Source organism: Varanus komodoensis, unplaced genomic scaffold, assembly GCF_004798865.1.
Source record: "Varanus komodoensis strain SLA01 unplaced genomic scaffold, ASM479886v1 scaffold29_1, whole genome shotgun sequence".
NCBI lineage: Eukaryota > Metazoa > Chordata > Lepidosauria > Squamata > Varanidae > Varanus > Varanus komodoensis.
In genome coordinates, this window is record NW_025335759.1 from 9089485 (window position 1) to 9145726 (window position 56242).

The window sequence follows — 56242 nt, forward strand, 5'->3', positions numbered from 1 at the left end:
TGGAGGTCCTGTTTACAATAACCAGGGACAGGCCGTTAGTATTGTAGCACCAGCTTTCTGGAATTCCCTACCTTTACGAAATAGGCACTGATCCTTGAGATTTTTGCTGCCTGCTGAAAGCATCTTTCCCCAACCCCCATTCCCAGGAACTTGGTCTTCTGCATAATAGTTAATTGTCATCTTCTGCTGTATTTTTATATGTTGCTTAGACATTTCTTGTAATGTGAGGGACTTATTAATTTAATTTTATGCACACACATACGGAAATATATGCACACGCTCACGTAGCTTTTGGAATCAGATGTAAAGCATCAGTTGAGTTTGTTAAGCTGCAGTTCTACACTGACTGGGTTCAGACAACAGGTAACTCATACTCAGCCGTTGCAGGTGGGCTGCTGAACCATGAATCCTGGCTGAACCGGGGGTTATTGTGCTACCTGAACTAGCCAAGAGAACCACCTGTGGAGAGCTCCCGTCCTTTGCAGTGCCACAACATACCACAGGCTCTGTTCATGGGTTGTGCTTGTGAAGGCAGCCACGTCTGGTTAACATGAGCGCCCACATTTCGAGGGTGTTCGCATTGTGGGCCATTCAGGATCCCGCGAGCAGGAAATTTCCTTTTCTTCCTTCGGTTTCGTCCAGGGTCTGCGTGCTTGCTTGGGGCGGGGGGATGTCTGGCTCTGCAAGCAGGGAGCCCCACGGCCCTTGCTTCCGTCGCTGCTACCTCGTCGCGCACACGTTGTGCCCCCCCCCCAATAATATCGGGAAGGCGCCGATTGGTCGAGAAAGCTGCGAGCCAGAAAGACCCTCCTCTCCAGCCGGGCTGCTGCGCCCGCGCCTCGCTGGGGACTGGCTGGGAAAGGGATGCGGTGGGGCGCGTCGCCTGGCCCCCCGCGGGGACAGCATGACCCGGCGCGATCGGCTCATGAAGGGGAGACCCCAGAGGCAGCCTGAAGCCGGGAGAGGCTCCCGGGCGGGTGAGTGGAGGGGGAGCCAGGAGGAGGAGGAGGAGGAGGAAGGCGCTGAAGGCCCAGCTGGAGACGAGGATGCAGGGCAAGCTCAACCCAGGGTGGGGGCGAGCCGCTGTCGGAAATGAAGGCGCCGCCGGGGATTTGTATCACTCTTGGCCTAGCACGGGCAAAAGGGGAGGGCGATTGGGGGCAGTTTCTCCCCCCCCACCCCGCTCCGTTGTTGTGCACCCCTTGAGGCTGGCACAAGGCAGCAAGATGGTGTAAAGCGGGTGCATTGCAGCAAAGCCACGTTTCCGCGCGTGTAAATGGCTCGCACACGCCGGATCTCAAGAGGGTTGTGCCCCTGTCGAGGCGGCAGAGCTCGCCCGGCCGTTGGCTTGGCGAGAGCGGCCGAGTCACGATGGCAGCGCGTTCCCCTGGGCTGGCTCGAAGTGGCCCCGCGTTGCGCGGCGGGCTTACTCCCAAGCAAGCGTGCGCGGCTGGCAGCCTTTGTGGCAAGCCCGGCTGGCTCTGTCGCCAAGCAGAACGGGCCGGGTTGCCCCGGGGGGGGGGCGTGCATTTGACTCGCCCCAGCCCCCCGAGCCGAATCCAGGGGCGCGCGCCCAGGTGGGTGGCGGGCAGCGGTGCCACCCGTCGTGCGAACTCGCCCGCTGCCCTCCGCTCCAGGCAGCCTTTCCCTGCGCGGTCCGGTGCGCGTCTTTGTGGTGCTTTCGCCCAGGTGGGCGCTCACTGCAGGTGGGCGCGCTCAGCTCAGCTCAGCTCAGCTGCAGCCCCCCAAATTGTACTTTAAGCAGCGATGGATGCTGCTTGACCACGAAGCTTTTTGGGGAGGGGGTTCCCGTGACTGCATGTGCAAACGTTGGCCCTGCAGGTGTACCCCCCAAAAAGCCGCTTACTGAAAGAGACACCCACCCAGGAGACAGGATAGCTCCGAGGTTACTGATTCGGCTCAGCAAACCTCTTTGCAGTTTGGTGGGCTGATACGAATTACTGAGGACCCAGCACTGGACAGAATATATCCCCTATTCTCCCTGCTGGAGCAGAGGAATCATTGCATTGCACTGCACTGCATTCATCTCCCCCCTTTTCCCCTGCGCCCTTTCCCCTCTCCCCCCTCTGCCCTCCATGGTGACCCAAGGCAACTTGGAACAGACTTCTTGTTGGAAGCAGGCATGTCTCGTGTCTTCCTCAGTCTCCCCAAAGGCTTCCCTCATCCGCTACCCTTCTGCTGTGCCTGACCACAGCTCCCATCACCCTTGCCCAGTCCAGCCATGCTGCTGTGGATGATGGGAGGGGTGTACACCAGCACATCCAGAGGGTACAGCAACTTGAGGAAAGGCATAAGACTATAAGGATTCCTGCAACTTGGGTTTGTCTGGGTCCAGCTAGTTGAAGGGGGGGGGATGCTTGGAGGGGGCGTGTACTTTCTGTGCAAGAGGCCCTGAGTTCGGCACTCGGCATCTCCAGGGCGGCTGCAAGGATTCAGACTCCATCTAAGGGGGCTTCCAATGTTTTCTTCTCCTTGAAGTTGTTGAGCTGCGAAAGCCATTAAGGTGGAGGGGGACTTCTGCCTGGTTTGATCACTGAAAATGGGCAGTGGGGACAAGCCATGGTACGAGCAAATCCTTGCAGTCTTCCAGATGTTTTGTTTTGCTTTTGTGTACTCCTCCTTTAAGGGAGCCTGTGCCCCTTGTTCAGCAACGCTGCACACACACACACACACGCACGCTGTATTTGGACCAGCAACCCCCCCCCCCCCTCTGTTTGACTCCTGTAGGAAGCACATCCCTTTTTCTTTCTCTCCACTGACTCTCCTCCTTCCTGGCCTGTATTCCAGCAAGTTACCATAGCAACTCCACACTTACGCCAGGTTGAACAGTAGCAGAATCTAGCAGTAATTGGATCCCAGGGCCTTGTGGGAGATGAGAAGCCACGAGGGAACGATGCTACTGAAATGCCGTTCGTTAAAGCCGCCAGCTTGCCCCATGCCAGGCCAAGGCTGGACATGCCAACGGCACACAAAAATGGCTAACCCACTTGCCACACTTTCTGAGGATGGCCACTCGCGTCCTGGAAAAAAAGCAGAACCATTGTTCACAACATTGATCTACCTAGTCACCTAGAGCCAGTTCTTGTTCGCCATAGGTGAACAGGCAAAGGGGCTCTTTCTAGTCTGCCCTGGGGCCAACTGTGATGTGAGAGGACAGACTCTGAGGGATAATGACTGGGTGGCTGGAATGGCTGGATTTTGTTCCTATATTTTTTTCCATGAGTATATGTATATGCACACGCTTACAAAAACCAATTACCTATACCATAATTAATTGATACGATGTAATATCAGATGGCTCTGTGTCATCATTATTTATAAATAAGTATATTGAGCAGCTGTTCGGGCATGCAAAACGCAACCCATTAACAGCTTTTCGATCCCTTCATCTTTTTCTTTAATTTTCAGCAATGTCAGAGAAAATGCCATTGAAATTTCAGAGTAAGAATAATTTCCAAGTCATTATTGGATTCCCATTTAGCTGTGACATTTACAGTTACACATACTGATCTCCCATGACTCCCACCGCTATCCCTGTTTACTAGTAGCTGTATGAAAAATATTCTTAGCACAGTTTATTGCATCCCTCCGGGTCCAAGGTTTGCCTGGCCATAGCACTTACTTGCATTTCTTCCAACAAGTGTGTGTGTGTGTGTGTGTTGTATTTTATATACAAAGCCAGGATGTCCAAGTACACCTTTTTCACTCACTACAGTTACTGTGTTCTTCCATTGCGCTTAGTATCCAGCTGAAGCGCCAAAATGACATGCTTTTTTGGAGGTACATGACCCAGAAAGTCCTACCTGGGGCTCTTGGGTGCAGTTCTACAAATAAAATAAAAAATATGTAAATAATTTGGCACCAGGTGGGAATTCAGTGTTTCAGAGAATGTTCGCAGTAGAAGCCAAAACAAATCAGAGCTATTTCTGAAACGACACATCCGTGACTTCTCCATAAATGTGTTGCTTAACTCATGGCAGGTCTGGTCTAGATTTAGGCTGGCTACCCTGTGCTTGTAGGAGGGGACTTCCCTGTCCAGTGCTTTCCTACACAGCCCTCCAAGTTCCCAGGAATTGCCATGCAGAGGCTGAGGACTTTCCAGGATGAAAGTGAGCTGCGGTATGTAGAGGAAGGGGAATCTCCCAAAAATGGGTGGAGGAACCTTCCAAAAGCAGAAGGAAAATCTTGAATGCAACCCACACGGGCCGATTTTTCTCAGGACAGATGCTTGACGTGGCACGGCCAGGACCTACTGAATCTTTTTGCTGCGTCCTTTCGTCCCAGTTGACTGCTGTGTTCTGACGCTGGCGTCGTTTCCTCTCCCCTTCCCCAACGTCCCCACCTGCGCAGGTTACATTCTCACTCGACCAACCCTTGTCCTTATGCTGGAAAGGGGGGAGCAGCCCTGCATGAGTGACAGCAAGACCGGCGTGGCCAGCAGCATTGTGGGTAAGGAAACCTCGTGGTCTTTTCTGCCCTTGGACTCACCATTCCCCTGGGGCTGTAGTGCCATCGGGCCTGGGACCAGCTGGCCATCCCGAATGGCATGTACAAAGCTACCTTAACATCCAGGCCTCGTTTCCAGCAAATAGTGCCCTGTACTGTTTATCAAAGTCAGTTTTAAAGCTGCCACCTGTAGCTACGCGCTCCCTGTGGAGGCAAGCAGCTGAGTTGTCTAAGGGGTGGGGAACCCTTTTTCTGTCGAGGGTCATATTCTCTGTGGGGTAATCTGGTGGGGCACGTGTTGAGGCTGGGCAGGGATCGTCCACGGAGTGCTTTTGAAACGGGGCTGCCTGCTGGATGTGACCCGTGCATACGGAACCCAGGCATCCAGCGCTCGCCAGAATTTCAAACAGGGCCGTTTTCCCAGCCTGGGATGGAACTTAGGACTTCTGACACGCAAGGCATGTGTTTTAGCTGGTGAAGCAAACCTCCCTCAGTGTGGCAGCCGCTTTTTGTCATTCCGTGAGCATGCAGACTGGTCCCATGGGGCAGAGCTGCATCCAGCGCCAAGCCCATCATGCGAGGGCATTCAGCTTGTCTGCACATTGAGCAGAATGTTTGAAAAAGGGCTCTGCATGGCTCTACACAGCATCAGCTTTCCCCGAGCTGGAGGGTGTCACCCAGATGTGCTGGAAAACATTTCTTAGCCAGCATGAGACAGCTGCCCTCACAATTCAAAGTCCCGTCCAGGCAGGCTTCCTAGCCACGTCGACGCACCCTTTCAGATAACCCACGGAACATGCAGGCTTCGAGATGGTTTGGAATGAGATTTGGATCTCCTTCCCTGCACTGCTCTGGGGCTTCAGGCCAGGAGTGGGAGCCTTTTGACCCTTCTGATGCTGCTCAGCTGCAGCTTCCCTCACCATGCTGGCCAGGGATGATGGGAGTTGCAGTTCAGCAACAGTGGGCACACTACAAGTTGCCCCTGTCCGCTTTAGCCTCTCTGTTAGGGGCAGAATGCAGAGGGAGTGCTGGGCGAGGTTGGTTTTAGTCCTTGTTCAGCAACAAAGCTCACTGGGTCCCCCACTCTCGGCCTAGTCTACCTCACAGGGTTGTTGCGCGGATTAAATGAAGAGGATGGAGTCAGCAGCCTTGGGTTCCTTGCAGGAGAAAAAATGGTGGGATATAAATGTAGTAATATAATAAAGCGATCCCCTGGCGGGAAAAGGGGTGGGCAGGCGTGAATTTCCAGCTTTCCTCCTTTTCTTCCAGACTCGCAGGCCTTGAAGGAGAACGCCAAGTCGCCTCCGCCCACCACGCTGTCTTCCCCACCCACCACGGAGGCCCCCAAGCCAGCCCGCCCCCGCCGCCCCCGGCCGCCCGCCATACTGCCCTCGGATCGCCCCTACCAGTGCAAAGACTGCGGCAAGCGCTTCGTGTACCGCTCCAAACTGGCCACGCACCAATGGACCCACTGTGCCGAGCGCCCCTACAAATGCCCCGACTGCCCCAAGAGCTTCAGCTACCCGTCCAAGCTGGCGGCCCACCGCCGCACGCACACCGGCGAGCGCCCGTACCCCTGCCCGCTCTGCCCCAAGCGCTTCGGACACCGCTCCAAGCTGGCGGCCCACCAGTGGATCCACACGCCCGAGCGCCCCTACAAGTGCGCCGACTGCCCCAAGAGCTTCTGCTACCCGTCCAAGCTGGCCGCCCACCGCCGCACGCACACCGGGCAGCGCCCGTACCCCTGCACCCGCTGCGGCAAGAGCTTCTGCTACCCGTCCAAGCTGGCCGCCCACCAGCAGATCCACGCGGCGGCCGCGGCGGGCCGCCCCTACCCGTGTATGCGCTGCAGCAAAAGCTTCCGGCAGCTGCGCAACCTCACGCTGCACCAGCGGGTGCATGAGGACGGGGACGTGGGGGACGACCTCTCCCAGGCCAAGGGCCACAGCAACGGAGAGAGGCCCTAGGGCAGCGCACCGAGTCCGGACAAGGTGGGGCTGGGGGAAGGAGCGGAGGAATGTGGGTAACTTGGTGCAGCAGTGGGGTTGTTGTATATAACTGAGTGTGACCAGGGAGGGATTGTGGGGTTCGCCACGGTGTGGGTGGTCTGGCTGCCGTTCCCCCTCCCCACCCCACAGTGCCAAGTGGCCCCCTCCCCCAGGCAAAACTGTGTATATGCTGTTGAAGAACAATCCACAGCGCCTGCTAAGGAACCGCTGGTGCTGTGCCGAGACGGCCGATTCCGCAACCTGAATGAATTACGCAGATTTGGGCATCTGTGCTGCGTATTTTGCTTAAGTAATCTTTCTGGCTTAAGCAAGCACCACGGTCTTCGGCCTCATGGTTCCTCTGTTCTAATCCTGCAGAAAGCAAAAAATTCCTCATATATACAAAGCTGGCCTAAATTCACAGAAAATGAAGGCATACGCACAATCTTTTCATAGTGCTGGTGGGAGAGGACTTTGCTGTCGCTTTGCTGGTGCTGTCGCTCAGCTGGCACATGCCTGCATTGGTATGCAGAACACGCCATCTTAAACATGGGGGTTGACACATGATGGCAGCCACGGGACACGCCTGGTGGCTTATCTAGTAAAAGTCTCTAGTCCTCAGGAAGGCAAGACAAGCCTGAAAATGTGCTCATGAGGTCTAATTTATTCAGGTTGCCCTGATCTTGCATTCCTTGTCATAGAACCGGACCCTGAGGCAGCACCTGCTGTAAGCCAACTCCAGATGCAGGATTCCCTTTGCATCAGAAGATGCCTCCAGCCAGTTCACTGCTTCCTGTATGACTTTCACGTTCCGACTGGCGGGTGCATCTACACATCTGGGGAACGCAGCTTTGTGGGGCAGTCCAGATTGTGCTTTTCACCACTTGATATACACAATTTGACAGCCTGGTCCCAAGTCCCTCCTGTGATGGTTTTGCCACCTAGTTTTCTATCACGTGCCCCCACTCTGGTTTGGGGTGATTATGTCTTTTCTTGGTTGAAATGTTTGACTTCTATATTAGCACATTGTGTTCTTTGCCCATTTTCTGGATGCAAGTCTGTCTTCCACCATGATCCATAGACCAATTAGTTATACACACACCTTCCCTTTATTCTTTGAAACTCGCCAGTGCGTCTTTCTCCTGGGTCCCTTCCCCACAACTCAGCACAGATCAGTTCCTTAACCTTCAGGGCAGGCGTGTTGCGAAGGGGCAGTGAGGTCGGGTTTCTTTCGGTGGAGGGAGGGGTTTGCTTGGTCCATGATTTGTTCATAGTTACTTTAGAAAGGGCAGGGGGCTCCAGTGGGAGTCTGCAGCTTAACCTACCCTTCCCCCTCGGAAAAGTTAATAAAACATAAAAGCAGAGTCAGTTTTAAAGCTGAAGCACATGAGAAATGCTGACTTTTCAGACAGTCTAGCATCAGCTAGGTAGAACCCCTATATATTATTAAGCAGTCTATTTCTGCTTATCAGGCAATGGAGAAGAAAAAGCAGCAGTTGATATCACCTTGCAAAGCATTTTGTTGGTGCAAACCAAAAGCTGAACTCGTTAGACCTCGATCAGATCTAATAAAGCAGTTCTAAACTATTGGTGATGCAAATCAAAGCATTTGTGCTTCAAGTATTCCATATTTTGTAAATGTTTTTCTAAAAAAATACAGAACGCCCCAAAATAGATTTTTAGAATATTTGTCATGCTAAATTAAACAGACGTTAGCTGAACATTCACATAATATGCAGGAGTCCTAGAATATGTTTTACTTAAAGTTTTGTTGGCTTTAAAATTTATTATGTTAAGAAACTGAGAAGCTGTCTGTAGAGGCAAGATAGATGGAAGGATGGAGCAACTTGGTCAAACTGGAATGGCAAAGGAAAAGCCATGCAGCCATTTTGTCCAGAGCAAAAATTTCCAGCATTTTCAGAATGATCCCGCCCCCCGGCCACCATGCCCTTTCTAGCTGAAGCGCATGACTTTTGTCCAGAACTACTTGCATCCTGTTAGAAACCCACATCTTCACATAGGTTATCTTATTTTCTGTGATGAAGATCTAAGGGAACCTGGTACCTCCAGATGTGGAGTTGCCCAACACATCTGGAGAACATCAGGCCATGGAAGCCTATTCTAAGAATTACTTACAATTGCCCTGTTCCATAACCTAGAATCAGAAGTGCAGAATAATCTTGATTTATTAAAAAAAACACACAACAAAGCAGAAAGGGGAGGAAGACAGGAACACCCCCCCCCCGAAGATTTGTCACCACTGTTAGCGCCCCAGACAAAGCTGTGACTTAGGGTACAATTTTTAGAAAACAGAATCCATCAACATTAGAGGCACGTGAGCTGTGGTACATACACAATCCAGTATGACTGTCACCCGAGACTCTCCAGCTCTTGGTGGCCACCCTGAAGGTGGTGGCTTTTAAAAGGGGTGCATGCACATTCGCGACAAGCTCGCAAAGCTGGCGCCTCTTGGGAGAAGCCATGGTAGCTTATCCAAAGTTGTCCAATTTACTCTCCATTTGAACCACCCACCTCCGTTAGGACCAGAGTACACAGATACTTGATGGCAATTATTTGTACTTGGGGGGAACCCACTGGAGGAGGAGACCACTGAGAGGACTCCCCCAGAAATGGGAGCTTTACCCTGCCTTGAACAACTTGGCCACCACTCCAGTAGCCTTAGCTGAAGGGCACCTGATTTTCCAGGTGAACTATGCCCGTTGGCATGCTGCTGGGGTACTTCCGTCCCTCCAAATCTTCTGCTGGACTCATTCTGCCCCCACTGCCAGCGTGCCACACCGCAGGATGAAGTGGGATGCGGGCAGGAAAGGCTCTGAGATGTTCTTCCCCCAGTGCAGCATCCAAATCCAGGGTTCCAGGGAAGCGTCTGGGCTACAACCCCTTGAAAGGAATCTGCCGGGGAGCCCTCAGAGACAGCAGGTACAAGACAAGCCTCTGTGGTGATACGCTGTGGCTGACAGCTGCGAAGCATCCTCGAGCAGTGAACTCCTTGGTGGTGGCCTCATACGTGAACACGAGGGACAGAATGAGCAGTTTCTGGCTTGCTGAGGGCAGCACCGTGAGGCTGGGGGTGCAGAAAACGAGGTAGATTCTTCGAGGCCTCCCAGGCCAGGTCACAGCCAGGAAAAAGCAAGCGGCACGCACCTTCAGTTGTGGGGAGGGCGAGTAGCACCCTGAAACAGGTTCCACTGTTTCTGCTCCAGTGGAAAATCAAGAGTTCTCTGCCCAGGACAGAGGGGCGCATTGGGTAATTCCTGCTGCAATTAACCGGTCCCTAAAATGACTTGCTGCTCATTACCACACGCTGAATTCATGAAAAGTTCCAGCTGTCAATTCTGGGGCTACAGCAGCTGCAAAATAAACTCAGGACACAAATCCATGCTTGGACAGAAAATGGGCCTAGAACTCCCAGCATGCCCCAGACTGCACGGCATGCTGGGGCTGGAAGCCTGTTTTCTGTATGAAAAGGCAGAGATTTGTGGCTTCAATGCAGGTTTATGCAATCATGGCTTTTCCCGATAGCAGCCCTGAACACTGTTTAAACTGTGTGTGTGTGTGTGTGTGTGTGTGTGTGTGTGTGTGTGTGTGTGTGTGTGTGTGTACGCACGAGAGAGAGAGAGAGGGAGAGAGGGAGAGAGAATGAATGATGAGCATTGAGAGTGAGAGAGAGAGAGGGAGAGATGAGCATTCAAACAGCTTGGTATTGGGACCAAGTACCCTACAGAACGCTTGGCCACAGAGTTCAGAGTGATGTCGGAAGGTGGACACACATCTGAGGAACAGGTGTGGGGGTGGGACAAGCAGCTGGTGCACAGGAGCCTGCACTGAACGTTGGCGGTGGGCCAGTCACGCTACTTTCCACGGCAAATGCAGGTAAGTAAAATGCACTACTTGGTAACATGCAGGAGACGAGTGAATTTGCAGATTCGAAACCAGACTTGGATTTGCCCAAAGTTGGAACTCTGCGTCACTAATTCATGTGTGCACGTTTACTGGTCTGTATGTAAAGAGGAAGGAACACGTCCCATTCACGGAATTGTCGTGGGTGAGCCGGTCTGAAGCACCGAACCACAAGAACAGAATGGCTGGAGCCGCCCACCAAAACGGGGGGCAAGCCCGAGGACATGGTGAGACACGGGCCACTGCTCTAGATCAATATTTCAAAGAGGAAGGGACAAACTTCCATTGTTCTCGGGCAACTGGGAAAGGGAACAAAAAGAAAGAAAGGTGGTATAAGCACAGGGGTGAAGAGATCTCAGGAAGACGAAACCTGGCTGGGTGGAAGACATGGGTGCGCACACAGCTCCCTTTTCAGTCCTGACCCTGTAAGCTCAAGCCCAGCTCCCATTTCACCTTCTGAGCCCGAGCCTGACCCAAAGCAAACACGATGAGGCTCTGGAGCTTTTTCTGCAGCTTCTCAAGAGTGGCAGCTGCCTCTGGAAGTGAAAATGGCTTCCGACACAATCCGTGAAAGCTACTACTGGGGGGAACACACATACCCACGAAGACTTGACAAAAGCACTGCTCTGTCTGTACAACCTTGTGTGTCAGTGTGTGAACGGGGGCATGCTGAGGCAGGCCCTCCGCAGGGAGGAAGGATCCCAGCAAGATGAATGGGAGCTCCACACCACTCGGCCCGGAGGCAGCGAGAGCCGTTTCCTCCGGAGAGGAGTATGCAGAATGCACGATTCCTGGGAGGAGCCGAATCCTACACTTGCGGCACCACGACGTACGGCTGGTGGGGGATCAGCTTCTGCCGCTCGTTGCAGTTGTAGATCCAGCGAGGGCGCACAAAGGAAAGGTTGGCGTTCTCATTCAGAGCCTGCAGTGGGAATCAGAACAGCTGGTGCTCGCATGGTCCCTGCCCTCACCCGGAAGGTGGGGCAGTCCCTCCAAAGGGGATGCGTGGCTCTCACAGATCGGTGTCCCCAACAGCAGGGGGGTGGACCTGATGGCCTTCAAGGCCCCCTCCAACGCTATGACCCTGTTTCCCTGAAAATAAGACCTAACTGGAAAATAAGCCCTAGCATGAGTTTCAGGATGCTTGTAATATAAGCCCTACCCCTAAAATAAGTCCCAATTAAGACCGTCAGCCGGTTCATCCGTTGCAACACAATTCGGGGTTTGGAGCATTATGACGATGTTCCAGAAGATGACGGCATGACTCTATCGGAATAAATGTAGGTTTTTGTACATGAATAAATGTAGATGGTTGTACATGAAAAAATAAGACATCATCTGAAAATAAGCCCTAATGCATCTTTTGGAGCAAAAATTAATATAACACCTGGTCTTATTTTCCGGAAAACATGGTATTCTATGATCAGTATTTATTTAAAACTTTTCTAGACTGTCCTATTACCAATGTCTTGGAATGGTTTGACAATACAAAACGCATTAAAAAAAAAAAACAAAAACAGCATCCTAAAATGTAACTAATAAAAAACTCCCAATTGAAACAGTCAAGTCTTAAGACATTGGGAAAATAAAAAGGTTTAGGCCTGGCGCCCAAAAGAATAAAGTGATGGGATACTAGTCCCCAGGGGAAGCCCTCCCTACCAATTTCGTTGCAGCCAGGATGCTGGAGCACACGAAAGCATTAAGAAGCGGGAGAGCGAAGCTTGGGCCTTCCATTCAGTCAAGGAATCCGCTAGGAGAGTTAGGGCTCATGGCTCGCCTTGAGCATAGCCTAACTTGCAGGACCACTGAGAAAACAGAAGGCTGGAAGGCAAATGGCGCACATCTGGGAGGAGGAAAGTGGGATGTCAGAGTCGCGAGCGCGACATAAATCGCTCGCCCACCTTGTTTCCCCCGTTCCTCTCGTCCTCCGCTCTCTCTCTCCAACAGCAACACGTGGCTACCTGGGCGGACTGTTGTAAGGATGACAACAGGGTGCCTGAAAGCACGCTGAATGCTCAGGATTCTGCTCAGTGCAAACCTGCACCTGCTGCCATTGGCCTCTGGTCAAGGGTGGTTACCCTTCCACTCATTTTGTTAGGGGGCAATTCTGTGCATGACTGGGCAGGAGAAGGGTCCTGCAGCAACCAGCATGCTCCAGACAGCCATGCCGGCAGTTGTAGGGTTTTTTTAGGGTCCTGGGAGCCCACCTGAGAGGATGCTACAGAACACATCTGAAGAATGCCTGGGCTAGAGCAATACGGTCTCCCAGCAAGCTGGCGGGGCAAGCTCACCTCCTCAAAAGTGTCATCCCACTGCTGAGCCGTGACCACAAAATTCACTCGCTCGTTCATATAGGCTTCCACCTCTCTGTAAATAGAAGGGAAGTATTCCCTTAATAATCATCTTTAATCACCTTTCAGATGGCTTTCCCCCCTCGCCTCTTCCTGAGGAAAAGCAGAAGTGATCTTCCTCGTAACATACATTGGACAGAATCGATACAGCGTCACAAAACAGCAGAGGTGGAATACACACGCTCCTTGGTTTTTATTAGAACTCTTACAGCAACATTCGTGAAGCTAAGAGGTCTTTCTGGGTACTGCGCTCAGGACACACGCAGTCAAGGGTCCCGTGGACATGCTGCTGTCGAGGAAGGAAGGTTTCCAAAAGCTCGTTCTGCTTGTATGAAATTACGCCATGTCCCATATTTGGTATCTTAGTATGCGATATTATTTACAAATTTTTTCAAGCTTCTCCTGCCAAAGAGGGTGCAACATACTCAAAGGGGGTGGGTTGCCAGGGATCAGAAACCATCTGGACCATCCTATATCGAAAGCCACGCAAGGATAGGAAAATAATTGCTTATAGTGCTAGATTAAGGCGTAGGATCTGGCTTCCCTTTTTGCTTGTTTACAGTGCTTGGCTTTGGCTTTTTTACGGTTCTCAACTAGAATACAACACATCAGTGCTCAGTATTCCACTTGGAGCTGCGGCAGACCACAATTTGCTAACAACACTCACCCACTGAAAGCGGTGATGTAGCGGTTCAAGAGGCGTCGCTCCTGAGAAGGGAATTCCCCGTAAAGGAAGAAGTGTTTGCCGCCAAATAAATCTGGCAAAGAGACGGCTGTGTTAGCAGAGAGGCAGAAGGGAGATTCAGTTGCCCGACCGGGCCCCAGAAATTTAGCCTGGGATCGCCACTCATTCATTCATACAGCAGGTAGTGGAAGAGGCCCAGCATAAACGGCCCTCGCTTTTACTCACAAGGAGAGGGGCTGTGCAAGTGCGGCACATCCCCCAACCTAGACGTGGCAGCGCTGGCCGCAGCCCGCTTCCTCCCGCCCATTCCTTCGGACACACCTGGCAGCTCTGGGATGGGCTGATCCGCTTCCTCCTTTTCCTCGACATCGGTGTTCTCGTCTGTGGAGCCACCGTAGGGATCGTCCTCCGGTGGCGGGACGGTCGCTTGCCCTCCTTGCTTTTTTTTGCGGTGCTCTTCTTCGACTCTAAAGCCAGGGGAAATGACTCGGTCACCTGGGGCAACGGGCTCGCTACGGCCTCCCCTCGCCGCAACTGGCAAAAAGCGCCTGGTCCTCAAAATCAGTGCGCGTGTTGGGAAGCATGCAAAGGCGGGGTGAAAAATTACAAATTTTATTTTTGTTTAACATATGTATATAAATATGGTTCCTCTGATCTGAGGAATGAAGCATCTTCCCTTACACAGCCACTTCCTGGCCCTTGCCCTGTACTTGCTCCCTTGCTCTTACGATCACAACCCCACACCTTTTGCTTTGCTTTTAAAGTGTTTCTGTGCAATCCCACTACTAAAAGTCCCTGGACAGCTTACAAACAAAAAACCAAAGAACAAAGAACCATAATGCACAACACAACACAACACACTGCATCCAATAAATACTAATAAAAACAAGGATAAAACCAATCAATTGTTAAAAGCCGGGAAAATAAAGAGGTCTTTTCCCACCCGCCCTGGGCCAAGAATCATGGCAAGACCAGCGAGATCGTCTTCGCTTGACCAACCTCCTCAGCTCATCATCGGTGTCGCCAGAGCCCTCCTCCTCCTCGTCTCGGACGCCTGAGAGATGGCAGGAGAAAAAGGAAAGGTCACGCTGGGCCACGGGCAACCTCTGACTGGGCATGCAGGGCTAGTCTGGGTCCTGGCCTCAACCCAGCATCTATCACTCGCTCCTTCCCCGTTTGAGAAAGGAGATTGCCAGAGGATCGGCGCAGCTGCCAGGTTTTCGGGAGGTAATGAGAACGACACTAGGAGGAAGGAAGCCAAGGCTCAATGGCTCATCAGGTGAGTCTCGGAAGGCCTGGGGGAGTCCACAGGCCAAAGCGTGAGGAACTGGGGTGGCACGTCTTGCTCACTGGGGGATGAAGAAGATACAAGTACTGTGCACAAAGAATGCAGCGTTGCTAAACATCTAGCTAATTTTATGACATGCTAAGTGGCATAGAAGAGACGTACTTTCCCTCCTTTTCCAGGAATACTAGAACTCAGAGTTGTGTATCAGAAAGGATCCGCAGCAGGACTGAGACTCCAACTTAACTTATGAGGACCACTTGCTAAAATCACTTAAATTGAAGGAAAAACGAGCAATAAATCCAGGGAGAGCAGCTGATGGGCTCTGGAAGTTAAACATGATGTCCCCATGCAGAGGCAATGAGTTTCCTCAAAGATCGGATGGTGGGAACCAACAAAGGACAGACATCTGCTCCGTGCCCCATTTTCCAGTTTCCAGAAACTGCTGGAAACGGGACGTCCCACGAGCTTGGCCTTTACGTCTGCCCCACAGAGGCCGCTCTCACGCAAGGGCAGAACCTCTCAGCCTACCTGCGGCACGCTCGTCCGTGCTGGAAGACCCCGCGGAGTCAGCCTCTAGGCCCTGCGAGTTGTTCTGGGTGCCGCTGTTGCGAGAGGTGCTGGGCTCCTCTTCCGAGGATGCCTTCCGTGGCGGCATCCGTGCTATTTTGGGGCTGGCCGGAGTCTTGGGCTTGTGATTGGAGCTGGGCGGGTTGCCTCTCTGTGAAGTTAGAAAAAGGACAAAAACAGTGCTTGGACTGTGGGGAGGGGAAAGCAGGACCGGCTTGCTTGTTGTGCCAGCCTCTTTTGCCACCCATTTATAAGGCACACTCAAAATAACCCCTCTTGGGAGAAGCTGGGGCAGCAAAGCAGAAAGAGGGGAGAGGGAACGATCGCCTGTCCCCTTCCTCCCAGTCTGTAGCGGGTGGCTGTGAGCTCATCTGGGCACAGCTGCAGTCTAAATACCTGCACTTATTCCAAATTGTGTACCCTATCCCGTTTCCAAACAGAGCAGACACTCTGAATACTGAGAATGCAACAACCCCAACATCACACTATACCACAAAAAGCGCTTCCCCATCCGTTGTGGCCACTTTTTCAGCCATTTAAAAACGAGCCTGTAAGGAAGTACCAAAGCTTGCAGATCTCATTTTCAAGGGCAGGGAATGTGCAGGCAGCTTGATCCAGCAGTGCCAACAGGACAACGGCAATTCCCTGCCAAGCAAAGCGAGGCAGCCAGAGGTCCAAGGGATTCTCCTACCTGTGGATGAGCAGGCGGCTTGTGGCGCTGCGCAGAGGCCTCTTCGTCGCTCTCCCCCTCCTGTTCACTGCTGGAGGACTCCGGCCTGGCCAGCAGGTACCTGGGAAAGAAAATCCAGCCAACTGTCGCTGCAGCGGCAGCAGGAACCAGACCTGCCACCCCAGAACTTGTATCGACATATAAAGCCCTGAACGGCTTGGGGCCAGACTATCTAAAGGTCTGGCTGCACCCATATATACCTACCCGCCCCCTCAGATCAGCTCAGGAGGCCCTTCTACAAGAACCCTCCCTCAGGAAGAAGAGAGGGGAGGCAACCAGGCGAAGGGCCTTTTCCGCTGATGCTCCCCATCTTTGGAACTCCCTCGCCAGGGAAATTTGCCTGGCGCCATCTCTATTTTCCTGTCAGAAATTTTTAAACATTTAGCCTGTATGCTGTGGCCATAGTAATTGTTTTTATAGATGTTCAATTCATTATGTTTTAAGTGGCTTTTAATATGTTTTTAATCTGTGAGTATGTTTCATGCATTGTAAGCCGCCTGGGAAGGCCTCGTCGATTACAGGAGGGCTATAAATATATGTAAATGAAATAAATAGAGCAACGAGCAGAGCCGTGCTAGGCGGAGGAGCTTTTGGGGTCTGCTTGCTCCCCGCCACTCACCGCTTGCAGGGCAGGTGCCGTCGCGTGCGGTAGCAGTCCAGGATCCACTCCTTGCGAACGATGATGCCCCCGAGCCCTTTCACCTGGCTGTACTTGGGCGTGTTGGCGAAGGCACAGCTGGGAAGAGAGGGCCGAGGGGATGCTCAGTGCACGGCGTCCCACCTCCACCTCTGTGCCAGCGGGAGAAGCGGAAGAGCTGGCACAAGCCGAACTATGCAACTCATCATTTGAGAGCAACGGTGGGCCGCTGCAGGAGGTCCAGGGGCCACAGACATCACCCACCACCCAGATTTTTTGTTTTTAAGGCATGGCACTAAAAATAAATGGCAGGATCGCTAGAATGGACCACCTTTGCTTGCGACCAAGCGAAATTTGACCTGCTTTGCAGTGCATAGCTGCTTTGAAGTGCTATTTCACCTATCAATGTTAAACTCCAGCATTCTGAGGGTGTAACAGGGAGGAGCGGCAGCCATGTGGTGCCCAGACCTGTTTGAGAGGCACACAATTAAGACAGCAATGCTGGGCAGGCTTAAGAATAAGCCCCACTGAGCTCAGTGGAACTGATTTTAGAACAGGCACGTGCAGAATCAGGCACATCAGCAGACATCTCCAGTCAGCCTGCAAGGCTGGTTTCCTCTGGTTATCCAGCTCCTTCTCCTCCGTCTTCCCAGATCTGTGCCAGAAATGGAACATTTGGGGGAAGCGTGTGGGAAAGTGCTGAATTTTGAAGTATTTTCTTTCGGTATCAAAGTTTCAGGACTTAAGATATTTGAAGAGAAAAAAAGGTTAACAATATACCAATTGCTATCTTGTCCTGTATGGTTGCAGCTTTTGGGATTATACAGGCTTAAATTTACAGCTGAGAAAAGAGCACAGAGCTTTAGAAAGGGCAGTAAGGCCCAGTGGTCTGCAAGATACCTACATGAGGTGAGTGCTGTCTGGGGTCCAATCTGGTCGGTATTTGCCCCCCATCTCTAGGGCCTTGTGCCGGAGCTCTGAACGGAAGGGGTTCTGGAACCCGCTCAACACGAACACGGTCCCGTCTAGGAGGTGCTGGAAAGATCCATTTGCTGCCACCTCCGAAGATGATGTTTTGGGCACCGTCATTTTCTGGGGAGGTGACGCTGAAAGTGAAACTATGAACAGAGGTGGAAAATAAAGTAAGAGTTCTTTCAGGCTAGAAAGGGGAAAACACGTCATTCCTTACTCTTCCACACAAGCCTATCAACATTTAATAAGGAACATACAGTGGGTTCCATCTGCAACCTGCTGGAACGAGCTAAGAGACAAGGAAGCCAGGAATCAGTCAAATCCAGCGTGTCACAGTCTATAATTCTGCCATCATATCATATAAAACTGGAAATGAGGTTAAGCAGATGACATCCAAAAAAATCTGATGTTTGTTTTTGGAAGAATCAAGCTCCTAGTCCTTATGGATGCAAAACCTTGAAAGCCTCTGGAAAATACCTGGTAAGTTACCAGCCATCAGAACATATGGGGTGTGGAGTAGGGAAGAAAAAAGACTAACAAGGACTTGTAGAGATCCAAAGAGGAAGTAGTTACTTAGTTACATGAGAATGAATAATACTAATCATGGTATTTGCCATCTGGAACTTATATATGCTTTTACATTCATTTATGGGTAGTATTTGAATGAGTGGCCCTTTAAGCAAGGCAACTTTAGACTTAAATCAAATAACCACTGCCATAGTAGGGGGGTTAAGTAGGGGTTCTCTTGATGCAACATTTAATCACAGTGGCGAGGATTGTGCTTGCTCAATACTGGGAGAGTGAGGAATTACCCACTGAGGAACTGATTTTAAAAAAGATTCTGGACTGTGCAGAAATGGACAGACTGACTCTATTACTGAAGGAGAAAGAAGATACTGACTTTTATCAAACTTGGGACCTTTTTTATGATTGGCTGGAGAAACAGGACTTGGCTCAGATTTAAAGATGTTCTTAAACTTTTATAGATTGATCTGAACTTGATTATAGAATGTTAAAAAGATGCGTTGTAGGGGGCTGACCCAGTATGTCCGATGCATCTGATGATTGATGTTTTTAATTTTTTAGTTTAATTTTTTTTAATAAAAATCTTTATTAAAAAAAAGAACTAGGGGTTCTCAAGAACAATGGAGCAGTCAAGGTTTTGCATAGTGGGGCCTGTCAGAGCAAGAGAGAAGCAATGCACAGCCAGATCTCCTCCTCCTCTACCTGGAAGGGGGATGCGGCAGCCGTACGCAGACTTGCCAAGAAGCAATACGGAACATGAAGCAACTTGCTTCTAAGCAAGCGTATTTAGAGCTACACTCCCAGGTTACCCAACAAAATATTTGTTCATTTTTATTTTATTTGTATCTCACCTTTTGGGCAGCTAACAATGAAAGGTTAAAACAAACTTAATTAAAATGTAAGAAGTTTTTTAAAAATAAGACATAAAATAGTTAGATGCAATCGTGGATATTCTTTTTCATCACTTGTGTTATTCACCGCCCAGCAGGTCCCAACCAGGATAAGGGAGAATGCGCACGGCCCCCGATTCCCCCCCCTCAACACACACCTTTGTGCTTCTTGGAGGGGGGCTGCATCGGGCGAGGAGTATCGGGGTGAGATTTCTTAGCCGTAGTTGAGATGTTTGTATTTTCCTTGCTGAACTCGAACTTCCTCTTGACTGGCGCAGGCTCCTGCAAACAGATGAAATGAAAGCAGGAGTCCCATACCCATTTTCCTGGGAGGAAGCCCCACTGAACGCAATTGAATTTATTTCTGAGAAGACAGGCGAAGGATTGTGGGTAAATGTCCCACTCGGCAGGAGATGCTTCTAGCATCAGTGCCGCTGCTTTGGTACCTGGAGTCCTCCCCGTGCAGAAAGGAGAGATGCGGTGGATGCTAGGATGGCTGCCCCTACCTCAGTCAAGACACCACATACCCCAGCCGTCAAATGCACCCTGTCTTTTAATAGCAGCCTGACATACAGACATGCAGCAAGTAGAAGCTTTTCCCCGCTGCCCACTGGAAGCACAAGAAGGACGACAGGTGTGGTGTTGTGGTGAAGAAACTGCATTGCAAGTGAGCAGATGCCTTGTTCAAATCTCACCTCTGCCGTGAGCTCAGCAACAACACAATCCTATTCATGCCCAGACAGATCGTTCCTTTGACTCCCAGCTTTCTGCAACCTGCCAAGCTGGCTGGGGAATGCTGGAAGGTGTAAGACTGATTTCTTTCTGAACACACTTGGGATTCCATCACAGGTGGTCTTGGGCAGACAGCTCCCTCGCTCCCACAAGCCCATTCCTCCCAGACTCAATCTGCTGCGTGGATGACGATAATACTGACTTTTGACAAATGTGATGGGAAAATTGCAACTTGATAAAGTAAGGCTGCAGAACCCCAGGCCCAGAGGCCAGATCCTGCCCTCCGGGGTTTCCCAAATGGCCACACCACCGTTCCCTGCCCACCGGGGCTCCTTGGCTATTGTGGAGGCTTTTCTCCCTTCGAAAAAGATGAAACGCTTCTCCTGTGGCTCCTTTACTTGCAGTAACAGCTGCAAGTGAAAATATGCTGGTAGCGTGCAGAATTTTACTGTCCCTTTTGCCTCGAGGCCCACTCGCCCCTAGGGCACGCTCCTGCCCCCAGAGGTGCTTTTCCAAAGTGGGTTTCAGGCCTTGGGCCGAAAGAGGCTCATCACCTCGACATAAAATTTAAAATAACGTACAAGAACGCCCGGATGCTTGTTCAGCAGCGTGGAGCCGAGCCGGTAACATAAAAAACAAACAAACAGGGCTCTCGTGCACACATACAGCTTCCCATCCAGCCCATTTTACCTTGGGAGCACCTTTGCTGGTGGGCTTTTCCACTGAAGATGGAGATGGGTCAGGGGAACCAGACATGCTGGTCTGCAACGAAGCAGCAGCATAACTGGGTGAAGGCTGGTCATTCTGAGAGGCTGTGGAGACAAGTAACTTGCAGTCCTGATAATGATGGCAGGAGCCGTCTTGAGATTTTGTAATGAGTTGACAGTATATAAAAACTTTAAACAAGCAACATCAATGATCATTCTCAGGAGTGAATGGTAGAGTTCATACTCAGCATTGAAAGGACTCAGAGCGTCCAGAAGCCAATAAATCCCACCACTCTAGCCATCTAACCCCATTCCACCAACCCTCCCTTATCTAAAGTTTTCCTCCTCCTTCCCTACCCTATTTTCCTTGTGTGCTATGGCCTTTTTAGAATGCAAACTTGTACACAGAGGGGCTGCCTCGTTTTGCTGGCTGACCATAAGCTACTCTAGGAGTCTTTTCCCTTTTCTGGTTCCAGAGCAAGAAGAAAACAACTGAAATAAATACAGAGGCGCTCTACTTGGCGATGGCCTTTCGTCACGATGGGACGGGATGCCCACGGTCAGCAGCAGAACACAACTTGCTCTGTGGCTGGAGAGGCACAGCGCCTTCCCACTGCCTTCCCCGTGCCCACGTATCCCAGGGGCAACTGGCAGGCCACGCAGGGAACGGGGATGCTGGACCTGATAGAGCTTGGTCCGACTCAGCAAGGCTCTTCCAAGTTACCAGCCAACTCGAGGCAAGATGCTGACTGGTCCATGGCAGCTACCTTTAGAGGGAGAGACTAGCGGTTTGTGGACACGGCTGAAGAACAGGGCTCCGGGTTTCAAAGAGCTGGAGTTGCTGTCTTCCTCCTTCACCTTGAACAGGCCCAGTTTGGTGACCTTCTGCAGGGCACGGAGCAGGAAGAAAAGAGAGCAAGGGAGCCACATGGGTCAAGGAATAACCAGAAAGAGCAAAGGGAGGACAAAAGTCAGGTCCGTGGAATACTTACCGGCGAAGCTGTTTTGGAATGAACTTCATTGTTTTCTGGAGGGGAGTGGAATCTCACGAAAGAAAGGCCGTAAGCCAGGGACTGAGGAGAAAAGCGTACCGTCAGCAGAGCAGGAGCGGGCCCAGACCCGCGGTCTCCCTTCCCTTAACTACAGATCATTTGGCAGTTGCCCAGCTTTTGTGCAACCCCAACCGTCTCCTAAGGACAAGTCCCTGAAGATAAGAACTATAAAGCTAAATTATGGAGTGGAGTGGTATATTTGGCCCCACCTCTTTGGTCTTTGGCCCCACCCCCTTTTTGTTCACCCCCACCCTCGGAATGTGACCCTGTCCCAGGCCCCTCCAAAACTAAATTCCACCCTTGGGCTGAAGTAGGTTCCGAACTCATGCAACAGAAAATCCAAGTCTATTAATCAGGCAGTTCTTTTTACTACCGGCGGCAACCCTGTTCATTGTCCTACATGCCTTCCAGAGCCAGCTCAGCTCATAGATCCAAAACAGATAAAGGTATGTTAAGAGGAGGTAACACAGACAAGAAGCATCTCCCTTAGGAACAATCATGATGGCAAAAATATAATTGCTAATTAGTTGTCTTTTCATACTGAGTAGACACACAATTCCAGAACTGTGTGTTATTTTGCTGAAGGTTAGTCCCGTTAAAACTGCAACACCAAGCAAATTCACTTGACGATAAGTCCCACTGCACTCAGGGAAAACATGCACAGGCCCATGATCAAAGCAGCATCACCTTACCAGATTTCAGCTGCTTCAGGGAGTGGCCTGCATTGATGAGGATTCCCACCTCAAGGTGAGGTGAAGGGACAGATCTGAACCCCTGGCTCTTTACCTCCCCACCACCACCCCCAGCAACGGAATCCTCACAGATGTGGGGAGCAACCAGAAGTCTCTCGGAACAATCCCACCATTAATGTGCTAACCTCCACCTTCTCTCATCGCCTTCACTGACATTTCTGTTACAAAGCACAGCGTCGTTTTCAACCTCTTTCACCCTCAAAAAAGCACCAGCACTACAAGCCTGTATGAAACCAATTGGACAAAGGAGCATCCACAGCTCCGTAGCAAATCTCTGCACAGAGACTTGAATGCAAGAGATCAGGTCTGGCACTGCTGGGCGACTATTATATTGCATCCCCTTTTGCTCTCCTTAGGATAGAGACACAAATACAAACCTTAGTATAGGGCTGGGTACAAACGATTTTTACCCGGTCCCACTTCCTCTCTGCCGTAGCCTTCACCAGCTTATCTGGCCCAAACATACGGACCCTGTTGAGGTTGGTGCCGCCTTTGCTCTCCGAGGGAGACATGAAGGAGGAGGTGACCAAGAGCACCTAAGTTGGAAGAGAAAGGACTTTGGCAGAGATCATGGTGCAGACTTTAAAAAATTATGTGTGCTGCTGTTACTAAGTCTCTGTGCTGATCCAAAAGACTTCACCTCCATGAGTTGAGGGGTGGATTACAAGACAGAACTGGGGGGGGGGGGCATCTAAAGGGAGTTGCATTCCTGGCTCCTAGTAGCAACTGCCAAAGGCAGGGAAGAAGCACGATTCTCGACACAGCAGAATTCCACGTGTCCAGCCCTCCTTGCATCCCCAGGGTGCCCTTGCACACCTGCCTAGCATTGGCTGTTCAAATGTAGCTGCATCCAGCGAGCTGCCTGGAATCTCACTCACCTCCCCACACACTCCAAGGGTTCAGTTTCCTTCGACTGGGTTTAGCTGCCCCTTCAGACTGGCTTTTCCTGCCTTTGTGAAACAGCCTCCCTGACGGGCTATTTCAACGCAGAGACTGAAAAACCGCAACAGCTATGGATCCTGCATTGCTAAAGACCCCAGCTACATGAGTGCTGACTCCCAAATGGGGATAGCACACGATGCCACGGAGGTTGTCCAGCTCACATCCCCCCTCACCTCATAGCTCTGTTCACTGGAGGAGGCGGAGCTGCCGGCCAGCACTTCCACAAAGGCGGAGCCTTCATTGCCAATGTCGATGCTGTAGATCTGCTCCTCTTTCTCAAACTGTGGGGAAGCAAGGCAATCTTAGCCATGGATTCAGGAAAGCACAGAGAGGCTATCCTGAAGCCTGGGCCAGTATGGATGAGCATGGTGAATACCCCAGACACCAGCACGTATAACTTCATAACATATCAACACACATCGCTATTTCATACAAGTCAAACTACTGGTCCATCTAGCCAGTACTTTCAAATCTGACTGGCAGCAGCTTTCCAAGGTTTTGGCCAGCATCTTTTAACCAAGTCCTGGTACACAAGATCCTTTTAAGGCCCAATCCCATTCACGTTCAGGCAGACGAGTCCTACAACTCCAAGCACTCCCCACCCAGCATGGCTCTGTCATTTGTCAGAACTACAGAATAGTTAACACAGTACATTCTGTCTCTATAACCCTGAACGTGTCTGCAATTATGTGGGAAACAACAGCATGAACTAGAGTGTACTGGACACAGTCAGCAGCAACTTCCGCCATGGCATCAGCATTCTTTGTAGCTGCCACCATTCGTAAAAGCATGACAGCTCTGATTATCATCTACAGCTTCTCTCACATGATCATCCTTTTGTGGGAAGTACTTGGGTGGCCAAGAGAGAACCACAGCTATCCAAACGTATGAAAAATGGCACAATCCAGCCTTGCACAGGAAAATAGGAAGTACTTCCTGGCTCATCTACCCCCCCATGAAAATCTTGCATGGGACTGAGGTCCTGTTTCAAACAGGGCCACACAGAAGACTGATACTCACCTGTAATATGACAGAGACTTGCTTTTCCCCAGGCTGGGCAGCCTTCCACTTGCGATAGGTGTCAGCCTTGAGCAGGTTCTCGGCACAGTGAGTCTAGGGGTTGAAAAAGGCAAGGAGGATAAAAAGAGAGAGCTAAGCTGCAGCAAAAACCAGAAATAAAATCTCGATCCCTTGCTCCCCTGCATGCCTGTCTCACTCCACACCACTTATTTATCTCTGATACCGACAGATTGCAAGATATGAGGGAGTCTCTTCTCCCCATTACTTCCTCAACGCAGTCCGTTCCCCTTCCCACCATTTCCCCCCACTTCACGCCCGTCCCCCTCAAATCTCTCCCCCACTATGGCCCGCGCCCCGCACCTCTTCCCCCCATGGCCCCCTCCCTCCCTTCCCGCCGCGGTCTCGCCGCAACCCTCCACTGCACAAACGGTCTCCCTGGACGAAGCCGCCTCCGCGCCACGCCCCCCAACGCCCCCCCGCGACCAGGGTCCCCAGGCAGCACCCACGGCGCGGGCTCCCCGGGCTCCGCCGAGCGGACATCCGCTCCCCGCACCCACGCCCCGAACGGCCGCCTCCGAGCCCGCGGGGTGCCTCCCCTCCCCCACCCGGCGCCGCGCGGCAGCTGCTCATCTGCTCGCCCGCCCGCACCGTGTCGGAGTTGCTCGCAGACACCACATGTCGGATCGCGATCTCCGGCATCTCCCCGCCACTTTCTGTCACCGCCGTAACCCGGCAGCAAAACTCCTCCGCCCACCCGGAAACACGGGCTTCTGCGGGCGCTCTGTCCTCACAACTACCTCACGTCTATGGCTCTCCGGCTCCACGTTCACTGGACGCTACTGCGCAGGCGCGGAGCCCGATCGGGTTGGCGCTCCCGCCCGCTGCTTTTCTGTAGCCTTGAGCGAAGCGGGTCTTGCCCCTCCCGCGGCTTTGATTCGGCGCCTGCGCACTGGCTCGCTCTAGGCAACAGCTAGAGAGATAAGGCAAGGTTAGATTACGTTTGTGAAGGTCACGTTACACTGTGCCAGGGCATTGCTGCTAATGTATAAAAAATAAGCACTGCAAAATGTAGCTCCTCGAAAATGATTAATAAAGCGGGCATAAGTAATTATTAACTTAATGTGTTTATTGTGTAATTAAGGTATCCGCGTAGTTCAGCTTCTTTGGGAGCAGCACAGCCCCTGTGCGAACCCCTCTCTGAGTCCGCCCCAAGAAAAGACCCCAGTGTTTAATTCGTAGGCAGTTACCTGCCAAAGCTTCCTTTAAGATCAGAAATTGGAAGCAACTATTGCCACGAGCCCTTAGCTCTGTGCCTAATTTAGGACACAATCCTTATGCACTTTCGTACAGGAAAAAAGCCCTACAACTCCCTGTGGCTGGTGCACATTGGAATTTGTGGGGCCTTCCCATGCATAGGGCTGCATGGTTGATTTCTATTTTCCAGCAAATTTCCCGAGCAAGGGAGCCTTCTCAAACCTGGTAGTCTAGCCGTTTCCTGTTTGTACGGCTCCAGGATCCGGACCTGCTCTGGGGAACAATAACAGATTTAACTTTCTCTGGGGGATGGCCTATGCCAAGAAAGAGAGACGGGGAGCATGGCTGTGTTAGTTCCTGAGCACACGGCAGCAATTCGCTTTTCTACACAGCCTCTTCTGCAGATTCAGAGCCGCCACTAGATGGTGCCCTTGCGCCCAGAATGGAAGCTGAGCTGGTTCTCGGAGCTCTCGGCCTCCTGCCAAGCCCATGACTCGCTCCCGACTCTCCGGTAGGGAGATGCAGGATGCCACGCATCAGTGACACGCATCAGTGACACGCATCAGCCACGCATCAGTGACACGCATTAGTGGCTCTCCCTCCGGCCCCCTCCACGTCTTCTTTTCTTCTTATCCGTTTCATGTCTGTACTGCCCGTAGGCAAGCTTTCTGGGCAGTTTACAACAAACTATAAAAACCATTAAAATGCAATCGAGAAAGCAGTTAGAAGAATTACAAATGAATTGAAAATGGCATAAAATCACACTCTTTCTTTTAAGAGCTGAAAAGGCTGGATATCATAGTTTTCATCAAACAAAAATGGCGCACTGCCAATGGAAAATAACTGTAGCGAACATGGACTTGTCAACGGGAAGCAGCTAAAAGTGAAGTACCTGATATTTTTAATGACATATGGGAAAATTTCATTGCATATAGAAATCAGGGACGTATGCACCAATATGTGTCAAACCTCAGATTGCAGTAGAGAGACAGTGGCACAATCCTGTGTGTGTTGAAACCGAAAAAAGTCTGACAGCTCCCAGTCCTGCCCAGCCAGCCATGTTGCTAAGCCTGCCTGCGACTGTGGGCTGAATATAATTTGTTACAGTGAGAAGCCAAAGGAAACCTCCAACCCCCCTCCAAGCAATTCCACCTATACTTTTGCCTGTAAAGTAAGGATTGTTAAATATACTACCCTCTACCAATAACGAGATTTAAATTCAATGTGTTTATTTGTCCTTATAAATCATGCTAATTATTTTTTTAAAGATACACTATGGGCAGAGTAAGCTGATGGCATCAAGGGGCCACTAGGTTTCCCAAAATCCCAGATCTAAGGTTAGAAACCACCTTCAGCCTTGGGACTTGGGAACAGTATTCAGAGCACTTTCCTCACCAAAAAGTTAGCAGGGAAAGAATGAAATTGGAGTATTGTTGGAAAGAACCCTTGGAATATTGTAGTCCAGTTTTCTCCATCTTGTTCGTGGTGACGACCATTTCCCTTGTCCTGCAAGCAATGCACTGTGTGGCTTAAAATATGCTGGTCACCTGGCTAGCATAGTTTGCTTACGGTGGCAGGTAAGCATGTGCCCTGCAGGGAGGTGACCCTCCCCTGGCAACTCTTTGTGAAGCCTCTAAATAAAATTTGGTGAAAAGAATGTCTCCATTTCACTTTCCTGGAACTGGTGGGGAATTTTGGGCAGCCATTTTTGCTGATGCCATCTCAGCCCATGGGGCCTTGAACAGGCTGCTCTGCTGTGCCAAAATTGTAATGAAAACTCAACTCACACTGGGACAGGACCCTGCCAAAAATGGGCCAGAAGGCCCCTTGCTGTAGACAAGAAAGCAAGCAAGCTGGCTATTAGATGGGGAAGCATTCCTTTCTCTCCCTTGGTCTCTTTGTATTCCATGACTTGATACCCAAAGCTTTCCACTTCCATGCCAAGAACAAGAGAGGTTTCAGAGAACAAAAAGTGGTTTTGCTCCCTTGGCGGTGGGAGAGAAGTGGCTGCTGCACAAAGGGTCTCCTTGAGGGGGATCAATGGACAAAGGGCATCAGCTGTCAGGGCTGCGGGTGGCTTGCCCAGGAGCCGAGGTGCCTCCCGAAAAGCCACACGCCCAGTGCCAAGCTTGCATTCACCCGCTCTTCCTTACGTAACTGGCCCAGCTTATAACTCACACCCAGCCCTCCTGCTGCCCCAGAAGCTTCGGCTCCGAGGAGACCCTGTCTCCACCATCACGATGGCTCTGCTCAACCTCTGCCTCCTCCTGGCCGCTCTTCCAGCTGGAGGTGAGTCCATATCAAACGTCCGTGGGCAACTCCGCTTTCTCCTGCCTGAGGAAGAGACTAAGAACAGGAGAAAAGCCATAAGACCCCCTCTGCCCAGGCTCCTCAGCAACTGCTCCATGCGGGCGCACCACCTCTGGTGAAGGAGGGAGCCCATGGCCTGCAACTAGGATCAAGATATGGGGAGGTGTTCTAGTTAAGGTCCAAGTCTCAGTCCGAGCTGCTTGTTTGTACAGTGGGCACAGTGCAGCCTCCCCAGTGGGACCGCCCTGCTCAGTCGGACTAAGGGTCAATCTCACGCAATGCTCTGTGGACACAGAGGCCGAAAAGCTGCCTGGGTGGAACCCATAAGCGGCTGGACAGGAGAGCAACCACGCCCCCCGACTGCGGGTGGCAGGCAGGCGGCCGGCCTCTGATGTCGGTGGCTGCATGCAGCCCTCGGGTGCTTCGTGTGGGTGGCCGTCCTCCTCCTGGAATTTAACTAGCCCCACCTTAAGGCTCTCCAAAGGGGTGGCTGACACAACTTCTTGTGCTGGTGAATTCCAGTGTTTAATTATCTGCCCAGAATCTCCAAACATTCAGGATCACGGGAAGATTATAAAAAAGGAAGAGGAAAAGAGAAACCCTTCCCACTTTCTTTGTACGCCTCGGTCATGCCTCTGCTTACTTGCCCTTTTTCTATGTAAGTTCAGATGCTGTAACTTTTCCTCTAGAAACTGGGTAGGAAAACATTTTTCCCACCCGTTCATGATTCTAGGATTAAGTCTAATTCTAGCAGAATGTGTTGCTATAATTCTAGGGTCGTGTTGCATGAGCGATCGTATGTCTCCATTGCACCTAAGTAAAGGCCAGTTCGAGTGTATATTGAATGAGATCTAGAAAGACAGTTATAGGATTGCGCTGAAGTGATGGGGATGCGATGAGAGACCTGCAGTGGCGTCAGCTTCATCCCGCTAGCCTCTGGTCAAGCGATGAGGCCGCTACATCTCACACGGCCCTAACAACCTCCGAAGCCTCTTTCACACACTCCTTACCCAGCCGCCGCACTGCAGACTAATATTTTCTGCATGGAGGCATCCTCTGGTTTTTCTTCGGTAATGGGCTTTACATGGTACATTTCTCAGACTCCAGCTGGTGAGGATGCAGCAGCTGGAAAGTCAGCTAGCGCTGCACGTCACACCTGTTCAGTGCCAGACACTTCAGTCGCCTCTAGGCCTAACTTAAAGAACCATTATTAGGGTTTCAAGCCATTTGGGTGTCCTTCAGATCACCCGAAGACCTGTTCCGTTTCCCTCCAGTGAAAGCTGTAACACTGGAGAGTGCCAGGACCTTTCCTTCTGGTCATCTTCCCTGTCCAAATGATATGGACGGACACCAACAGACCTAGCACCCAAGTACCGATGTAGAAACATGCTACTCCTTCTGGTAACACGCCCCCCCCCCCCGGTCTTCTTTCGGCCCCTTTCCCAGTCTCCTGCCTGATTTGTGAGACCTGCATCAGCCCTGGCGAAGGCTGCACTGGCTTGTCTCATCCCTGTGGATCAGACGAAGACACCTGCCTTTCTATCGTCGTAATGAACTCCTTGGGTGAGTGGAACACGGATGAGCTTGTCTTGGACCAGCAGGGAGGGAAAGGGGACTCGATGCCAAAGCATTTCAGGACTTGATGCACGGTGACCTCTTTTGCGCATGGAAGGCATATGCTCTTCCCTGGTGGCGCACCTTCCACGCATCTTCTCCCGAGGTTCTACCCTTGTGGGCACATCATGATTTCTAATCACTGGAAGCTCAGTATTTTGCATCTGGGGATACTATGAGGAAAGGGTTATGTTATCTCGGAGTCAAAGTGATCTCCCTGCACTGGCTATGTTGGAAAGGTTCTGTCAGCCGCAAAGTCGTGTCTGATCCACTGCGACCCCATAGACATTCCTCCAGGCTCTCCCATCCCCCGGAGTCCACCTAAGCTCACACCGGCTGCTTCAGCCGCCTCATCCTCTGCCGTCCCCTTCTCCTTGTGTCATCAATTGTTCTCAGCATTAGGCTCTTCTCCAGTGCTAATTCCTATTCTTTGGACAGTTCTGTTTCACACCTGCATTTCTTCACTCAGCCTCTCAAAATGTTGTTCTTCTCCAGGAGATGGGGACGCCACAGAGACCATCAAGACCTGCATCCCCGGGGATGATTGCTACGCTAGTCCCATCAGCATCACCACCGATGGTGGGCTCCACATACGGAGCGTCTCCAGCTGCTGCCGAGACGACAACTGCAACCGCAGGGAGCTGAATTGTACAGAACCATCTGCGCCTCTCCTTTAAACCCCCTTAGTTGTGGCGCCAGCAATCGCATGCCCCACCCTTCATCCCCTCCTGCTTCTCTCTAGAAAACTTGCTGCGTATGGTTTGAACAGTAGGTGGGGCCGATGTTGCTCAGCAACTGCAGAACCTCTGGCCAGCCTAGGGCTCGAATCTGTCCTGCTGGGGTTCCCCAAACCATCATGCCCTTTCCTCCATTCCCTCTCCACTGATCACATGGCTGTGGCCTCGTTTTTGTAAGTTTCTCCTCCTTCAAAAAGGCTTAGTTACTGGCAGCAAGCTGAAATCTGCTGAAATTTGGGGTCTTTTGGTGCTGCCTCTCTTGTTTTCTTTGTTCTGTCCTTGTCCTCGTCCTTTTTTTGGTGTTTTGTTGTGGTTTCGTTGTTGTGGATGTCTTGGCTGGTTTTGTTTCTGGGCCCATCCATCAAATGCAGCCCCCAAAAGCATCTCCAGACTTGATTTAGGCCCTCAGACTGAAAAAGGCTGAACAGCCCTGCTTAGCTGTGTGCATGTATAGCCCCATTCAAACCCCACCCAGGCCAGCCTTCCTCAACGTGGCACATCCCAGATGTTTGATGTTACGAGTACCACTCCCTGCATCCCGAAGCATTGACTCTGTTCCCTGGGCCTGATGGCAGCTGAAGTCCAGATCATATGGAGGGCACCAGGCCGGGGAAGGCCATTCTATCTCTTAAGCCAAACAGTATTTTTAATGCATTTATTGATTTATTTTCATCTTATCCCCAGAGCGCAGAACCTTTCACAGTCATATTTGTAAACATTAATCATTCTGTCTCCAAAGGGCTCGCACAAGAAATAAAACCAAATTACCTGGGGAATAAAGGAAGCGGAAGAGAGCAAACAATTCTCTTTCTCCTTCTCTTTATGTATGCCAAGCCTGGATTCTGAATGCTTATCATTTGAAATTGATTGCCTGGCATTGCCCTTAAATGGGACCCAGGAATCATGAAATCCTCGCATCCCTGTTTTAACCATGAACAACCATTTCCCACTTCCTAGCAAAGGGCTGGAAGTACCACTAGTTGAATATTCATGGCCCAGCCGCCCAGCCTGTGACCGATGGAAGTCGGAGGAAGGCTAGCAAACATGCATGGCCACTTGTTGGGTTGGCACTCATGCCCTGCTTTTGGCACTGATCTGAAACCAGCAGCAAAGCCAGACTCACCAAGCCGCTAAGCACCCTCCACGCAGCACCGTTGGGCTGTGTCTGAGCCACTGACTTAGCTGCGCTGGTCCATTCGAGCCCTAAACTCTTCGATTTAGTCGTCCCTTTGCCTACATCGCCTGCTGTTGGTTGCCTGGGTTTCAGTCTATGCAAGCAACCGCAGGAGCACTCCCCAGACATCTGATAGCAGAGGTTTCTCCACCTGCGGAGACCTCACCCTCTGCTGCTTCTGTGTAAGCCACCATTCTGAGCTGCTTGAAAGCAGTGATCCACCCAGGCCCCCCGTGCGCAGCCTCTTCTGTGCCATTGGAAGGATGCAAGGCATTGATCTCCAGAACATGGCATGCCGTTTGGGAACGGTGGAACTGAGATCTCTGTGTGGCTTTCTCCCCACAGTGCCACCGACGAACCAGACCTCTAATGGGGTGCAGTGCCCCGTTTGCGTTGGCTTTGGTTCGGATCACTGCATCGGGGCCGAGGCTCTGGGCTGCACAGGAGTGGACGATCGCTGCATCTCCGTGTCCGGGATGCTGAACACAGGTATGTCCCACCTGCCTCATCTGATCTGTTGATCAAAGCAGCAGCAGCAGCAACAACGTATGTTATCCTGTATCAGTGTATTTGTCTGCTTGTGGATTTATAGCCTGCCTTCTAGTGCACAGCCCTCTGAATTAAGCTCACTTTTAAAAGGACATAAAATGATTTAAACGCATATATAAGAACAATGTTCCCAAGCTGAAAACAGTGGCAGTTGGGGCCCAGTGCACCATATTTCAACAAAAAGCAGACCGAAGCAGAGAAATTGCAGTGACCACGAGGAGCCTCCATGAAAAGTCCCCATCTCTACTTCCCACAGGCCTAACATACTTTTCTGGCAGCCCAAAAAGCGGGAATTCTGGGGCCAGGATTGAGCATGGATGGGCAAGCTCATCTGGAGGCAGGTGTAGCGTCCCAAGCCTTCCAAGCCACTTTCAGTGGATTCTTGGAGTCCCACGCACAACTGATGCAGCACTTACATATTTAAAGTTTTTATATGCCATCCCAATACTAAAAGTCTCTGAAAGGCTTATAAAAAAAAACAAAGCAACCATAACAACACACAACACACTGCTTCTGATAAATGATGATAAAAACAGGATAAAACCAATTCACTGTTAAAATATTGGGAAAATAAAAAGGTCTTTGCCTGACGCTGAAAAGAATAAAGCAATTGCGCCAGGCAAAGCTCCCTGGCAAGTGTGTTCCGCAGTCGGGGTGCCGCCACTGAGAAGGCCCTTCTCCGAGTAGCTACCCTCCTAATTTCCTTCAAAGAGGGCCCCCGGAGAAGGACCTCTGCCTCAGATCTCCAGGGGCAGGCCAGCATATAGGCAAGAAGACGCTCCTTCAGGAACGGTATGATATGCCTTGAAGCGTTCTCATGACAGCAGTTTGTACCTGCTGATGTTTCCTGAGCTCCTTTTCCAGGCAACCCCATCTCAGTAGAGGCTGGCAGCTCCTGTTTTCCATGAGGCTGTGACAACACTGACCCCCTTCTCTGCCCGCAGGGGGTCTTCCCACCCAGTTCTCGGCAAGAGGCTGTGGCACGGAGGCGGCCTGTTTCCTGCCCTTGGGGAGGAGCCTCTATACCGCTGGAGTCGTCTTTAAGCTCGACCAGGTTGTGTGTAGCCCAGCAGCAAAGGCCAGCTATGCCTGAAGAACAAGCTGGCTGGGGTCAGGAGCCCCAGAATCCTGCGCTCACAGCCCTCTCTCTGCTTCGCTGTGTCAGCCCTCCCAGAGAAACGCTGCTCTTTCTCTAGCAGGCCCTTTCCTGTATTCCCCTTGAATAAACTGGATTAACACATCACAAACATCTCTATGTCATCTCTGAGGATGCCGCCTGTCCAGCCACAGGTGTGCTGGTCCAGGAAGCTGGTCTCTGAAAGGCAGCAGCAAAGTCCAGTCATCTTGTGCCAGGTGTCCAGTACCAGGTCAAACATTTTGATACGTGCAAAAGACACCAAAACCCCTTTAATTGTAGGAATTCCTCTTGTGAGCTCACAGCATGGAATGGGCATTGGGTATGGAACGGGCTTCCACAGGAGGTGGTTGAAGCCCCAACGGTGAGGGTGTTCATGGACAGGCTGGACGTGCACATGGTGGGCATGTCGTGAATGGAGCCGGCTGGAGCCGGGGGTCAGACTAGATGGCCCGGGAGACCCCTTCTGACTCACTCTGTTTCTATGTTTTTTTCCCAGAGGAAATAAATATATACACACTTCTGTACACAAATCAAGGCATCACAAGCTACCTCTCCTTGAAATTTATGTATGTATGTATTTATTATTATTATTTCTGAAGACAAAATGTGTCATGCTGAAATGCCATAGCTAGATTCAGACAAATTGCTTGTTTCTTACAATCACCATGACAAACAGTGGTAAAAAAGGAAAAACCGTGGCTTGAGTGGTCATGTGAACCCAGGCAGTGAACCCTGTTTCAGCACTGGAGAGGGGACCATGGCCTCCACCGCACCTGAGGGCAGCAGGCAAGCTATCCCCCTCCCCCTCCCTCTCCCTCTCCCCCTCTCCCTCCTCCTCCTCCTCTTTTGTATATTGCCCAGTAGCCATCTGGGCAATTCACAGCAATTCATCATCAGTACAACAATAAGCACGAAAACAATACAATAAAAACATGCATGCAGTGAAATGAAGTTCCAGTTTCCACAATGCAACAGTTTAAAGAGGCCATGGACATTGGGGGTAGGTTGGGTGGCCCAGCCAGATCCGTCCTCCCACACCTGGCCACGACCTCCTGCCCCTCCACACCTGACAGCCGAGACAGGTGCCTCGCGCTGCCCCATGGCAGGGCTCGCCCTGGCACGAGCGGGGAGCGTTCCTTCCTCTCGTTAAGCCCTCCGCAGGCTCCAGAGGTTTTGCCTGGAGAGGCTTTGTGCAAAGCCCAGTTAGTAAGCCAAGCCAGCACTTCCAGGCACCAAACAGTTTCATTGAACTAAAAAGAGGGACAAAAAGAAATGCCTGCAAGGACACACAGCACCTTGCTGGCTTTTTAGCCCATAAGGAGGCAGAGGAAAAACCCTAATAAATACTTGCGATGTGTCAGCCCATTCAAAAAACTTGCCCACTCTGTACATGGAAAGCCGATGCTGCAACTCTATAAAGCCAGAGTAGCCTCTCCAGGAGGTTGCTCATTTTCTTCACACAACTGGAGTTTAGGGAAAACACACAGAAACAAACCGAGAATCCCTTTCTAGGAAGCAGTTGGATAGGTGGGCTGGAAGCCTTTCCCCAAAAAATTCTGCTCACTACCTCCTTCGCTCAGGTCAGAGTGCATCAAGCTGAACTTCGTCCCCTCGCCATGTTTCAACATCACTAAAATAATCAGTATTTGTTTACCATTCCCTAAAAACTATATAAGCAACACTTGCCCAAATGCCTCCCAGTAGGTCCCACTGCCTGAAGGCATCACATTGACGGAGAACCTGAAAACTCGGCAAAGAAATCAGGTGAGAAAAGAATGCTTCGTTGCATTTATTAGTGAAAATTCCCGTCAGGATGTGCTGGTGTTTGGTTGGGGGTGCTTGCGCAAGGAAAGGGCGGAATGGGGACCCAATGGATTTGCCCCCCTAGATTCTGGACTGTTAGCCTTGTGCTGTCCCTGATGGTGTGATCTGAGCTAGCCTTTTCTGTTTTGAAGAAGGATTGCAATTTGCCCGTCTTTAAAACCACTAATGGCATGTCTTCTCCCTGGAGAAGACCATCATGCAAGGGAAATTTCAAGGCAGTAGAAAAGGAAGACCGACGATGAGACGGTCTTCGCTAGGAGGACGTATGCTGGAGACCCTGTAGCCAAATGTCCCTCCCACAACCGAGCTGGGGAATGGCCGAACAGATGGCCATACCTCGCCCTGACCCTTTTCCCATTGAGCAAACGGCCGAGCCTACGTCAGACCGAGGGAGCTCCGAGGGAACCGACGCTGTGAGTCCCCCTCCCGGAGACCCTGAGCAGGCTGCCCCCCTTCCTCCGGCACTGGACCTCCTGGGCATGACTCAGGAGACGCAGGGGGCAGAGTAGCTCTTTCCAGCACGGTTTTAGACGAGCTTTACGCAGGTTGGCGCAAAGGGCTGCTCTGTCCCACCTCAGAGGGGAAAGGTGGGAGCAAGACAGCTAGTCCCACGTGGGCTCCCTGAGAGACGTCACTAGGGAGGGAGCATCTGCCTTGCAAAGACCTCAACAGTGGAGCTTATCCGTAGTGTTGTAACTCTTGTAGACAATTAGCAATAAAAGGCTTTAGTTTTAGAAGTGTGGGTTGTTTACATTCACAACACCAACGCAGCTTCTGAAGCTCTGTGCTCCACTTTATCCTTAAGACAACCTGTGAGGTTGTTTAGACTGAGAGCCAGGGACTGGCTCAAAGTCTCCCAGTGAGTCTCATGGCTGAGAGGGGACTGGAACCAGTGCAACATTCTAGCCACTACACTGGGAAACACTGGTACTTGCATAAGAGCAAACATGATGATGCAGAAGATGATGAAGATGATGATGTTACTCCCCACCCCAAACCCAGCCCGATAAAGGCTGTGTCGGTTCAGTAGTGATGGCATGTCGGGGGTTAATTGGGGGAATGGGAGAGGAGAGGCTAACATGGCATCTCTGTGACTGGAAGTAACCCTGAGCGAAAGCACTCCGGCAAGGGGCCAGCACACACGGCCACATTTCCTTGCAGGATCCTTCGCCTTTCCAAATACAGAGGAGCTCCCCGCATGGACGTGAGGGCGCCCCTGCCCCTGGAGTGGCACCAAGATCGACTGCCCGGCTCTGAAACCAATCTGGGAAACCACCTCTTTATGCTGTCTCAGATCGTTTCTTTGCCCGGGGCCCCACCTCAAATGTATTTATCATTATTTATTTATTTAGAATTTTCGTATGCCGTCCCATTGCATGAGCCTCGGGACGGCTTACATACAATAAATAAACATAATACAAATAGAGCAGTTAAAATCCAGATTCACCCTGGCTGACTCAGCTGGGGCCCCGCCTCAGATGTGACTGACTCTCCTGGGTGTCCATTAATCAAAAGGGCACCTGGCGAGTCCAGGTAAGGGCTGCGGCGTGGCTGCCTCACGGGGCAAGCCGGCTCTCTCCAAGACCACGCTGCTGCTCAGGGTGCCTTTCAGAGCCGCCTGCTTGTCTCCTTCACCTGCACTGCCCCCTCCCTTGAGCGTTTGTGGTTTCCCCTGCGAGGATTTGGCTCAAATGTTCATTGTCTTAGGCAAATTTGCTTTGCAGGTTTGAGCTCCTTGACGCAATGGCTTTGTTTGCCTTCCCAGGGCAAATTTGGCAGTTCCAGCTTCTCTTGTAAATGTTGTCATGCAAACCACAAGCGAAAGTCAAGCTAAATGCTCCTCAAAGATTCTATTTCTTTATTGCATTTCTGTACCACCGCTTAGTCAAAGTTCTAGCAACAGTTTATAGCATGTAAAATACAAGAAAAATACAAGCAAGTATTTTAAAAAACTAGATTTCCCTACATCCAGATGTTGCCCAGTTGGAATAGCCTAAATTATTCAACCTGTCATTTGGAGAGCACCAGAGCAGGGGCAACTTCCCTGGACTATGGAGAAAGCACCTCTGAACATGTCCAGAATGCCTTTGCATCACCACTGAATAACTACTGCCTCCCTACACATTTCAGAAGGATATGAGGATTCAAATCATTCGAGTTTATTTATTTATTTATTTAGAACATTTCTATGCTGCCCCATTTGCAAAAAGCCTCGGGGTGGCTTACAAAATAAATAAACACTCATATAATTAACCTTAAAAATCCGGAAACATCTCAGCACAAGCATAAAAACCATATAAATACAATCAATAATTAATAATTAAAATAACTTTTAAATAAAAAGGTCTTGGCCTGGCACCAAAAAACAAATAACGACGGCACCAGGTGGACCTCTCTGGGGAGCGCATTCCATAGGTGGGGCACCACCACAGAGAAGGCCCTCCTCTGGGTGCTCACCCTCCTAATATCCTTCACAGAGGGCTCCCAGAGAAGGGTCTCTGCCACCGATCTCAAGGGGTGGGAGGGCATATATGGACGCAGGCGCTCCTTTAGATACCCAGGTCCCAAGCAGTTTAGGGCTTCATAGGTAACACCAGCACCTTGAATTGGGCCCGGACTTCAATGTGGAGCCAGTGAAGCTGACGAAGGACTGGGGTTATGTGAGAGTAACGCCCAGTCCCCGTCAGCAGCCTGGCAGCTCTATTTTGCACCATCTGAAGTATCCGGACCGTCTTCAAGGGCAGCCCCACGTAGAGCGCATTACAGAGTTGAGCCTTAACTCCTCACCTGAACACCCATGTTTCCTCTTAACCCTCCTAAGCCCCCTAACCCTAAGCCCACATAAACACCCATGTTTCCTCTTTCTCCTCCAAGCCAAAATGGATATTTGTTTAATTTGCCCTGACCTTGTAAATTTATCAGTGTATTAAGGTGAGGTCAGAGACTCCGCTGATGTTTCCACTTCATGGCGTGCTGGCTTGGCAACCCTTTGTGTTTTCCATCTTCACCTGTGAATCTCCCATAGATGCTCCTGGAATTCCATTTGGCCCTAAGCTGCAGCACAGGGGGACTTTAGAGGGAACGCATTGCCCCATGCTGCATCTGGATTTTGCTGCGTCACTTGAGCCAAGCTTACCCTTGCCATCTCCCCTCTGTTTATTTCCTATTCATTAGATATATAGCCCGCCTTTTCCTCTTCTAAAAAACCCAAAGGGGCTTACCTCATTTCCCAACTCCTCTTCTCAATCTTATCCTCAGAACAGCAACAACAACCCTGTGAGGTAGGCTGGGCTGAGAGTCTGTGACTGGCCCAAAGTCCCCCAGTGGGCTCCATGGCTGAGCAGGGACTCGAACCCAGATCGCCGGAGTCCCAGTCCCATGCTCTGAACCGCTCCACCACAATGGCTCTTGGTCTCACTGTACCACACTCTCTCTTTCTGGTGTTGCAGGTGAAGAAACTTCCTGGCTGGAGTATTCAGACTAGACCATGTCCACTTTCAGCATCGCACGGCTGCTGCTGCTTTCTCTTTCTGTTGCCCCGGCAGCTGAACGTAAGTGCAGTCGAAGCCAGGCAGTAGCAAGGAGCGTGCTTCCCCGGGGAAGGTTGAATTTGTCCATCTGGTTTCTCTCGGTTTCTCATTTCTTCAATCTGAAGTTAAGTTTTAGCGAATTTTGAGAATAGCTCCAGTTGTAACTATGGTTCATCCTAAACGCTGAGTTTTAATTGCATGGAAAGTCATAACCAAGCTGTACAAATGTGCTTGTTTATTAGCTTTCATTTTTTCACTTTCATTTTGAGGGGCAGGCTATACAATGGCAGCATGAAACTTTTCCTTCAACATCTCTCATCCTTTTACAGAGCACAGAACTTTTTGGTAGTGGTGGGAAAATGGAAATGTCGCATCATTTCCCCGGGAGTCAATTTTCCTAGGTTCCAATTTTACATTTTTGGTTTGACCATCTGTTGAGGTATATTGGGGTTGTCCAGTGAATGCCATAAATTCATTCCTTGGCACATAATCGTTATTGTCTTTCTAACAATGTCCGTGCAGTCATGTATAAAGCAGTCTTTTGCTATGTGTGTTTGCCCTTGAAAAATAAATCAAAATGTGGTTTGGGACATTTAAAAATTGAGAAAACAGCAGGTGCTGCCTTTCCGCCTTTGTGAGAGGGCTGAAATGGAAAAGGTGCTTTAGTGCATTAAAATGTGATGAACATTTTATTCAAAATTCTGTTTAAAAATGGCAGGTTCAGTGAATTATCCTGTCCACCTAATTATCATGCACCCTAGTGTGCATGGACCCCTGAAAGAGTTGAATCAGTTGCGATCCCACAGGAAGTTTATGGTGGACTTGCCATAAGTGAGTTGTGCAAGGAGCGAAAAGTTTGGAAATGCTCCTATTTCTTGGCCTGACCTACCTCACAGGGTTGTTGTGAGGAAACAAATGGAAGAAGAGGGGAACCACATACAACAGAGTTGGGAAAGTCTACGCCTGCAGATGTTCTTGGAACTCCAGATCCCATCCCCCCCCGCCATGGCCAATGGTTCTAGGTGTTGTGGTTTCTAATCCAACACCATCTGGGCAGCTGTGGATTCCCCACCCCAACTAGCACCTTCTCAGGCTCCTTGTAGGGAGGGTGACATTGGCAGTGGAAAATAAAGAAAACCAAACCATATGGGTACCATAATTCATTCTTCTTCTTGTTGTTCTCTCAATAGCAAAAACCTTCACATGTGAGTGCACACCTGGCACACCAGGATGCTGGATGTACAAGACCTGTATAAGTGACGAGAAATGTGTTGTGGTGTCAGCTGTGAATATAATAGGTAGCTAAGTGTGTCTCTGGTTTTCCCATAATCCCTGCTGAACCAGCATGTACCTGTGAGTTCTCTGCTAACTTGCAGCATACTTCTTGGTTCAGAAAATTCCAAGATGGGCTTGCTGTTTCCCTTTGTTTCCCACATGCACCTCCATCCCAGAAAAGATGCCCCAAAGTTTCCAGATGAGGACCTCTGGCCCTGCACACCAATGTCCTGAATTGGTGTGTACAAGCCTCGGTTGCGCCCATGTCCATTTGTGGATGAAAGGCTTGTGTTCTCCCTCTTGCCCCTAACTCTTTAACAAACAGAGAGCCGGGTGGGAGTGCAGAAGCCAGACTTCCCCCGATCGCCCCAAAGACAAAGTGAGCATTGCGCATCCACCAGGTCCAGAGAATATTTCCAATTGACCATCCAACGAGATGGTCGGCTTGGACTTTTTTGCTTTGGGCTCAGCTCTCAGAAAATGAAAGGACAGCAGCTAATTTTAACTCCTCAACTAAGGGCTGGGCCAGGAAATGTTGCTGCCCTGGTCCTCCTCCCATTCTGAGATGGCAGAGCCAGTGTGGTGTCGTGGTTCAGAGCGTGGGACTGGGACTCAGACGACCTGGGTTCTAGTCCCCGCTCAGCCATGGAGCCAACGGGGTGCCTTTGGGCCAGTCACAGACTCTCAGCCCAACCTACCTCACAGGGTTGTTGTGGGGATAAGATGGAGGAGGAGGAGAATGATGTAAGCTGCCTTGAGTCTTTGTAGGAAAAAGGCAAGATATAAATCGAAAACAAACAATCGAAACAAAAACAAAACAAAAAGCTTGTTTCAGCCTGGGTGACAGAACGGCGTCCTCCAGCTGGACCTTTCCTGCCCTGGCTGCTGTTCTATGAGGCTGCCCTCTGCCATCTGCTCAGAGCTCTTTGGCTATTGGGTTGCGGCAAAATGCCATGCACAGGTCACCCCCAACTCTCACCCTGCTGTACCTCAAGTTTTGACATGTCAGGAACTGCTAGGCCCCGAAGCCTGCTCTAACTCTGCCCCCGCCTTCACCCAGGCACTGCAAGCCTCAGTTGACGTCCCTCATAAAATCAGGACTGCCTTTGGGAAACACAGAAGAGAACTACACTTCTTCTCTTCCTCCGCCGTGTTTCTCCTTGACTTTCCCTATTTCTCCTTTGCTCATAACAATCCTATCAGGACAGTGATTTTCTGGGAGCTGTCCCTAGGAAGAAGAGTTGGTTGGAGCCAGGGATTCCAGTGCAGACAAGGATGCCCCAGTCTTCATGGGACACCAGACTGGGCCAGGCTGGGGGCCACACGGCTGGATGGTGCTTGACTACCCTGGCTGCTCTGTGATTTTTCATTTCTTCGAAACAGGTGAATTCCAGTTTAAGCCATTTGTGTACCAAGCTTGCAAGAATAGCGCTGACAAATTTCCAATCTGCGACGAAGGGTTCATCTTCATCACAGCAGGAAAAAATTTCTCTTTGGTCAGCAACACCATGTGCTGCACTGAACCCATGTGCAATCAAAAGTACACAGGTAAGCAGATGGGGAAGAGGAGAGTCCACACTTGGTTCAGGTTGGCTGAGGAACACGGGACCTGGTAAAAGACATGATTGTTTGGACTGAGTTTTTGGCATTATATTCGATTTCTCCCCTGCATGTCCTTTTTATGCAAATGGCCCAGAGGATTATTGGCATTATTAGCACCAGACCTGAGAGATATCTTGGTACAAATGCCCCCTGCGGGCATTATTGACACCTGCAGGTTCTGACGGCTCTGAGCCGTTGTCTCAACAAGCCCGTACACATCTCAACTCAGAAGCATGTCCCATTGAATTCAAGGGCATTTACTGCACTGAAAGTCATAATGGATTGCAGCTTCGAGGGGTTTTGGTTGCGGGTAATAAAATCCAGTACTGCAGCACAAACGACTCTGAATGTTGTGCCTGAGATTCTCTGCCTTTTAATCAAATTCAGATGAATATGAGGGTCCACCCATTCACTCCTGCACTCCAGATGGGCAGTCACTGCACCTAGTTTTGGTTTTTTAAAATATGGGACATCCAGGCATGGGAATCAAGGTGCTACTTGAAGGAGCAAAGTGGCCATCAAGGGCAATTTCAAACTTAGGACTGAATTCAGCTTTGGAGAACCGCTCAGGAGATCCGCTACGGTGGAGGACGAGGACATGTCCAGAGGCAAAGGGAGGGGGCCCAAAGCCTGCCTGTTGCAGCTTAGAGCCAGTAAGGAACCCCCAAAGAGGCTTTTCAACGTTTCAAGATGAAAAGGAAGTCTCTGCACAGAACCCAGAGGCTCTTCAAGCAAATGACTGATGGGCAGGGGGGAAAGGCATGACCTCACTAGAGAGCCTGCAGGGTTGGGCTACAAACCTTGGTGGCTTCCAGGCCCGAGGTTCTGCACCCGTATCCTAGTCCATCAGGACACCTCTGGGGGCAAAAGGGAAAGCTGCCCCAGAAACCGTCCCCCGGCCTGCCGTCACTCATCTCCCTTCTGATACCTCTGCTTTCTGAGGCGCATGCTGGGAGACCGATCTGGCTCAGTGGCCCATGTTGTCACCTTGTCACTTCTTCACCCTTGCAGTACCAAACGAGGACACCAGCATTGGCAAGAAGGTTTGCCCCACATGCTTCAGATTCGCGAGTACATCCTGTGAACCCGTCTTGTCGAACTGTGCCAAATCCCAGGACAAATGCATTACCGTGACGGGGCAATTTTCAACAGGTAAAGCAGATCATAGCAGATCCTGTTTGGGATCTTGTTATGGGATCCTGTTACCACAGATCAGGTAAAGCAGATCCTGTTTGGGAACATGATACTGAGGAGCTGAATTCCTTTCTTTCCCCCAAGAGTTCTGTTTTTCTTCTCATGTACCCGTCAGGAACCCCATGAGAAAGTTTGGGCTGAGGGGCAGCAGCTGTCCCTAGAGCACTCCTGATGGGGTGGGACTCTGTACCTGCGGCTTATCCTGATGTTCTGCTTGCCCACTACTTACTATTGAAGCTCTTCCGGATGGGGGATTCCTCCTAGCGTTAGGAATGAGATGTCCTGAGCAAATTCTTCTGGGAAGAAAAAGGCATGAAGAACTGGTGGAGTACATGGGAGGGTTACATATGGAAGGTGGTGGCATCTGAACAGCAGCATAATCTCCAGCTGATGAGGTGGTGTGATCACACGATAAAAACTTCGTCTGGAAGCACACTTGTCCCTCCAGTGGGTGAACTTAGGCGTATCCTTATGGGGCTTCTCTGACAGGAACTGAGCCCTGTTCTGCACTGCAGAAAACCATCCTAGGGAGAGCTGGCTGGTGTAGTGGTTAAGGCCTGGGAGAGCCACGTTCTAGCTCCCACTCAGCCAGGCTTTGGGCCATTCAGTGACCCATCCTACCTCACATGGTTGTCATGAGGATATCCTCTGGCTTGGGTTCCTTGCTAGAGAAAAAATGGAGGGGGATACAGGCAGGAACAAAGAAAGACATTATTTAAATGAGTTTTTGATGGGCCTGCAGGAGCTCAGCCCTCTGAGATTGAGGAATTGCCAGGGGGCGTAGGCTGGGAGTAAGGGTCGTGCATGAGCCAGGGAGAAGCGGCAGCCCAGTCCCAGCCCGAGCCGCAGAGAGCTGCAGGGAAGACGAGCCTGGCCCAGCAGAGGACCTCGGCTCCTGGGGGGCAAAAGCGTGACGGCGATCACTTCTCCTTTCCCCTTGCCATCCTCCTACAGGTGGAATGAGATGGGACTTTGCTGGGCAAGGTTGTGCTACCGCCACAGCAGCCTTTCTGCAAAAGAACCGCCAGCTGACGCTTCAGCATGTCGATTACGACATCACGACATTCAGCATAGCCGATGCCCACGATGGAGCCAGCCAGACTCAAGGAAGCATTGTGTTAGCCGTCCTTCCACCCATTCTCCTTGCCTTCCTCCTGACCAGATCCCTTTACTGACCTCAGCCTGCTGCTTGGCTCAAGAAGCCATCTTTATCCAAGCTGGGGTTTTGTGGGACCTGGGTGCGGGGAGGATGGGAGAAGGACTCAAACCCAGAATTTCACCCTCTAGCTTCTGCCAGGGTCTGTCTGTGTTTCAGAGGGCCAGTTAACAAAATAAAAGGGAATCCACACACAAGACTTGTCTGTCTGCCTGCATGTGGGTGGTGGCGGGAAATAATCAAATAATCATCTGAGTTCAACAAGACAATCTCAGGTACATGAGTATAGAATTCCAGCTTTAGTCAATAAAGCTAGTGAGTTTTAATTGACTAAGCAAATAATTAATCCGTTGAACCCAAGCAGGTTTGCGTGTGGCTAAAAGAATAGTTCCAAAGAAGCAAGCAAATGCTATTATCTGGGGGGGGGGGTGCCTACATGCCACAGCAAGTCCCCATCTTAGAAGAGGAATTCCTTCCCATGTGAAAAAGGAGATTCCTCCACAAAGATCAGGGCCCCAGGGGTGTGGAACGGGCTTCCACAGGAGGAGGTTGAGGTCTCATTGGGGAGGGTGTTCAAGGATAGGCTAAACATGCACATGGTATGCATGTCATGAGCAGAGCCAGCTAGAGCTGCGGGTCAGACTAGATGGCCTGGGAGACCCCTTCTGATTCGCTCAGTTTCTATGTTTCTAAGATGTTCCTGGCCACCCACAGTTATTAGAGTTAGTTTTGTTAATAATGATTTCATTTAATTATGCTCCCCCATTAATTGGGGTTACCTTTTCAAAGAAATAACAAAGCAGTGCCGTGCCCGTCTGCTCTCTTGCAAGACCTGTTGAGTTCCACGAGGCTTGATCTCAGATAACTGGGGAAAGGGGGCAGCCTAAAATGGATTGCAATTAAGCAATCTTAATCAATGAAAGATTGCAGCCTTCTGATGTCTTGATTTGATTATGGCATACGCACAGAGAGTTAAGTGCTAGTAAAGTGTTAAGTGTAGCCCACAGAAGACTTTGGGCTCTTCTCCAGGCAGCAGAAGGCGGTTTCCAGGACTGGATGACACCCTGGAGCACCACTGCCATTCAGGGAAGATGATCCTGGACCAGAAGCTTGTCTTGCCACCTTGTAACTTTGCATGGCTATTCCTGGAATAAACAGATCTCACTGGATCCTTTCTGCTCTCTTGTTGCATCATTATCAAACACTGCAGACAATACACAACTGTTTTGCAGCACAACCTGCAGTGGAGGGGGGGGGAGGGATGGAAAGCAGTGGGCGAATTGGGGTGGGGGCAGACTGGCGAATCTTCAGAAGGGGTTCAGCCCTGCCCGGGAGTCTCCACACAACCACTCGGTGTTAGAGTTGCCTCACGTTGGAAGGAAGAAGAGCCCTGAGGGTGGATCAGACCAAGGGTTCGCCTGGTCCAGCTGCCCACAGGAAAGCCCCAAGCGGGAGGCGGGTTCAACAGCATCCTCCCAGCCAAGTTGCCCAGCAACTGGTGTGCAGAGGCATATTTCTCTGATAGCTTCCAACCATCTTCCACGAATGCATCCAGTTCCTTTAAACACCCTCCAGATTGGTGGCCATCCATCCTGGCAGCTTGAGAAAAGTCTGAGCACATAATTCTTTCTATCTGTCCCGAATACCCAGGAATCAGCTTCATGGGTTGATCTCATTGGGTTTTGTAGTATGAGAGAAGAAAACAAAGTCTCCCTACCCACTTTCTCCAGAACTTGCATTATTTGGAACACCCTGATCACTTCTCACCTTCTCTCCAGGCTAGTCAGTCATAGACGTAACCATTTTCTGTACGGGAGTCCCTTGGCCATTTTAGATGCCTCTTTCTGCCCCCTTTCCAACCTTACAATATCCTTCTTCAGGTCTATGTTCCCTCTTAAAATCATCATCATCATCATCATCATCTCCACACAGAGAGGAAGACTGGAAGATCTTCCAGTCTGTGCTTGTCGGGCCGTTTCCTCCTCCCCTTTTGGCCACTTGCTCAGCCTGCAGCCGCAACCGCTGGACTCGTTCGTGGAACAGATGGATGCTGAAGGCTCAGGAACCCTCCGGGTCACAAGGACATGGCAACCTTCAGCAGGAGCTTCTCCGTGCAAGCGGAGTCTTGGCTTTCCAGCATTGCTCCACCGATGTGAGGCTTGAGGACCAGCTGAGCCGGTCTTGGTTCCTGGGCTCGCTTCTCACGGCGGGTCCGCGCAGAGCGTGCTCCGTCGAGCATCCCTCCCCGCAAGGGGGCGCTGCAGCCCCTTGGCTCCCCGCGTAGCCGCTGCTCTCGGCCTCCCAGCGCCGCGGCTCGGAGGAAAGCGGGCGGCGGGCTGAGTCCGCTTTCCTTCCCCCGGCGAGAAAACTCCGGCGGCTCCCGAGCGGCTCCGCAAAGCTGAGCTCCAGCTCCAGAGCAACAAACGGGGGGGGCACCCTGAGCTTAGCCTGAGCCTTTGTAAGAAATGCGCCGGGCAGAAGCGGGGGAGACCGATCGGAGCGTCCTGTTCCTACCGTTCCTCCCTCCTCCGCCTCAGGGAAGGTCCGGGACTGCTCGGCTGCAGCCTGCTGCCCCGGCGCCCCCCGGCCGGCAGATGGGGCGTCCGCCCGCTCCCCGATGCGCTGCCCCAGGACCGCGGCGGAGTCGCCCGAGGCAGCGGCCCCCGCAGGGACCTGTCCAGGGTCCTGAAGCAGCCGGGCCCGCGGAGAGGCGAGGGATGCTCTGGCCGGCAGGAGAACCGGCCAGAGCATCATCATTTACAAAGAAAAGTTAGGAGAAGACAAACTTTTCTTTCCTAATCAAGACTTCTTTGCTGATTCTCTTTCCCAGTGGACTTTCGCCTCACTTTTGTTTACAAAGGATGTGTCAAACTTGCTGAATGCCCTGAAGGCTTTTTTTACTATGACATCAAGAGACGGTGACTTCATCCGGGAGAGCAATCGCTGCTGTGCAGCTGATGAGTGTAATGCACAAGACCCGCAGGGTAAGCACCTGCATCATTCTGGACTCCCGCCTGCATTTGCTTTCAAAGCACTCTCACTGCTGGAAAGCAAGAATGGCGCCCCATGGAGAAACATGGGCTGGGGAGGGGAACCCGCACGAGGGGCTTCTGCTGCTACGCCTACCTCAGTGGCCAGTCCCAAATGCCCCCCAGACTGACCTCCTCAGGGTGATTGGGTTGGATTTCATCAGACCAGCCATATCGCAACCTTTTCATAAGTGGATTTTCCCTCCACATTATATATTTCAGGGTTGCTAACCGTGTGTTCCTAACCTCCTCTTCTCCTAGTTCTCTCTTTCTCCCCCTCTGCCTTGCCCAGTTCTCTGTCAGGTAAATGAGGTGCTGCTTCCCCTCTCCTTCCTTGTCCCGTTAAAAAAGAACATTTGCAACAGCTCTTCGAATTGTCCTGGTTGTTCCCGTTGCCCCTTTCTTGCTTGCCACAAAGAACCACGAGCTGAAAATATGCCCAAAGACACAGCTACTCGGAAGGGCTTTGTTTTTTTGTTTTTGCAGTGCCAGCTGAAAACAGCCTTCAGCCCAATGGGATGCAATGCCCAGGTTTCCTCTCAACAAGTTTGGAACATGCTGAAGGCCGGCAGGCGACGGTCCAGTGCCTTGGCATTGAGAATCAGTGTGTCAGTGCTACTTTTGATGTCAGTATATGTGAGTCGAATTCCCAGTTCAGGAGGAGGGCACTGGGAAAATGGCATTGTTCCTCTCATTCTTTCTTCATTTGGTTTTAAGCCTTGCAAATACCTCTGTGGCTCTTTTCTTCTGCAACTGATGGCAGGAAGAGGATGCCTCTTAGTTCCTGGGAGAGAGGATCCGCTAGTTTTATTCATACTTCAGGGCTTCATTTCAGAAGCCATGGGGCCTGTGGTTAATTTCTTGGCAGGAGAACAACAGTCTGGCCACACATCTGGCAGAATTTCCACCATTCCTACAGGCTTCTTTTCCAGGATTCAAATAACTGCTTTTTATGTGTGCTAAGGGGCTTGGGGTGTAAAGATCTGCAGAAGGGAGAAGTAGGTTCACGAATGACCCAAGGGCCTGTCCTTCAGCAAAGGGTTCCCTGCTTACAGTGCCATCTCAGGACCGATTCCAAAGCCTGGGTCAATGGGCCATCCAAAGCCCAACACAGGGAGATGCAGAGAAAAGCCAGCTTAGCTAGGAACGATCAGCTAGGAGTCAGACAGCCAATACACAGCTGTTGTTCTAGCAGCAAATGTCTAAAGAGGATGGCTTTTAAGCCTGAACCTTCAGAGGTGCACCACAGCCCCACTGAAGGCTATTGCCCCCCTCCTCCAAGGAAAGATTTGATTTTCTATGTGTGAAAGTGTTGATTTTCTAACAGTCCCTGAGATCAGCCTTTGTACTGGAGGACTAATGAATGGCCAATGTAAAATCAATTTAAAAAAAGTTCTGGGCAGATCCAGATCAGATGGGTTGAATGGCTCTAGGGTTGAATAGCATTTGCCTTATTCATTTTAGGGCAAGAAATATCCCTGATTTTAAGATATAAAAGCAGTCCTGCCTTAGTGAAAGTCCATTATTTCTTCTTCTCCACACCCCTGCTCACTTCCAGCTTTCATGTAATTTTAGATGGTTATCAAGTCTTCTAAATTAGTTTTCTCTGCCTTCGGCTAAACATGACTATCTTCTTCTAGCATCCTCATAGATGCTTGTGCCCCAGGACCTAAAAACTTTGGCATTTCTCCAGTGACATTACTTCTCATGTTTATTTGTGTTTGTCTGTTCTTCTCCCACAGTCTTCTACAAGAGTCAGATCAAAAAGCAAGTGATGGAATAGTTTTGCCAAAATCTGCACAGATGTCCCAAGAGTCAAACAGGCCACACTTCAGAAAATCAAGTAAGGCATTTCCACTCCAATATTAGGCCAGAATCCTGAAAGAAATGAATCAGTTTCATCAGCTTAACTCTCAAGTGCCTGGAGCTGTCCAAGAACCACCAACTTGGGCACCATGTCTGATTGCCGTGCGCAGAACTGCTCCTTTCATCCAGCAACTGCTTGAAGCATTGGAAAGGCAGCAGGAGGTACGTGGGACCGTCTGTTCTGCTGATACGATACTTCCCAGCTTAGCCAGCCTAGTGGCTCCTGCTGCGAGCGTGAGAGAGACTGCCAGACTGGGTCCAGACAACAAGATAGCGCATGAACCAGGGCCGAGACTAGGTCGTGTGTGGGCTGTTTTGAAGCATGGCTTATGAACCACAGACTACCCATGATGAAGTGCTATGATTTGGTATGGGGTTCTGAACTGTGGGTAGTTAGCATGACTGGGCTGAGAATACTCAGCGGCTGGGTTTGTGCATCATGAGAAGTAGCACTGTGTGGTTTCCATTGTGTGTTGGGTCCAGTTGACCTTAACATGTTCTCCAACCTTAGCTAGATAAGAAGCCCATCTTCCTGGAGGGGAACCAGGTGTGGAATGCAAGTCACAATTCTGTCTGGAAGCATAGCTAGATAGAATTCACTCTCTGCTTGGGACCAGGAATGCACAGGTGTCCAGGTAGCTCAGCACCCCCAGAGTGATAACCACCTTGTTCTTTGCTGCTGATCTGCTTTCTTATTCTTTCCTCATATTTGTAATGAAGAAAGTATCTCACCTGTATAGCATCAGCAGTTCTGCGTACTCCTGGGTATAGTCTAGGTTCTACTTCTACCCTAAAGTGATGGGCCAATCAATGCTGTTCTTGTTCTTCAGATCAAAAGGAGGCATCACAGCAACTGATTCCAAAGAGTCTTAGCTGAGGTCACAAAACTATGAAAAACATATTCAGTGATAACCGGAACAGTTGGTTATAAAAGTGGAAACAGGAAAGGCACAAACAGGGCTCCCTTCCTAGGAACAGAAGCTGATTGGGGCAAAGACGACGGGGTGATCGATTTCTCTCTGGACCGACAGCAATGCCAAATATGCAGCTAAAAAACAAACATAAAACTGAGCTTAGATTCAGCACGAACATGTGTTCATGCATCCAGACTTTCTTTTAGCATATTTAAAAATACTTTGTGGAGTTGCACAAAAATATCCTACCCACAAATCATCCACATGATGAAGCAAGCAGTCAGTTGCTTATGAGAACTCAAGTAGCAAGTCAGTCCCAAGGTTTTCTCCAGGCATCCTCTGGGATGCCAAAATTATCAAGGTCAAATTCATTATACTAAATATACTAGTAAAATGCAATCAGGAGATTTGAGTGCAGCAGATACTATCGAAATTGCAGAATTAAACTGGTTCTATGTTCTTCCAGGGAACCTCGGACTTTGAAGTTCAGTGGGAGGGATCTCGAGCACTGAAGCACCAGCCTAGACTTCCAAGGATGCTTTGGAGAAAGCCTTGATCAACACATTGATAGAAAACTGGGATATGCGGTTCATTTTCCAATACTTTGTGTATGAAAACTGATCTTCCACAAACATGTAAGAGAGAGGGGGAAATAGAGCATCTTTCTATCAGAAGGAAAGAGGGTTGGTCTTTCTCATTTCAAACAGATTCTTTTAATGGGTTTTTTCCCTGCTGGTGATTGAGCAAGCTACTCTGTTGCCCTGCCAGTTTTTCAGTTTTTAGAACACCCCTTTTGATTCTTCTATGTTGTCCTTCAGTGAAATGCAGTGCCTCCTTCATGGAGTCCCAGAGGTGTTGTGGTCGAAAGCCTTGCCTGAAGGGCAAACTAGGACAGAGCCATGGGATGCCTCTGGGAGGCCCCAGGACCACCTGACTCTGGCATCCCCACCTTGCCAAGGCTCTGCATTCTGCCCCAGAAACCCTGGGCATCATCGTTCTGCAGGAAGGGTCTCTAGCTCTGAATGCTCAACCCTTGCACAATTTGGGTGCCTGGGAAGGAACCTTGATCAGTGCATTGTTATGAAGCCGGTGCCATTGTGGAATCTATGGAATGAGCTCCCCAGAGAGGTCTACCTGGCGCCGTCATTATATGTTTTTCGGCGCCAGGCCAAGACCTTTTTATTTAAACAGCATTTTAATTGTTAGCTTATTTATTGATTTTATATCTTTGGCCAGGGCGTTTCCAATTATACTGTTTTTATATGATTATATGTATTTATTTATTGTTGTAAGCCGCCCCGAGGCTTCGGTGAATGGGGCGGCATAGAAGTTTACTAAATAAATAAATTGTATACTAGAAATACTTCCCCAGGAAAAAGGCATTTCCACATCATGTGGCATGTCTCTCCCTGATATGTGTTGACTGGTCTTGATTCCACACCGATAGAGCTGGGAAGTCGTGATGGCAACTGCAGATCACACAGAATGGAGTGGGCAAAGGTGGAAGACCAGGGTGCAAGGATGAGCTGCTGGCCAGAACCTCCAAAATGACTGGGAAGCAATTTGCTTCTCCAGCTTCCTCCTTTATTTTCTGCTCACCCCGTTTTTCAGAGAGAGGATCTGTAGCTATTGACATCAAGTAGCACATGCATGAATCTTCACAAATCCTTCATCAATTTACATCTGCTCCAATAATGGCGAGCAAGACACAAATGCTTCTGATTGTGCAGTTTGATGACCAGCAGCTCTTGCTTCTCAGCACAGTGAATAGTTTTCCCAGCCCCTCCAATCAACATGTCCTCAGTGATGGATGAGGACCTTTTCTGGGTCTTCCAAGAGCAGAGAAGTTAAAGGCAGGTTGATGAGCTCTGTGGAATGTGACATCGGACACTTTTGGCAGAGCTGCTGGATTTTCCGCTCTCGCTTCACCCTCCGTGAGGTGAGCAGACGGTGCTGAGCGTTCGACAAGAAGGAAAACCTGAACCTTGATTCTTCATGGAGACCTTGCCAAACTTCCACAGTGCTGAAGTAGCATTTGGACTGTGTGCAGAGTCAGCTGAAGAGATGTCACTGATTTCCAGAAACACTCCTCAGCAATATCACAAACTGCACTAACTTCAAAGTGACAAAAGTGTTTATTAGATGCCATCAAACCAGTTCTCCCCAACTTCTTCCCTTGGGCTCCCCTGCATGGCCTATAAATGCTGCCATATTACAACTTTTTGATGAGAAGTTGTGGTTGGTCCTGCTCCTTTTCACTTCTGCCTGATTCTTCATCTTCCCATCACTATGAAAGTGTTTTTGAGCACCTGCCTCCTCTTCATCTTGCTTTCTCCTGGTGAGTATGAGCCAAAGGACCCGGGTTCCTGTTTCTGGTAAGGAACAGATTGAGCTGGCCAGAAGAACTGCAGGAGCTCTAGGAGGCAGAACAAAAAAACAGGTACTCAGAGGTTCTTTGGAAAGACAATGATGACTTCCATGCATCATCCATCCGATAAAATACTCGGATGCTTAAGATCATGGAGTGGGTGACTAACTTACAGTAACAGACAGTAAATGCACTGCAGTTGTGGAATTTTGGGTTGGGTGAATATACCTGGTACCTGAATGTTGGACCTGCCTATGAGCCATTCCACAGTTCCCAGGTTGCTTTGCAGGACTGTTGATGGCATTATTTGTATAATGTCAGTCATTTCTATAGTGCCTGTAAGGCAACTTTACTGTCCAGATATTCCCATAATAATTCAACACTCCTGCTCAGGTAGGGATGGTGAAGAAAATTGCTCAGTTGCCTTTGTAATGCAAACTTGCCTACTTTTGGAATTTCAAAGAAATATGCAAACCAAAAGCCAGTTAGAACCTGAAAATTAAATTTCTTTGAAGCATGTATTGCAGCCTAAAGAATTCAGGTATCTGCAAAATGATGAAACATAACACTGATTATATGATTCCTGCTTCATGAAAATTAGCAAAAATCAGCATTCTGTCACACAACAAAGCATAAATGTTTTGAATTCTCTTAGGACGCAACAAAATACATTCCAAGCATCACTGGAGCAGTTCTAGCTTCCACTGCATCCTGGAAAAATGGAAGCCATGTTAAGAATAGTGCGAAACCTTCACAGTACTGACATGTTACCACCCTTTTCTTCTCTGAGCAGGTGCAGCCTTGAAGTGTGCAAGCTGCTTTGGCTGCAGAGGAAAATGCAGAGACAAAGATACAAGGACTGTGGAGTGTGCTCCAGATCAAAATGTTTGCGTTACTGTCTTGGCCGATCTTACACCATGTGAGTGAGACTTCTAGCCTGCCCATTCCGAATGCCCTGTTTTCATTGTCTGGTCTCTGCAGCATGCAGGTGGGACTCAGATCTCTCCAAGGGAAATCCCTGCAAAACGTTTGTTTGTTTGTGTCACACTGATCCGCGATTCAGAGGCTTGGAAATCAGTTTCTTGTCAGGGCAAATAGGTTTATTTACAATTGAATGCATGGATCCATGGGTGCCTAAGAAGGAACACCCAATGCTAATTCCATTAGGGTTATATAGAATACACAAAAGGGGAGTGAATACAATACGCAGGTGGGTGATTGGATACTTTGATATGGATAGGAAAGGGATTGAATGCATGTCACAGCACCATAAAGAAAAGTGACATTCCACTCTAATTAGATGCCTTTGACAGGCCTTCCAAACTAAAGTTGCCTTGAACAGGCTGGCCAGATTAAGTAAACGAAAAGGTTAGATGGGTGAACGTACAGGGTTAGGGAGGCACTTCAGCAAGCCTATGAAACACACAGATTGCACTTTGACAGTCACCCACTAATGGAGGGGGGGGGTCATCTGGTCTTCACCACCAGACACTGAGGCATCTTTTGATGTGTTTATGGCAGGGCAGTGGGGTGGGATGGTAAGAGTTGCTTTTCTGAGTACGTTTGTTTGTTTATTAAAAGCTTCTCTGTCCTGTTCCCTACAGAATGTCTCAGGATGGCTTACAATAAATAAATAGAACAGAACAGAACAGCCCCACAGCATCCGACCAGGATAGACTAAAACCCCAATTAAAATCAATTAAACATTAAAATAATGGGAAAATAAAAAGGGTTTATTGACCTCAACTACCTTCAATAGCTCCTTCAAGCACTGCATATTCATAAGGTCTTCGCAAATTCCAAGTGAGCAAGAGGTGCTTCCCCGAAACAGCTCAATGCAAGAGGCCCCTGTCCAAAAGGCAGACTTAAGCATGCCTTTCTTTCATGGCTTCCCTGCTTCCTGCCACTCTGCTTTCCTGACTCAACCCGTCGAATTGTGAGATTTGTAGTTCTCGTGACTAGCAACTCCCTGGAAAGAACTCCAAGCACCCTGCTGAAAGGACTGGGGGTGAGGGACGGAAGGGGACAATTGGGTGGTTCCCATCTCAACTGGGGGTTTAAATGCCCTTTCCACAAGAACCCGCATGCCCAGGTTCCCCTGCACCCAACTGTCCACATGCTGCAAAGGGGTCCGGGTGGTGGCAGCTTGCAAAGATCCCACCACATGACCTGGCCTGTTACCATCGGAAGCCAAGAGTCCATCTGATGCATGGTGGGGAGTTCCCACTGCTTGAACTGGGGTGCAGATGGGGAGCAGGGCATATTCCAGTTGAGAAATTCTCCATTTCACCTCATCTCACAGAGCAGCGGCTCCCAGTTCAGAGTGAGAAAGGGAAAGTGGACATACTGGTGGGCCCACTCCTTCTCGCCCTGCCCTTCCTGTGACCATTTCAACTACCAGTAGGTGGAAATACCAATTTCCTCTATGGATGCCTCCACCAGATGCTCTATAAAACTCTTCATTTCTCATATTTCCACTTTTGGGTAATGCAGATGTTGCCTTTTCAATGTGTAATTCAGCAGGAAAGGAGATCCCCAAATTTCAAAGAATGCTATTGCAAGATGGCTGGAAAACATGCATGTATCCCTTGAGCTCTTGAAACAACAGCCTCTTCTTTCGATGACTCGGCAGCTCTTTCTGATTCTCCTTCACAGACACTTTTCCTTTTAACATTATGTACAAGGGATGTTCCCGAGCCCAAGACTGTCAGACGGCCTACCTTGCTGCCTCATCAGTGATGAATCAATATGGCCACGTGAAAAACTACTGCTGCCAAACGGAGGAGTGTAACGCAGTGGAGGTGCAGTGTGAGTATCGCCATCTGCTGGGACTCGGGGTGTATGCAAGCTAGTCAGATTGGCAGCATAAGACATGGAAGCCAGGATGAGGCCCTGCGGAGCCCTTCCCAGTGGCTGGGTTGACAGGGGAGGATTGCAGGCGTTCCAGTAATGCCTCCCTTCAGCTAGAAATATCTCCAGTTCACTTTCTGCTATGGTAGAATGAACACCACCTGCAGGACAGATCTCTCATGTCCATTACTATTTAAGGAGATTGGTACCAATATGAAACTCTCTGCACAGTTGATGCTGCTTCCCCTGGAATAGGAGCGACTGGGACAGAATTGGGTGATGTGGAGAAATGCCAGGTCACAGGACTCGCCACTTACCTGTGCTTGGCTTTCCAGTGCCGGATCGCAGCAGCCTTAGACCCAACGGGCTGCAGTGCCCCGGCTTCGTCTCAACTTCCGATTATTGCTATGGCCCAGGGACCGTCCAGTGTGTTGGCACCGAGGATCAATGTATTGAAATCTCTTATGACCTGAGTCCATGTGAGTAGTGCTTCTCTGTTTCTTTCCACCTGCTCTGCTGCAGCCACGAAAGCATTAGCCAAGTGGTGTTTTAGTGCTCTTTATTTGAGACCTTCTTCCACCTTTCTGTATTGGGCATGTGGTTGAGGCTTGCAGGTGGTCTTGCTGCATCATGGCCTACTTTGAGAAGATTTCGGGACTGGGAGCAAAGTGCAGGGATGCAGAAGGTCTTCAGTTTTAGGGGAACAGGTGCCTTGCCCCAGGACCCCTCATTGCACTGCAGTATCTCTAAGATGAAGTTCTCATGCTCATTATCTTCTTTTTCTGTTCCAGTTGGACTACCTTCAAAGCAAATTATTACTAAAGGCTGTGGAAACCAGCAGTTATGTGCCACCAAGCCAGGACCATTAACCTTTGGTGATGGTGTGATAAAATTCATTTTCTATGAGGTGTACTGCCACAGTGGCAAGGGCTCGTGCAAACTACCCCAAACTAAGTGGTAGAAGGAAGATCCTGGAGCCCCTGCGCCATCTATTACTGCCTTTCGTAGAGTGGGGAGGACATCATGGTCCTAACAATTACAGCAATGATGGCTGAGGTTTTTTCTCCTTTTCTCTGGACTGTTTTCTTTGGTTTTCCGGTGAACACTGAGAGAGGGTTGTAGGGTTACATAAAAGAGGATTTGGCTATGCTGGCATCTCCATCAAACGGTCTGTCCTCTTTCCTGGGGCAGGTGATGCTATTCCAGGCATGAGCACAGGCAGGGGGGCTGTTGTGACCTTGTGCCTTCTATGGGTGTTGTGTTCATCACACCTGGTGCGAAGCCAGAAGACGGCATAAGTTGGTGTTCCACAGAAAGTCCTTTGGCTAACCTCTTCTCCCCCTTGGGAAAGGGGGAGCTGTCTTCCTTCCTCTGTCACAAGGATATTTAGGGGTTTGGAAGAATTTTTGCAGGGCTCAGTTCTCCCTGTAACTTAACTGCAAGGCAGAGCAGTGTGCATGCACTCTTTCTATTTCTGTTTCTTTCTGCCCCCTGCAGGCCCCTGGCCGCTTCTCTGCAAAGGGAAGTGTCCAGGAAGACTTGCCCACGGCCTCCCCGCTTGGAGCTGTCCAGTCTGCTGCCTGGCCCAGGCCCGAGAACAGAGCAGAGAGTCGGTCTTGTTCTTGTTCTTCT

General features: G+C 50.2%; 2 protein-coding genes across 2 annotated transcripts; one reads left to right on the forward strand and one right to left on the reverse strand.

Annotated features, from left to right (window-relative positions):
* Positions 1-848: 848 nt before the first annotated feature.
* Positions 849-8042, forward strand: ZNF575 (zinc finger protein 575). The gene is made up of 3 exons (XM_044435293.1): positions 849-977; positions 4372-4470; positions 5737-8042. Exons 1-3 carry the CDS (start codon positions 905-907, stop codon positions 6432-6434), a joined length of 870 nt encoding a protein of 289 aa, XP_044291228.1. The 5' UTR covers positions 849-904; the 3' UTR covers positions 6435-8042.
* Positions 8043-8127: 85 nt separating this feature from the next.
* On the reverse strand, positions 8128-24986 carry XRCC1 (X-ray repair cross complementing 1). The gene is made up of 17 exons (XM_044434901.1): positions 24875-24986; positions 24227-24319; positions 23380-23487; positions 22642-22800; positions 21453-21533; positions 21228-21345; positions 20444-20565; positions 19180-19303; positions 17539-17752; positions 16617-16733; positions 15959-16058; positions 15229-15418; positions 14412-14466; positions 13734-13879; positions 13395-13485; positions 12668-12743; positions 8128-11298 (listed from the first exon to the last, which is right to left on the reverse strand). Exons 1-17 carry the CDS (start codon positions 24923-24925, stop codon positions 11185-11187), a joined length of 1959 nt encoding a protein of 652 aa, XP_044290836.1. The 5' UTR covers positions 24926-24986; the 3' UTR covers positions 8128-11184.
* Positions 24987-56242: the final 31256 nt, after the last annotated feature.

Excerpts from the sequence above, each read along its gene's own strand:
- ZNF575 (XM_044435293.1), top strand. The coding sequence starts at position 905 with ATGACCCGGCGCGATCGGCTCATGAAGGGGAGACCCCAGAGGCAGCCT. Across the intron at positions 978-4,371 it reads CGGGAGAGGCTCCCGGGCGG|GTTACATTCTCACTCGACCA; the intron begins GTGAGTGGAGGG and ends CCACCTGCGCAG. Across the intron at positions 4,471-5,736 it reads CGTGGCCAGCAGCATTGTGG|ACTCGCAGGCCTTGAAGGAG; the intron begins GTAAGGAAACCT and ends CTTTTCTTCCAG.
- XRCC1 (XM_044434901.1), bottom strand. The coding sequence starts at position 24,925 with ATGCCGGAGATCGCGATCCGACATGTGGTGTCTGCGAGCAACTCCGAC. Across the intron at positions 15,419-15,958 it reads AGCCGCCTGCTCATCCACAG|AGAGGCAACCCGCCCAGCTC; the intron begins GTAGGAGAATCC and ends CTAACTTCACAG. Across the intron at positions 12,744-13,394 it reads TACATCACCGCTTTCAGTGG|AGAGGTGGAAGCCTATATGA; the intron begins GTGAGTGTTGTT and ends TTCTATTTACAG.